Source organism: Trifolium pratense, linkage group LG1, assembly GCF_020283565.1.
Source record: "Trifolium pratense cultivar HEN17-A07 linkage group LG1, ARS_RC_1.1, whole genome shotgun sequence".
In the NCBI taxonomy this organism is placed as follows: Eukaryota; Viridiplantae; Streptophyta; class Magnoliopsida; order Fabales; family Fabaceae; genus Trifolium; species Trifolium pratense.
In genome coordinates this window covers 43,667,004-43,739,092 of record NC_060059.1, presented here as the reverse complement: position 1 = coordinate 43,739,092, position 72,089 = coordinate 43,667,004, and the positions used below count along the sequence as shown (strand labels likewise).

Here is a 72,089-nt window from a genome sequence, read left to right as displayed (position 1 = left end):
CAGTAGGAGTTTGTGCTAGATATCAATCTGAAGCCAAGATGAGTCATCTGACTCAAGTAAAGAGAATCTTCAAATATGTCAATGGAACATGTGGCTATGGAATATTATACTCTCATGGTAATGATTCTACCTTAGTTGGCTATTGTGATGCAGATTGGGCAGGAAGTGCTGATGATAGAAAGAGCACTTCTGGTGCATGTTTCTTCTTGGGAAGCAATCTAGTATCTTGGTTTAGTAAGAAGCAGAATAGTGTGTCTCTATCCACAGCTGAGGCAGAATATATAGCAGCTGGTAGTAGTTGTTCTCAATTATTATGGATGAGACAAATGTTGAAGGAGTACAATGTTGAGCAAGATGTCATGACACTTTACTGTGACAATCTGAGTGCTATAAATATTTCTAAAAATCCTATTCAGCATAGTAGGACTAAGCACATTGATATAAGACACCATTTTATAAGAGAACTTGTGGAAGAAAAAATTGTCACACTTGAACACATTGCATCTGAAGAACAATTAGCAGACATTTTTACAAAGGCTTTGGACGCAAGTCAATTTGAAAAATTAAGGGGCAAATTAGGAATTTGCCTATTTGAAAATCAATAGCAGTTACTGCATGGAGAGCGTGCAGCAGTTGATTTCTCTCTCCCACTTTTGGTGCACGCTAACTTAGGGGAGTTATTATTTTCTTTTCATAACCAACCCATCATCACGCAAACCTCTCATCTTCCTCTTTCCCTCACGAAAACCAACTTAACTTCAACTTCCTACTTTCTCAGAAATCGCTCAACTTCCATTCTCATCAACCACAAATTTTACTTCATTATACACACCATGTCTGATTCTGCAAAATCCACTCCAATTAATGACGAAGCTACTCGATCTCAGTCCGCTATGGGTATGGATTCTCTTGTTGTTAACGCCATTCCCCTTTCAAGTATACCACCTATAAGTCCTACTAAAAAGGTGAAGAAAACATCGAAGAAGGAGAAGACATCGCAAGTGAGCCTCAACTCTTCATCTCCCTCTGCTTCGATTAAGAAAACGAAGAAGAAAAGCAAGAAATCAAAAACTGAATCGAGGAGGAATTTTACAATGTCTGAACTACATGTTGATCCACTTCCATCGAGTGGTGTTGCTACTCCTGTCATTAATCCTGCAGAAGAAAATGTCGACGCATCTGGTAAGAATCCTCTCAATCTAGGCCTTGATGTTTCCAATTCTGTTGAAACCCTAGATGTAGAGAACCCTGCTGTGTCTGAAAATTTGGGGAAAAGTGTTCCTAATCCCCCTATTACTGTTGATGCTAATATTGGTGCTTCCATTGAGACCAATGATGATGTTGCTGCTGAGTCTCTCAAGAAAACAGGTCATGAGACTCATGCTGCGTCAAGTGTTGTGACACCTGACGCTGAGCCAAATGTTGTGTCAGATGTTACCACATCTTTGGCACCAGAAAATCTTGTGGACTACTCTGAGTCTGATGAGAGTCTCAAACATAAGTCTGCTGATGAAGAGATTGCTGTTGATAAGGATGTTAATGAAAATCCTGATGTTGTAATTGTAAATGAAACAACTGTTAGTGATAAGTCTGTTCCAATAAATTCTGAGGCTAGTGTGGCTAGAAGGACTAGAAGCAGGGCTGGTAAAGGTGTAGAGACTGCTAACACACCTGTCCAAACACCCAAACCAACTAGGGCTGCAAAAGGTACTGGTAAAAAGCCCTTATATGGACCTCCAAAACCTATGAGTAAGGTGGCACCTAGAACTGAGGAGAAGGGAAAAGCTAAGAAAAGGAAAGCTCCACCAACTAGTGACTCTGAGTTTGAGCCAGAGACAGATGTTGCTGCATCTGGCAGCACATCCAGGAAAAGTATAGGAAGAAAGAAAGTTCCTCAATTTGTTCCCTACGCTCCTTTGGATAATGTGTCATTCCATCTGGAGAATGGGTTTGCTAGATGGAAGTTTGTGTATCACAGGAGGTTGGCTCTAGAAAGGAATCTGAAAGAAGATATCCTTCAATGCTAAAGTGTTGTTGAAGCTATTGAATATGCAGGTTTGATGAAGACTGTCTGTGGTTTGGACAAGTGCTATGACAGGCTTGTCAAAGAATTTTTGATTAATGTGGCTGAATATTGTGATGATCCAGCAAGTCCTGAATATAGGCAAGTTTTTGTTCATGGGAAGTGTGTCAAATTCTCACCAACTGTGATTAATCAATATCTACAAAGGAATACTGAAGAGGTGGCTGATCTGAAGGTTACAGACAATGAGGTCTGCAAGGTTATCACAGGTGGCAGGATAAAGATTTGGCCTAGCAAAGCTAAGTTGGCTGCAACTTCTCTCTCTCCATTATATGCTATTTTAAATAGGGTTGTTGCACACAATTGGGTGCCTACAACCCACTCAGGTGATGTGGCCAGAGGTTTAGGCAAATTCATTTATGCTGTGGGTACTAAGGCAAAATTTGATTATGGGTCTTATTTCTTTCATGAAACATTAAGCCATGCTATGTGTAACACCCTAACCCATACTACCCTTAAAAACGTAATTTTAAAAACTTTTCAACAAGCGTAAAGGCAGAGTGCCACGCGGTAATTAAAACACAAGCATACACACAGAGCATCACGAACTTTAACATGAAAAGCAACAGCGGATTCAAACTAACCAAGCATGCATATATATACATATATATATATAAGCCATATTCATCCCTAGGGATGTCACTTATACAAGAACTAGCATATCAAAAGGTAACACCGATATACGATGAAATCCAAGCGTAATCCCCGACTCGATGTTACATTACCAGAGCATTTACTATTTACAAACTCTAACCAAAAGCTAGTACTAAGAGGAGTAATCTATGCTAAGTCTCCTCACCAAAAGGTACTTCAACACCGAGCTAAAACAGCAGTCTAAACGTCGGCACAGTCCTCAGCCTGAATATCTGAACCCCCAAAGGTCCAGCAATTAACACAAAGCAGAGAGTTAGAAAAACATAATCGCATATCATACGAGCATAAGAAAGGTCTTGCACTTTCGAACTACATCATACATATTCTAACTCACGCCAAAACATCGCACTAAACGATTATCAATTAATAAGGTTCAACACAATTTAACCAAACAATGTCACATACCATTTATCAAATATATGCGCATTTACCCTAAGGTATCTAATGCCAATTAATTCACTGTCATGCCATCCCTAGACATAACTAAATGCATGTGGTACCAAGGTGTCTCACCAACGGTGGACCAAGAACAGTTTTATATCTTGCTGGATATCTCGGAACTTACCGAACCATCTTATCTCCCTTGGATAAGCCAACACAGTTTTATATCCTGTTGGATAGCAGCTCTGGACTCATGGATTCATCTAATCCGATCCTCGGCTTCATTATGGACACATAATCCATTTTCGTTATTGGAACCCTAGTTTCCAATGTTCACATACAATCATGAATGCATGTATGCATACACGTATCAACCATATGATATTCTCTAGCTCGAAGCTACTCTTTTATTAATGCGGGAACACAATCCTAACACATTCACTTAACATTGCAAATTAATGCCAAAACATCACATTGCTCACTTTAAGCTACAACTTATTGCATATACGTTTATCAATCATATAACGATTAACAATAAGCATTAACAGTATCAACATGTATCAACAATCATGTAAGGATACCCTTAAACCACATTACAAGTGCCTAAATACACTTACAACCAATAACAAAAGTTGCAGGTTCAGTACTATTCGCTAAGCGAAGCCGTAGCGAACAGGTAGCGAACTTATTCGCTAAGCGAAGCTCAGTTCGCTGTAGCGAACTACATCAGAGGATTACAGGTACATGGCGAACAGGTAGCGAGCTTGTAGCGAACAGGTAGCGAACTTATTCGCTAAGCGAAGCTCAGTTCGCTGTAGCGAACTACATCAGAGGATTACAGGTACATGGCGAACAGGTAGCGAGCTTGTAGCGAACAGGTAGCGAACTTATTCGCAAGCGAAGCTCAGTTCGCTGTAGCGAACTACACCAGAAAAATATCTGTTCTTGAGTTCTCTAAGGCGGTTTAACATTGAATCAGCTCAAAAATTCATCCAAACATGTTATAAATTCTTATAAACAGCAATTTCAAACATATATGGTATCAAGGAACATTAATCATCTCTTACAAACCTCCAAATACCTCACAAAATCATAATCATGCCCTTTTCTTGGATTTTAAGCAACTTTCATAAACTTTTCAAACATGATTCAAACACATACATATTTTTCATGAAATCAAGCTAGTGATTAACACATACAAAGTGATGATGAAGAACATCACACTCACATACAAAAGCTTAATCAAAAGTCTAAAAGAAATTGAGTGGGAGAGTTCGGGAATGGAGACATAGACAATCTCCCCTCTCCTTGCCACTCAAGAATCATGAATTCTAATCTCTTACCTTAAGTTTGGTGATGATCCAAGCCTTCTCTTGCTCAAGCTTTCTCTCTTGATCAAACCCTAGCTTAGCTCTATCTTGCTTCTAAGACAAAAGATTATGAAATGAGCTAAGTCTCATGACAAGTTTTCCTTAAATACCTCTCCCTAAAAGTCATGAACCAAGCCCAATTGGCTTAGGCCCAATGCCTCTCACGCCCATCAAGCCCAAAACCAAGGTTCTCGCGTCAAATAACTTACGCTCGGCTAAATAATTATTCGCCGCTCACTAAAATAATAAAAGCCAATTAATAAATAAAATAACATTTAATAAAATATACGAATACGAAAAATAGGTCGTTACACTATGACCTATGCTGTTGAAAAGCCAGTAGCCTTTCCCACTTTGCTGTGTAATGTCATCCTTGAGCAGCATCCAGATATTCCGAGGAGCACTGATGTTCCTTGTAAAAGAAAAGGAAAGTTGACCATTAAGCAAAGGCTGCTTGAAGGGACAAATGTTGCAGCAGGTGTTGGCTCATCTGTCCAAGCTGGGGTACTCTCTAGGAAGCAGATGATTGCTGATTTGACTGAGGCTAGCAGAGCACTTGAGGCCAGAAAATTGAAAATAGATCATGTGATTAAGGCCCTCAAGGTTGAGGAAGCTGCTGAGACTGCTGAGGGTGAGCCTGATGGACAAGAAGGTGTGGAAACTAGTGGCTCTGATGATGGCACTGAGGATATGGTGGAGGACTCTGATGAAAGTTCTTCTATCTGATTTCTGATGTTTTTCTTATTTTTCCTGATGTACTTTTGGTATTTCTTTTTTGTTCCTTTTATGGGAAAGACCCTGGATTTCTAACACCTGTGTGTGCATTATGGTCTGTAATATGTGCACCCTGATACTTCTTTTGTCTGCTACTCTTTGTTTTGATATGCATCTTGTTTGTCAAAATTATGGCTAAAAAGGGGGAGTAGTGTGTGTGTGTGTGACAAGTGTGTGGACAGTGTGTGGACATATGTTCTCACATCTGGTGACTGTTTCAGTTTATGTTCGTATGCTCGTATTGAGGGGGAGTGTGAGTAATATGCATGTGTTGAGGGGGAGTAGTGAATATTCTTTCTCTATCTAATGATAAGTATGCATGAATTCAGGGGGAGTGTGAGTGATAATATCTCTTGATCGCCTGAATGTGTTTGATGACAAGTGTTGTGCCAAGTGTGATGGCATCTGACTAATGAGTCCACTATTCACTATGACTGAGAATTTATTTTTCTCAGATGTTTATGGGAATTTATTTTTCCTGATGTTCTTATGACGAATGGATGTGCTTTAACTATTAGGAGTTTATTTCTCCTACTTCTTTGCATCCACTATGGGAGTTTATTTCTCCCTTGTGTTGTTCCATGAGGCTAGTTGTGTTTTATTCCGCTATTGCATTGCCTCTGATGCTACTTACCTCTTTTGGAAGTAGTTTTATTATGTGTTACTTTCTTTCCTAGTTGTGTGATCATGTTGACTCGAAGGAAAGGTAATATTGTATCTCTCTTAATACTGGTCTAATATTGTTTTAGCCAAAATTTGCCAAAGTGGGAGATTGTTGGGTTTTTGTATGTTGGCTACATTTTGCAAAAACATATTTTAGCCAAGTGTTGAGACATATGTGCCTACCCCAAGTGTTGTGACAAATGTGGGTACACTTTGGAACAACACCTGTCTGTGTATCTGTGCGCGCCAGCTAGCGGGTTTTATTTTCTACTCAATCTTTTGAAGATTTGATTGAAGAATTGTTTCAAGGTTTCTTACAGAGGAAGGCACACGTGTTTAATGTGTTTCAGGAGGCAGCCAAACCCTAGTTATATTTTCTAAAGGAATTATATTTTTGGAAAATATATTTTTTGTGTTTAAAAAATATAACTATTATTTTCAAAAATATATCAGCTGCTGCCGCAATTCTAGAAGCCCTAATTTTGTCTTGAAGCCCAAGTCGTTCTACTACTATAAATATGAAGGCAAGCATATGGTTTCAAGTATCTAAAATCGTGTTCTTACAAAGCGTGTGTTTTAGGGATTTTAAAGTGTTAATTGTGAGCCTTTCTTGTATCTCATTGATGCAAGCTTAGGACCTGTGTTCATTGAGTTGTAAGTGTGAACTTCTCCTAAGCTTTGAAGTACGGAGATTGTTCTAGTGTGTTGTGTGGTTTGCTCGCAAGCTGTTAAGCAAGAGTGAATCCTAGTTTCATAGGAGTGTGTCTCCACCTTTTGTAATCGTTGAAGTTTATAACAACGCTGAGTGTGTTGTTAAGGTGGGAATTGGGACGGGGTCTCATATCTAGGAGTTCCTAGGTAGAAGTGTCATTGGGTAGTGATTAAGTGAGAAGTTGTAAACGGGTGAGTTTAGCTTCGAAGTAATACTGCTGATAGTGGACTTCATTCTTGGATTGGTATCCCCCAGAGTAGGCTGTTAGGCTGAACTGGGTTAACAACTCTTGGGTGTTATTTACTTTATTGTCTTTATCGTTTTATGTTCTGTGCTCTGTTTATAGACAAGTGTTGGTGCACCTTTAGCAACATCTGTCTAATACAGACAAGTGTTGATACACCTTGATCAACACCTGTCCACTGTGTGCCAGAAATTTCAATTTTTTTTTTGTTGGATTTCACCATCAGTTTAATCTGGTTTGGAGGTTAGTTCTGACATCAAATGTGAAGTAGCAAAGTTTTTCACAAGAAAGGGGGGTTTGAATTGTGAACCTTTAAAAATTGTCCTTTTAAAAATTAGATATCAAAACATACGTTAGAATGATCTCAAAATAAATAATATAAGTTAGGAGAATGATCTTAAAACGATCTCTGAGGTGCAAACAAAACAATAAGTGATTTGTGTGTGTTTGTGTTTGCACAAAATAAATATGAGTTTAAGGGAGAGAAGAGACACAATAATTTTATCCTGGTTCACCCCTTAATAGTATGGGCTACTCCAGTCCCCACGCTCCTGTGAGATTGTCCACTAAGAGATTCTACCGATCTCAAGATACACTTCTTCTTTGATCTAATCCAAGATCACAATCTTCCAAGCTTCACTTGCTTGATCTACTTAAGTCTTCCTAGACTTTATGAGGTGTCACTCAATCAATAGTTACGTATTGAATTGAGCCAATCTTTTACAACTTTGATAATGGTTTGGATTTAAAGCTTTCTCACTCAACCTAAGTTAAAAAGCTAGTTACAACAAGTCTCTCTTTGTTCACTCAAAATGGATACTGATCCTAGTATGATATTACAATATATGGAGTGAAAGAGATCCTTAAAGAAGAGCTTGAAAAACTTGTATCACAAAGACAAGTAGATTGATTGTTGTAGATTGAACTCTTGCTCTTCAATGTTGCCAAAGCCTTCCTTTTATAGTTGAACCTTGAGTCTTCAGTTCCTTGGTCCCAAAGGAAGTTTTCCAATGGCTAGTTGCTTCAAAATAGACAGCTCATGCTGAATTGTTGAGTAGATAAGTCCTGACTGTTCTTTCTCAGAACGTTCTCTCTGTTGTTCTTCATCTTTTCAAACAAAAGGGCCATAATTGACAGCTTGCAATGGGCTGTAGATAGTTGTTCTTTACTTCCTCACCAAGTATATCTGTTATAGTCCATTTAGGCACGTTTTGACCAGCTGTAGATGAGCTTGCAACTTCAAAAGTAAAAGACAGTCATTCTCAGCATCATTCTGAGAGTGTTCTCCAATCTGGGCGAATTTTTACACTTGATCTTCAAGTAGAGTATGATGCAAAACTGTGATCAGCTGTAATGTGAAGAGAATGCAGTTGTGATGTCCTTGTGTAACTATTCACTTGTCCTTTCCATGTACTTTCTTTCTTGATTAAAAATTAATCTCTTGGAGAATGTTCATTAAATAATGACATTGAAGGTACATGACAACTATGAGTTGAATGTGTGTTGTCTCATCCTTATTGGTCTATGTAATCATTGTCTAAACACTCTTGATCCACCTGATGAGATGTTGCCTTGAGAATTTATCATGTTGCACATGTTTGATCATTAACTATGTCCAAAGAGGAAAGTCACTTTTCTTCCAATTATTCCTTGCCTTAATTGTTCATGAACTGTTGTGATCTTGTGAGTTAAAACCAAGATAAAAGTGCTTATTTGTCTTGTATATGGTTGACTTAATGAAATAAGTGCTTTTGCATTTATTCTTGTTCATGAGAAGAATGTTGCATTTAAACCAGAGATCATTCTCAGACTGATCCTGCAGCTTCTCTTTTTGCCAAAGCATAATGAATATCATTGATATTAGAAGCTTAATTGTTCCTGGCTAATTAAAACACTCAAGAGCACTTGTTAGATAACAATGAGATCAGAATTACATTTAAAATATAATTAAGATGTTTGTTATCTTTAAAACATCAAATTGGGATTTTGCATTTTGCCTCAACAAAATGGTTCCAGCTCCTCCCAATTGCAATTGTGAGTAGAGCTGTCAAAATGGGCGGCCCGGAACATTTCGGGCCAGCCCGGTCGGGGTTCGTTGGGCCGGGCTAAAAAGCTCAGATAAAAAACGGGCTACCAAAATTAGTGCATGAGCTCGGTCCGATACGGGTTGTCGGGCTTTCGGGGTGGCCCAATTTATTTTTTATTTTTTATTTATTTTACTTTTAGTGCTCAAAATCAACATTATAAGTAGGATCAATAATTTTCACGGCCGTATTTTTACCCATCCGCTATCTACGTCGCGCGCCCTACTTTTACTCATCTGCTACGTATGAGTTTCTCGCGCCCTATTTTACTCACCTACTACTTTCTCGCGCGCCCTTCTTTATAAAGTTAGCAACAATTTTTAATGCAAGGGACCAAAGTGACTAACGGATTGCAGAGTCAATGACTATTTTGTATTTTTTCTTGAGTCAGGGACCATAATGACAGCGAGTTGCACATTCAGGGACCAAAATGGTTGTTTCCCTGTCACTCGTGCCAACTCAGCAAGCCAACGTGTGTCCAAAAAAATGTCACGTCAGCTTTTTTTGTTGAGTTAACGACCAAACTTAATAGCATGAACCAAATTGACTAATGAAATGTAGATTCAGGAACTATTCAATAGTTTTTCGTCAGTGAGGGAACAAAATGACAACGAATTGCAAATTGAGGGACTAAAATTAAAATGACTATTTTCCCAAAAATTGATTCTCTGTATTAATGCGTTCTTGTCGTAACAACTATTTGTTGCCAACCAAAGGAAACCACCTGATATTATTGGCATACTTGTTGCGAACAGAAGCAAGCTTCTAATATTGTTGGGCGAGTTGAAAATCGATAAAGGTAAATGATCTAATATTATTTGTCAACAGTTTACATTTGTTTCAATGGTATCATGTTTCGACATTGCATGTTTATTGGGATTTTCAGAGGATGAACAATTTGAAGCTGACAAAACTCAAGTTATGAAGGAAGTTGCTGCTCTTGAACCCAAGGAGTAGGGACCATCCTTGAGCTCCATATTGTGTGAAATAACAAGTTACATTGCGCCATTTCATTTCATTCGATTGACTATTGTTACAGTTCTTTTTAGTCTTCATTAAGTTGAGATTTGTTTCCATTTTCATAATTTTATTTTGGTTATGTAAATTTAGTAGATTAATAAATTGCTAAAATGAGATACATACGGTAGAAGTATATGGCTTTCTTGGTGTTTAGAAAGTTTTACCTTCAGTAGAAGTATATGTCTTTCTTGCTAAAATGAGATACATACGGTAGAAGTATTTTGGATTATTGCTTTCATGTTGCTGTGAGTTTATACCTTAAGAATTATATTGTGTATTTGGAATGATTATGAATTGTGTTATGTTATGGAAATCATTAGTGTTGTTAAATGGTTTCAAGATGTTATACACTGAAACCATTAATATTGTTAAATGGTTTTATAAATCATTAGTATTGACTACGAGGGTAAAATAGATTTTTAAAATCCTTAATATTGGTTAAATAGTTTCAAGATGTTATACACTAAAATCATTATTATTGTTAAATGATTTTAAATAATGATTATTACTGAAACCATAAGTATGGTTTAATGGTTTTGATAATCTTCTATGTGAAACCAAAATAATTGTCTAATGGTTTTGTAATAAAACAAAATATCAAATGTGATAAACATTTAAACCATATTATTGACAAACTATAGTATACACTTATAACATAAAAACAATTAACAAATGTGAATCAATCAACCAGTGACCATTTTTTTTTTGTAAAGCCACATCACCTCTCTTTGTTTTTTCCGTTGTAAAATGAATTTCTGCCTTTGTGTAGTTTTTTTAAAATCATTTTGAAACCAAAATAATTGTGTAATGGTTTCTACTAAAATAAAAGAACAATGAAATTATTATTAAGAATTGATATACTATTAAGAAACCATTTTTAATCACTAATCTCGAACTTGGCGATGAATGATGATTCCCGTGATGTTGTGGCGTGACCGGCGATGGTGATGAGCTCTGTGATGGCGATGAATGATGATTTCAGTGACGATGATGATGATGATGATGATTTCTATGATAGTGATGAATGATAAATACGTGCGCCACTAAACCGAGCACTATTTCATGTTTCATTTTGTCCGCAATAATACTTAAGTGATGTTGTATGTGATGGGCTTGAAAAAAATAGTGAGGCCCCAAAAATCTTGAGGCCTAGGGCTGTGGGGCGGCCCTGATTGTGAGGTTGAGAGAAAATTGACTTTAGTGATAACCACCATAAGTCCCTTACTCGAGTTGTATCTATGCCTCTGAATTTGTATATCATTGTTTGAACCTGTAATGAGTCAAAGTTGATCTGCCACTCCGACCAAACAAAACACCGCACAAAGACGGGACAACCAAAAAGCACAAGACGACGAACAAACCAAACAGGCGACAAAAACATAAAGGAAAAAAAAACTGAAATATATGTGAATAACACTTATTTAAATATATGTTTCAAAACAAAAACACTTATTTAAATAGATGACAAGAAGGAACGATGAAAAGAGGTGATTTCGAATTAAAAAATGATCCAAAATCACCCATCTCCAGTAAATAAATGATAAAAAAAAGGTTAGGGATGAGAAATAATTAGGGCCGACAAGGATGAAAAAGAGAGAAGGTCATCAAACAGATTAATATTTCTTCTATTAATTAAAGTTGAGACAATGTTAATTTAGTTTTTTCTGAATGGCGTAATAATCCTTTAGATTGTTTTCAACGCATCTAAAATGATCTATTATGAATTGTAAGGGTTGAGTACCCCTTGTACTCCTTATAATTCATATTTTGCTTATTAAAAAAAAGTTGAGATGATACAATTAACTAAAACATTAATTAAATTATTAAGACAATTCTCTTTAGACGATTATTACTACTTTTAGGCTTAATTGCAGTTTTGGTCCCCTTATTTTATAATATTTATGATTTTGGTCCTCCTATTTTAAAATCAAACGTTCTTGCCCCCCTATTTTGTTTTTTTTTTTGTTTTTACATTTTTGGTCCTCCATCCCTTTTTTTAGCTAGTTGGCAAGAAAAACGCTTATGTGGCAATACCACGTGGCAAATAAAATGTACATATTAGTAAATGTCTTTTTTTTTTTAATAACAAATATAATTAGAAAGAATTAAATAATTATATTCTTATACAAATAAAAAAAACATTTAAGTAAATAAAAAATAAAAGAAATAAATAACATTTTAAATCCGAAAAACCAAAAGTTGCTAATAAAAAAATGATGTAAATCTGAAAAAACTAAAATTCCTCACCATGTTCCTCTCTCAACTCCCTCGTTCATATCACAATCTACCATCCACCATTTTTTTGGGATCAAGACGGGCTAGATGAATATCCGATAAATTTTTGGTTTTGATCTTTTCTTCAAATCGATACTTCTCCATATGTTAATCTTTCAATTTATGTATTGTTGAAATCTGGGCGATGAAAACGTGGATGCCTATATTGTTGAATTCTAATCAGTGTTTGTTGAAACTGGATAAACTTTTGGATGCTTTGACTTTGTGAAATTTGAAAAGTGATTTTTGTCGGTTGAAAGTGGAGTGTGAGGATGGTGAACAATGTTGATTTCCGTTATCCTTACATTGATCTTGATTATTGATGTTCATGTAGTTTAGTATTTTGATTTTGATGATTTGATTGGATATTTATTCATAGGTGAATGGAATAGAACAAATAATATTTGGGGTTTTATTCTCGAGTTTTAAGACTTAAGTTGAAACTTGTTGCTTTTTGGATAATTTTTTTAGAGAAAACATTATGAATATGAAGAGGGGAGGAAGAAATATGAAAACACTATGAAGTTAAAACACATGAACACTATAATAATTTTAAAAAATTATTTACTTGTCTTTTAATTATTTAATTATTTTAAATTTTATTTGATATTTTAAAAAATACAGTTGCTGATGTGTATTTGTTATTTTCCACATGGTATTGCCACATAAGCGTTTTTCTTGCCAACTAGTTAGAAAAATGGGGTGGGGGACTAAAAGTGCAAAAACAAAAATCAAAATAGAGGGGCAAGAATGATTGATTTTAAAATATGAGGACCAAAATCGCAAATCTTGCAAAATAGGAGACCAAAAGTGCAATTAAATCTTACTTTAATAATATTTTTATAGAATTTATTTAAACTCCTTTGGTAATTATTCAAGTTATTTTTTAAATCTTTATTAGTGGATTCCTTTCAATTAACTTGATAATTAAATGTTTCTTGTAAAAAGTGGTAAAAGAGTTTCAATTGCACTATTTACATTAACCATTTATGTAAAAATGATAAAATAACACATCAAATCATATAAAATTTGTAGTTGATTATCAAAAAAATAAAATAAAATTGTAGTTGTGCTCAAAGTAGATCTCAAATGTTTTGTAAATTCAACATTGTTATTGTAAAAAAATTATTTTTCATTTAGCACTAAATATTCTAAAAATAATGTACATCTTTTTATATAGCTTGAAGATTAAATAAACAAACTATCAATAATCAAATTAATATAAATTATTTATTGTAAAAGGTAATAACGTGAATAGTTATTAATAAATTTTATACTAAAAAATTTCTGTCAAAAATAAATAAATTTTATACTTAAAACTAAGTCGCCCTAAAGTGTTTGAATGATATATTGGTACATGTGGAAAAAAGTCGTTTGAAAACAAAGTTTGTTCATTCAATTTATCTAAAGGGAATAGTTAAATTTTGGTGTAGTCTTATTTTTAATTCCCATAATACCCTTAACAGTTTTTTTTTAAAACTATTCCTAACTTCTACTCATTTTTTCTTAACTTCTATATTAAAAATTTCCACCTTAATAATTTATTCTATCGAACAAAAAATAAACTAGCTAACTTCGATATTTTTTTATTTTTTTTCATTAAACTATTCATGTTTTTATTTTCATAAAATCAGACCAACGTCCCTTTTTCAAAAAAAAAAAAACTACTCTATTCCAACATTCATTTTCCTTTCACGCGGCGTTTCCTAAAATAATATAATAAAATAATATAGATATAGATTTCTGACAATTGATTAATCACATTTAAAATAATTGAGGTTAATTCAATTATTGAAGTATTTATAAGTGTAATATTATTGTTTATATTTATTGAATAACGATATATGATTGTATATATTAATTTTGATCATGTTGGAAATTGGGAAATTTTGTTTAATTTGATCATGAATTAAATTAACCACATTTTTTAGTATTATAATTAAACCGAGTATTATACGTAAAGGAAAAAACCAGCATTTGAAACATCAATAATCTAACAAATTATTAGATTACACCATCTTTTAGTCGAGATTCAAACTTTAATTCACTATAAGTCGTGGAAATCTATCCTCTTTTGCTAAATACCCAACCAACCTATTAGTAATTCACTAATTAATCTTAAAAAACATCAAATTTTTTATTTTTATAATGTCTACTATTTAAATAACGGAAGAAGTAAAAATAAAACGCAGAAGGTGTGCTTTGCGAAAAGCACCAGAAAAAAAAAACTCATCCATATTTCATATCCAACGGACCAAGACCCCAACTTTGGGTTCATATTTAAAATGGACAGTTTTGTAAAATCAGAAAAGAGGAGGTGTGTTTCTCAAAGGTAGGGGTGGGTAGTAGACTAGTAATCCTCTAGCATGGAGTCTAGGGATGGCAAAAAAACTCAAACCCGAGAGACCCACCCGAACTCAAACCCAAGTCAACGGGTGAAATCCGATTTGACTGGGTTTGGGTTTGGGTTCGGGTGACACCCGATAATATGGGTGTGGGTTTGGTATCAGTCAAACCCACACCCGAAACCCATACACCCACCCGAAATATTTTATAATTACCTAATTACCCCCATAGTCTCCCTCAATTTCCTTGGAAGACCTTAAATTTTAGTTGTAATTTAATTTCTTGAAAGTCTATGTTGTAATTTCTTGAAAGTTTATATTTGAATTTCCTTGAAAGACCTTAATTTTAGTTGTAATTTAATTCAAAGTCTATGTTGGAATTTAATTTCTTAAATTTGCAAATTATTTTCAAATGTGCTGCGGGTTTGGGTTTGGGTGGAAAAAACCCGAACCCAATGGGTGTGGGCGTGGGTGTTGTTTTGCCACCCGAACAGCCTTTGGGTTTGGGTTTGGGTTTGGGTGATGATTTCGGGTGTGGGTTTGGTAAGTGTCAAACCCGCACCCATGGGCGCCCATTGCCATCCCTAATGGAGTCCCATTTTCTCATGTGTTGTTTACTACTACTAATCAACCATTAGAAACTCTTTGAAAAAAAAAAAAAAATTATAACGTTAAAAAAAAAATCAACACCATTAAAATTTAAAACAAAGGCTTAGCTTTTAATCTCAGCTTGCGCTCTCTCTTAACACTGAAACAACGGCTGAAATTGGTCTCCGAGAGTATAAAACCCTTCATTTTACCGTTACATATCTCAACGCCGCCTCTACATAACTTGATGTGTAACGGCTAATTCCGTAGCGACAATGGGGGAAATCAGTTCCAGAGACGTTCGAGAGATTGTAGAAAATCTCTCATCGGAGAAAGTTAAACCTCGCGAAGTAAGTAACCTTCAATCCCTTTCAAAACTCACTATTCACATTTCTTTACTTCATCGCTGCGAAAACTTTTATTCGTTTTAGGTTTTAATTTCATGCATACCGTGTTCAATTTTCTTTTGAAATTCGATATTCTGTTCTATCGGATTTCAATTTGTATGATTATCACTGTTTTGATTTGGATAAAGAAGTTGTTCATCTATTTTTTAATCTAATTTTAATTAGATTATTATAGTTATTATAACCCTAAACCCTAAAAAAAAATGATGCTGTGTTTGTTATGATTGAGTTGGATAATCTTTATTTATTATTGAATTTTCTTTTCTGTGTACATGCTTCGAGGTTCTTGTATTCGATTCTAATTCGTGGTACTATCTCTTACATTACCAGGAAGGGATCAAGTTGTTATCCACATCGACCGGTGACATCACCGGCGACGGTGCCGGCGTTGAAAAAGAAGAGGGGGAGACCAAGGAAGTATGGACCAGATGGTAAGCCTGCAGCAGGGGCTGTAACAGCGCTTTCGCCTATGCCGATTTCATCGTCGATTCGGTTGACCGGAGAGTTCTCTGCTTGGAAAAGGGGTAGAGGGAAGCCTGTTGAATCTATCAAGAAATCATCTTTTAAGTTTGATTTTGAAAGTCCACCTGGACAAGGTACTATTTATAGCTCTTTGATCTTTGAAATGTTTTGAAGCCTTTAATTTTAGTAAGTCCTTGTGTTTTTCAATTTTTTTTGTTTGTTTGACTGTTACTTATGTTGTTAAGATTAAGATTTTGTTTTTACTGTTACATTTGCAGTTTTTAAGAATTGAGATTGAAAATTCATAATAAATCAATGAATTAACATAGCTTAATGGCCCTTGTCATTTTCCTTGTAAATAGAGGAATAACATAATTTATTTTTTATTTTTTATTTTATTTTCATTTTAATTTTGCTTGTAGTTATGACTTATGATTTATAAGGAGGTAGTTTTTTCTCTGATCTGTGTTTTTAGTGTGAAATTTGTATTGGTGCCTTTGTGATAACATAACAGTGTTTATATTTGGGGGGTGGGGGAGTGGACCCTTAGCTTAGATTCCTTTTCAGATCTGAATACAAATTGTGAGGTGGATGTGGATATTTTTGTGGTTGAAAGTGAGTTTTTGTTTATGTTTAGGGTAGCATATGGTGCTCCTTATTTTCCTTTATGAGAAGAAAAAGATTGCATGCATTAGAGTAAATGAAGGGACCAGCTAGAATGAGTCTAATAGTTTTCTAGTTTGTCATGTAGAATTGGTCTATATCTAATCTAATCTAATAATTAATTTTAACAGCTTACTAATTGCCTTGTTGGCTGATTTTAATAATTGGTTACAAAAGCAGGAATTTCAATCCGAAATATTTCCAAAATTTTAATTTATTCATGATTGTGGATACTAAGTGGTCTCTTAGAATATGGTAGTATCAAACAATATTGTAGTCAAATGCATTGAAATGAATTTTTGGTCATAGGGATGGAGAGAATCAGTGAAGGTTTTAGGTAGAATTTTCAGAGGAGCTACTAAATGAGAGACTTTAATGAGGTCACTTAAAAGTTAAAACAATCCCTTTTTCTTTTTTTATATCATCATTATCTTTATATTATCTTTTTCTTTTCAGATGAGGAAGTGCATTTATTGCAGTATGTTTTTGCAAACATGAAGCGTGCACCGTTGTGACTTCTAACCACAACTGTCTGTTTTAATCTTCCTTTTTTGTTCTTCTAATCAAATTCTTTATGGCTAGGCCTGGTGATGCTGTACATTGAGAAAGTTGAAGCAAGCTTGAATGGGAAAAACATAAGTCATTTTACTTCCAAAGAAGAGGTCTTCCGCAATATCTTAACTCTTCATTCACTTTTGGATTATCCTCCTGGAGACTACCCTGTTAATCTACGAGAAGACATTGTTAAGGGATTTGTCAAGATCTGTTCATTCATTAGGTATTTCCTAAGGCGATTCAATGTTTTTCTTTTTTACTATTATCATTATCTGCTAGAGTACAATATGGCTTTTGTTTTGTTACTTTCTTCAGGGAAGAAGGAAAGATATCACGCAAACTTGTTGAATGTATCAATACATATTTGTTAAATGATGGTCCAAATTTGGGCTTTCAGTTGTTGGAGATTCATAATGCTATGCAGGAGTTTATGTTTCAATGTTGGCTGACAACACATGATCGAGTGCTTAAGGTCTCTCACGGTTGCACTTATAACAAATAAACTTATGAATTGCATTTACATTTTTCAAATTTCTCTATTATTATTATTATTATTATTTCTATTGCAGGATTCCCTAATGGTCTATGCAAGGACACAGTTAAATTTAATTAGAGGTGCTGATGATAGGCAGTTATTGGTAGAACATCTTTTGGATGTGATTTATAAGGATCTTGATCAGGGTAGCGTGTCTAGTCTTCAGTTACATGACTGCCTAACCTTCAATTTTCTGCATTACAGGCTTGTCCAAAACTGATTGACAGATTTAAAGAGATAGAAGAAAATGTCAAGGTAGGTTAGCCTTTTTTTTGTTGTCTTTTATGATCATAGATTGTTTAGCTGACATGGATATGTTGCAGATGGATGTATTTAATACGTTCATCGAGCTCTTGCGTCAATCTGGAAATGTCACAAAAGGTAATCTGAGATACGTTCATTGAGATTTGAAAGAGGTGATCTGAGATACTACATTTTACGTTGAGAATCATCTCATTCCCATTATATTTTTTTTCCATATTCAGTGTGGAAAATTGACATAATTTCTATTGCATTTCAATATTCTAACTTTACTTTGTTTTCAATTTTTCCAGAAAAGTGGTTTCGTTTATTGTCTCCATGAGTTTCATAACACTGTGACAGGGTTGCAATGCATCTCTCTTATAATTTTTGTAATGCCAATATTTTTTTTCAGTAAATTTTTACTTTGTTGTCGATGGCTTTGTTCTCAAGAAATGAAATGAATGTTAACAGGCATCCTTGGAATAAGGGGAAGACTGTTCTTCTCATAAGGTGGTTAGTGCCCAGCAAGCTGAAGACCTAAAATTGAAGGAAAAGAGGAAGCGGGAACGAGAGGTATGAAGTGTTTCCCATTCTTGTTCTGCATACAGATCAGTTTGTTTTGTTACATATAAAATGTACATAAGGTTGCATGTACTCTTTGTTTATTTGATGGAAATATCTTTGATGCAGAAAAATTTGCCTAGAAAGAAGCACATAAAGTTAGAACTAGAGAGATGTTGGAGGATGACGAGCAAGATGACAAACCAAAAGTAAGCCCTCATTACCTGTTAACTCTATATGGTTAAGGTTCGTATTTGTTATTCCCCACTTTCTGTTCCACTTAAATTGAAATGCATAAAATTGCAGGGTGAGGGGACAGATAAGAATGAAAAGGATTGACACATGCTGATCTTGCTTACCGACGTGCAAAAGCAGGAAAAGCCACCACAAAGAGGGCACTAGACTCTGGCAAGATTTTGAAGAAGCCTCAAAAGAAATCTAATATATCTAATCCTTCGCGAAAGACTTCCTCTTCAAGGACAGAAGAAATGCAAAGAGAGGTTCTGGAACAGGAAAGAAGGCGAAGAAGTCATTCAAAAGCAAGTCAAGGTATCACTTAAAAATATATCTCATTTTTTAAACTCTTATCTGATCCTTTTAGGCATTGATAGAAATATTAATTTCATTCTTGATCAACTTATAAAAATGTCTTTTGTTTCAGTTATGTGATTGATGTGGAGTTGTGGACTGAGGCTTTCTAGGGGCAACTTAACAAATAATGATATAATCCTTTTCATTTTCTTGATGCTAAAAAAAAAGTCTAAACATTTTTACTTCAATCCTCCATAACTCTCCTAGGTATTTATAAGCGTATAGTAACTATGATGTTCATAGTTGTAGTTTCCCTGTGTTTTGGGTTTTATTTTTGTCTGTCCCCATATACTACCAAGGTGATGCTGCTCTATTTTCCAACTTTACCCTTTTATCAAAATTCAAATACTTTCATATACCCCTCTAATCAAACAACATCTCGCGTAACATAGTAACCTCTTGGCAGCGGTTTCCTTTACTTTATTTCTCCAATTCTCCAACTGCTATTTTCTTCTTATTTTCTTGAAAGTTCGGTTGCTGAAAATTTAGAAAGACGAGACTTCAATTTGAAGGAATTTTGAGAGGAAGAGAGGGATCGTGAGAGGGTGACTTGAGATTTGAAGGAGGTGATCTGAGATACTACATTTTACGGTGAGAATCATCTAATTCCCATTATATTTTTATTTTTATTTTTTCCATTATTTAGTGTGGAAAATTGACATAATTTCTATTGCATTTCAATCTTCTAACTTTACTTTGTTTTCATGTTTTCCAGAAAAGTGGTTTTGTTTATCAAACATGAGTTTCATAACACTGTGGCAGGGTTGCAATGCATCTCTCTTATAATTTTTGTAATGCCAATATTTTTTTTCAGTAAATTTTTACTTTGTTTTCGATGGCTTTGTTCTCAAATTGAGAACCCAAAATCTGCACTACTCACTAACTCAAGTTGTTTTGCATATTATGTTGTGCAATACTCTTGATATATTCAAAGTTCATCTATTTTCATATCATCCTCTCTACCTCTTTTGTTTTTTTATCTAAATCTTTTTAAATCACAATACTTTGGTTTTTGTTTGTTTACAATGTTTGATCTACTTCTACTATATTTTAAACATATAGCTTTTGTCTTTTCTATGATCACTTGCGCTTGCAAGTTATTATCTTTCACCTTGGAGTGAGACTACATTGATTAGAATTTAGAACCTACCATTTTTTATTTTCTAAAATCAACATTGCATTGTAGTCTTGGAAAAGTGAAAATAATGAATCTGAAGAATGCTTTGCCTTTGATAAGGTAATATAGGTTTCCATTACCTCTGTTTCAGGCTTGATTTATATTTAAACTGACGATGTTTGATTCGAAAACGATGCTTCTACTCTTAAAGTAAAATGTTTTCCTTTTAATTAGTCTGTGTTGTTTAATGTTACTGGAGATTTTATTGTGTGAATCGACTTATATTAGAGATATCCAAATATTAGTCCCTAAAATTAATCATTGTATTTTTTATTTTGCACGGGCATACTGTAAACTAAATGACGATCGTCTGTTGGCAGTTGACATAGAAGAGAGGGTGTGAAAGGCACAAGTTAGTTGGGTTAGTATCTTTTACAAGCTTACCATGATTTCATTTTCACACTAATGCCTTTTCAGCTATGTTTGCAATTCTACATGGATTTAATGTTTGTTTTTTGTGGCTTATTGTTTTTTGATGCAGAAAAATTTGCATAGAAAGAAGCGCAGAAAGTTGGAAGCGGCTAGAGAGATGTTGGAGGATGACGAGCAAGATGACAAACCAAAAGTAAGCCCTCGTTACCTGTTAACTTTATATGGTTAAAGTTGGGATGTATTTGTTATTCCTCACTTTCTGTTCCGCTGAAATTGAAATGCATAAAATTGCAGGGTAAGGGACAGATAAGAATGAAAAGGCTGGATTGTCACATGCTGATCTTGCTTACCGACCTGCAAACGCAGGAAAGGCCACCACCAAGATGGCACTAGACTCTGACAAGATTTTGAAGAAGCCTCAAAAGAAATCTAATAAATCTAATCCTTTGCGAAAGCCTTCCTCTTCAAGGACAGAAGAAATGCGGGAGCTATTCCAGACGAAGGATAAAAAGCCATAATAGAGAAGTTCTGGAACAGGAAAGAAGGCGAAGAAGTCATTCAAAAGCAAGTCACGGTATCAATTAAAAAATCTATCTCTTTTTAAACTCTTATCTGATCCTTTTAGGCATCGATAAAAATATAAATTTCGTTCTTGATCAACTCATAAAAATGTCTTTTGTTTCTGTTATGTGATGGATGTGAGGCTTTCTAGAGGGGAACTTAACAAATAATGATATAATCCTTTTCATGATCTTGGTGCTAAAAGAAAGGTCTAAACATTTTTACTTAATATCCACCATAACTCTCCCAGGTATATTTATGTGCCTATAGTAACTATGATGTTCATAGTTGTAGTTTCCATGTGTTTTGGGTTTTATTTTTGTCTGTCCCCATATACTACTTAGGAGATGCTGCTTTGTTTTCCAACTTTACCCTTTTATCAAATTTCAAATACTTTCATACCCCTCCAATCAAAACAACATCTCGCATAACATGTTAACCTCTAGGCAACGATTTCCTTTCCTTTATTTCTCCAATTCTCTAATTGCTATTTTCTTCTTATTTTCTCGAAATTTCGGTTGCTGAAAATTTAGAAAGACAAGACTTCAATTTGAAGGAATTTTGAGAGGAAGAGAGGGATCGTGAGAGGGTGACTTGAGATTTGAAAGAGGTTATCTGAGATACTACATTTTACGGTGAGAATCATCTAATTCCCATTATATTATTTTTTTGTTGCCATTTTCAGTGTGGAAAATTGACATAATTTCTATTGCATTTCAATCTTCTAACTTTACTTTGTTTTCATTTTTTCCAGAAAAATGGTTTTATTTATCAATCACAAGTTTCATAACACTGGCAGGGTTGCAAAGCAGCTCTCTTGTAATTTTTGTAATGCCAATATTTTTTTCAGTAAATTTTCTCTTTGTTGTCTATGGTTTTGTTCTCAAATTGAGAACCCAAAATTTGCACTACTCACTAACTCAAGTTGTTTTGCATATTATGTCTTGCAATACTCTTGATATATTCAAAGTTAAACTATTTTCATATCATCCTCTCTACCTTTTTTGTTTTTTTATCTAAATCTTTTTAAATCACAATACTTTGGTTTTTATCTAAATCTTCTACTATATTTTGAACGTATAGTTTTTGTCTTTTCTATGATCACTTGCTTGCAAGTTATTATCTTTCACCTTGGAGTGAGACTACATTGATTAGAATTTAGAACATACCATTTTTTATTTTCTAAAATCCACATTGCATTGTAGTCTTAGAAAAGTGAAAATAATGAATCTGAAGAATGCTTTGCATTTGATAAGGTAATAAAGGTTTCCATTACCTCTGTTTCAGGCTTGATTTTTATTTAAACTGACGATGTTTGATTCCAAAATGATGCTTCTACTCTTAAACCAAAATGTTTTGCTTTTAATTAGTCTTACTGGAGATTTTATTGTGTGATTCGACTTATATTAGAGATATCCCAATATAATAGTACGTAAAATTAATCATTGTATTTTTTATTTTGCACGGGTATACCGTAAGCTAAATGATGATCGTCTGTTGGCAATTGGCTTAGAAAGAGACTTCTCAGGTATTTCCACTTATATTAGAGATATCCCAATATAATAGTACGTAAAATTAATCATAGTATTTTTTATTTTGCACGGGCATACCGTAAACTAAATGATGATCGTCTGTTGGCAATTGGCTTAGAAAGAGACTTCTCAGGTATTTCCACTTCTCTAGTTCTTGATGTTATTGCTTATTTTTCTTCATCTGGCACTGGCATATCTGAGTTATGACCCAAACTTTACGGACAACATGGAGGAGGATACTGATGATGAAGGTAAGAGGAGGAGGATGAGTATGTGGCTATGTGGTTCACTTAATTGCCTGTATGGTATTCATATTTGCACAATATTTTTCTTGTTTATAATGTCATATATGCAATATTATTTTGCAGCGAGAGTGCAAATGAATATACAGATGATGAAGATGCCGGCTGGAAAGTTCGCAGAGCAGCAGCTAAATGCTTAGCTGATTTGATTGTTTCTCGTCCTGAGTTGCTTTCATAGCTGTATGATGAGGTATCTTTGCTTTCACTTATTGGCAATCTGTAATTAAACTATTCTTCTCTTTATTTTTCCGAGATATTTCTGTTCTTCCATCATTTTATACCCCGGGTAATGAGTAAACATTTGGTTTCCTAGATTTATAGTTTGTTTAGAAGTTTTGGTATCCATATGTTTTTCCAATAAAATTTCTTTTATCCCAAAGAAATTGTGTAATTGTTTGTGTGTATGGCTGTTCACTCTCTTTTATAATCTTCAGTTACCTGACTGCGTAACCTTCAATTTTCTGCCTTACAGGCTTGTCCAAAACTGATTGACAGATTTAAATAGATAGAAGAGAATGTCAAGGTAGGTTAGGCTTTTTTTTTTTTTTTTTGTCTTTTATGATCGAAGATTGTTTATCTGACATATGAATATGTTGCAGATGGATGTATTTAATACGTTCATTGAGCTCTTGCGTCAATCTGGAAATGTCACAAAAGGGCAGACTGATGTAAAAGAAACGAGGCAAGTGGCTTCTGCTTTTCTTATGTGAAAGTACGCTGTGTCCAATTTTGTTTTATTATTTGTTTTGATGTTGGAAACTTTATGCAATGGGTGCTCGTGCATTCAATCTGAACACTTCTAGGTTTATTTAAATCTTAAGATCCACTCTCAAATGATATTTTTATATATATAAACTAGTTGCGTAGAAGATATCAAAAATATTCCTCAATTATTGATATATAAATTTTATATATTGTTGAGCACTAGTAATTCATACCTTAATTTAAGGACTTGACATTATGTAACCTATGTCTCCTGTAACCTATATCATACCTCATATTTTCCATGTTTTCCAGAATATTTGTAAGCTATGTCATTTGTTATCTTAGAGCACTTCTGTTATGAATGGTATCTATGGCTTCGTTGCTGCTTTTACAGATATAGCACTATACAAATTTATATCTAAACATTGTTCCTTAGGTTAAAATTACAAGAGAATACCCATTTTTGCATATGATCTTAATAGTTAGCTAAAGCTCCTTGTATGCTTCCAAATTCTAATATATATATATAGTAATACTAATAAGCTTTGTCAAGAGCAATACGATCATTCACTGCGGCTATCACTTCAACTTTTCTATACTCAAGCCCAGTTTTTACAATTATTACCTCATAACTCATACTGTGTCACAAATTGACTGTCTCAACACTGACATGCAATGCAGTCCTAACTGGTTGTTGAAGCAAGAACTGCCAGAGATTGTCAAGTCTATCAGTAGGTAGTTGCGTGAGAAATCCATCAAAACAAAGGTAGTTAAATATATAACCAAAAAAAAAATGGTAATTAAATATTTAAGCATTAAACTTGGTTGATATCCATTAAACTCAAGTCTAAAAAATTATAAGCATAGTTTGTCCTTGCAGGGTGGTGCCTTTTCTGTTTTGAAAGAACTCGTTGTTGTCTTGCCCAACTGTCTTGCAGACCACATTGGGTCACTCATTCCTGGAATTGAAAAAGCATTAAATGTAAGCAATACTCTCTTGAGTTAAACCTTTCTGTACTCTTACGTGGTTTCTGCTATTGATCTATATTTTGTTATTATTTTTCTTTTCAGGACAAATTGTCTACCTCAAATTTGAAGATCGAAGCGCTGATATTTACAAGATTGGTATTATCTTCGCATTCTCCTGATGTATTCCACCCTTATATCAAGGTAAGAGTATGAGGATTTGTTTGATTTACTCTTTGAATTGGTTTAACCACTTGTATTTTTGGGGGATGGCAGTGCCTTGAAATTCTTTATTTGTTACGGTATTTACTTTTCTATTTTATGATACTCAAAATTTTTAAAAAAATTACGATAGTATGTATGATTTTATAGATTGGATGTTTGTTGTCCTGTTTCACATAATTTGGATTGGAAAGTTACAAAATTGAAATCCTAAAATCAAAATGCTACCCCCTTTCGTTTCCCTCTCCCATTCGTTTGCACGCGGGCTAAACTTGAAATCCTAAAATCAACTTAAACACCATGAATCCTCTCCGCTGCACATCACTCACTCACTGATTCATTCGTTCTGATTGATTCATTCGTTCTGATTCATTCTGTCGCATCAATTTTCAGTTTCGACTTCCTTTTGGTTTCAACCTCTTACTTTCCTCCTTTTATTATAAGCCATCTCTCAGCTGATTATCTTCGACTTTTCATTTTCTTCGCACATCTGAAATGCTCCTCCTCATACGTGCTCTCCTTCACCGATGAAGGTAACGACAACCCAAACTTTTTTTTCCCTGTTGCATTATTTTGTCCCCAATTGCTATTTTTTAAACCTTTTTACGTTGTCCATATGGTTATGTCATTTTATTGATTTGCTTTCTACTCTAATTTGAAACCTAATTTCTTAATTGTTGCAAATGGTAATAGGAAACGGGAAGATAGAGCATGGTTGAGATTTCCCAAAAATGATAAGAGATAGAATTTGTTATCGAATAATCAGGTGAGTATATCCAAACAAACCCATTCATTCTCTTTAATTTAATATTTACTAATGTTTTCTAATGTTGAATATTAATTGAATATTCATTCACTTTAATTGAATATTTTCTAATGTTGTCTCCTAATTAATATTCACATTTTTTTAATTATGAATTTGGGGATCTTTGATTTTGTTTTTATGAAATATATGGTGACTAAACCTGTTCCTGGGAGTCAAGGAGAGCATGGTGTTATTGGATCAGCGAGCAGAATTCCTTTAAATGATATTGCTAACGGTAACGGTAATGAATCAATTTAAATGCAATTTTTTTATAGTATTGTAATTATTATTAATTGAAATATACTTCTGCAACTGCTATTTCAACCTGCTGTAGTGATTTTGGACGTACCTTTTTTTTTGCATCATGAAGTGTGTTGGTTGTGTTTGTTTTATAGCAATTGTGCTTTGAACCAAATCTGCCCTGTTTTTGCAGCATGGTTATTTTTCACTATCAGAATATAATTAGCCTTCTTTGAAAGAAATTAAGTTAGAGTTTTTGAATTTGATTTTGTATATCTTCAGTTGGTTCTTCATCTTTAAAAAAGCATTGTTCTACAGCAAAATCATCACTGACAACAAATTCACTGAAGGCAGGGAAATATACAGTACATAATGGTACATTTATTCATTGTGCAAGATGTTCACTAAGAGCTTCGTTTAGGCGGAATGTGGAATCTATCAAACCACGTCATATTGCATTCCATGGTAATTATGTTTGAATATGCTATTGTTTTATTAAAATCATAACTAAACAAAATGGAACTGATTATATCATTAAAAATATTTGTACTCTGTTTAAAAAACCACCGACTGCTATATTAGATGCAATATCAACTCTTATGACTATTATCTAGTTGTTTATAATAACTTTTCCTATCTGACATAACCAGCAGATAGAAAATATAAGTTCTTTATTGAAACATATAATTGTAAATATAAGTTTTTAACCTATCTTCTTTAAGTATCCTTTTTTTTAGTCAAAAATAACATTCTTATCGTACAGATGTCGATATTACATTGATTAATCATCATGACTGGAACCAAATGATATGCGCAACTAATGCTGAAGAATTGGATATACCGTCTAATTCGGGTTTTCTAATTTAGATATATCCACTTTTTTTATTAACAGACTACTTCTTATTAAGGTTTTTGTTTTTCATTTATCTTTTTTATTCTAACACAATCAAATTTATAACTTTTTATTATTTTAGGGAGTGATATAAATGTTGAAAACTTTCTTAGAAGTTAATACAGAAATAGATATACCCTCTAACTCAGGTAGTCTTATCATAATCTATTTCTTATGTAGCAAAACAAAATTTAAATTGTTATAAAAAAAAATTAAATTTAAATTTGATTGTGTCACTGAGTAGTCTTTGAATTTCCCATTTATTTACAATGTTTAGGCTCAACTACAGCATGCCTGATGAGGAAAATTCTGCAAGTAATTGGGTTACAAATCAAGCAGAAAGCAAGGAAAGTGTATTCTTTATGGCATTTTTTTGCAAAAAAAGTGATCGTTTTATAATTCTCTTGAACAATGACTAATTTAATGTGCTGCCTATCTGAAGCAAAACCATATTTTCAAGGCACATGAGGGGAAGTACCAAACCGAAATAAATGCACTTGAAAACTTGGTGGTAGGGACAACCGAAGGGAATGAGGTATTTTCCTTAGTGATGCATCGGAGGCATGTTAAATATAGATCCTTAGCTCTGTTATATATATTCTTCTTATTTTCAATGTCATTGTTTTGTCGCTGCTCATTTGCGTTGCATCTTAGAGTAATGTTTTTAATTTCGGTGAACTAACTAATAAATACTGTGATTAAATAATTTCAAATATATTGAAAGTTTGAAGAGGATAAATGTATATTCAAAATTGAATCATATTTGACTGTGTTATTTGGACTTCAAATTTTCTTTTACTTGTTGATTCAAATCATTTAAAATGTTGTTTTTAATTCGACCGTGTTATTTGGACTTCAAATTTTCTTTGTTTAATGTTTAACAGCTTACTCCCGCCGCACTGTGTAACTGCAAAATTCTGTTCCTCGTGCGCCGAGAGATGGTGGACTCAACAATGGAAACCCTAGACTCAACACCACTGTCTCCTTTAACAACCACCGATTGCAAACCTCAAATCTCTTCTCCACTTCCCTGTTCCATGTTCGCCGTAGGGTTGCACTTCTATCTCTCTTTCTCCAATACATTCCATTCTCCGATGTATAATAAAAATCAAGGTCTTTTTTATGAATGATATTGTTGAGGCAAAATGCAAAATCCCAATTTGATGTTTTAAAGATAACAAACATCTTAATTATATTTTAAATGTAATTCTGATCTCATTGTTATCTAACAAGTGCTCTTGAGTGTTTTAATTAGTCAGGAACAATTAAGCTTCTAATCTCAATGATATTCATTATATTTTGGCAAAAAGAGAAGCTTCAGGATCAGTCTGAGAATGATCTCTGGTTTAAGTGCAACATTCTTCTCATGAACAAGAATAAATGCAAAAGTACTTATTTCATTAAGTCAACCATATACAAGACAAAGAAGCACTTTATCTTGGTTTTAACTTACAAGATCACAACAGTTCATGAACATTTAAGGCAAGGAATAAGTTGGAAAGAAAGTGACTTTCCTCTTTGGACAAAGTTAATGATCAAGCATGTGCAACATGATAATTTCTCAAGGCATCATCTAATCAGGTGTATCAAGAATATTTGGACAAGAATTACATAGACCAATAAGGATGAGACAACACATATTCAACTCATAGTTGTCATGTACCTTCAATGTCATTATTTAATGAACATTCTCCAAGAGATTAATTCTTAATCAAGAAAAGGAAGTACATGGAAAGGACAAGTGAATAGTTATGCAAGGACATCACAGCTGCATTCCCTTCACACTACAGCTGGCCACAGGTCTGCATCATTCTCCATTTGAAGATCAAGTGCAAAAATCGCCCAGATTGGAGAACGATCTCAGAATGATGCTGAGAATGACTGTCCTTTGCTTTTGAAGTTGCAAGCTCATCTACAGCTGGCCAAAACGTGCCTAAATGATCTATAACGGATATACTTGGTGAGGAAGCAATGAACAACTATCTACAGCCCATTGCAAGCTGTCATTTTGGCCCTTTTAAGTGAAAATATGAAGAACAGCAGGGAGAACGTTCTGAGAAAGATCAGTTTGAGCTTATCCACTCAACAATTCAGCATGAGCTGTCTATTTTGAATCAACTAGCCGTTGGAGAACTTCCTTTGGGACCAAGGAACTGAAGACTCAAGGTTCAACTATAAAAGGAAGGCTTTGGCAACATTGAAGAGCAAGAGTTCAATTTACAACAATCAATCTACTTGTCTTTGTGACACAAGATTTTTAAGCTCTTCTTTAAAGATCTCTTTCACTCCATATATTGTAATATCATACTAGGATCAATATCCATTTTGAGTGAACAAAGAGAGATTTTATTGTAACTAGCTTTTTAACTTAGTTCAAGTGAGAAAGCTTTAGATCCAAACCATTATCAAAGTTGTAAAAGATTGGCTCAATTCAATACGTAACTATTGATTGAGTGACACCTCATAAAGTCTAGGATAGACTTAGGTAGATCAAGCAAGTGAAGCTTGGAAGATTGTGATCTTGGATTAGATCAAAGAAGAAGTGTATCTTGAGATCGGTAGAATCTCTTAGTGGACAATCTCACAGGAGCGTGGGGACTGGAGTAGCCCATACTATTAAGGGGTGAACCAGGATAAAATTATTGTGCCTCTTCTCTCTCCCTTAAACTCATATTAATTTTATGCAAACACAAACACACACAAATCACTTATTGTTTTGTTTGCAGCTCAGAGATTGTTCTAAGATCATTCTCTTAACTTATACTATTTATTCTGAGATCATTCTAACATATGTTTTGATATCTAATTTTTAAAAGGACAATTTTTAAAGGTTCACAATTCAAACCCCCCTTTCTTGTGAAAAACTTTGCTACTTCAGATATGTTGCTTATAAATCTCCAATCAAGGTCTTTTTTATGAATGATTATTTTCAATTCAACTAGTTTGTTTGTTTATTTGTCTGTTTGTTGCTTCTCAGATTCCCTAACTAACTAACAACATTCCACATTACTCATACAACAATAGTGCCACTGCAAACATGGCCAACCTAGCTTTGCCCGGGATACTTGGAAAGGTACTTTATGATTGTTTTTGTGTGCGAAGAAATCTTATTATCAACTATTTACTTGTTTGGGCCACAACATAACCTAACCATACAATGATTCTCAGACACAGATGATTGGGAAGGATAAAGATCAGAGATAAATGGTCACTTCTGATCTGGTTAGTCAGTTGCCCGGGATACTTGGAAAGGTACTTTATGATTGTTTTTGTGTGCGAAGAAATCTTATTATCAACTATTTACTTGTTTGTGCCACAACATAACCTAACCATACAATGATTCTCAGACACAGATGATTGGGAAGGATAAAGATCAGAGATAAATGGTCACTTCTGATCTGGTTAGTCAGTTGACCAAAGCCACTTTTAGGGCCGATTCTGATCTCGAACTTAAATTGAAAAATATCATCATACAACAACTTGACATGCTGCTAGTGATGTTTCTGGACTTGCTGTCAAATGGTACGTATATCTTTTTACCAACCAAGAAATCTAATATATTATCAAATCACTCTCCACATTACAGATTAAGTGTTGTTTTAATTCTTTTTGTTATAATTTGCAGCCTTGCTCCGTTAGTCAGGAAGATGAATGAGCCAAGGGTTTGTCGAAATGAGCAGTCAACTGTGTGACAAAATACTTAACGTGAAGGATCAACATCGGGACATTGCTAGCATTGCTTTGAAGACAGTTGTTGCTGAATGCTGAAGTTTCTACCCAATCCCTTGCACAATCTAATCCTTCCATTCTCTCACCACAGTTGATAAAAGGAATTACTGGCAAAGTAAGTCCTTCAAACTTACCAACCCATCTGTCCTTATATCCGACTCATTCTGCCTTTACCAACTTCCATTCTCTCTCATCTGCATTTCTCTCTAATGTATGCATTTAGATTATTCAGTTTGTACCTTTTGGTCTCTCACCTGTAATCTGATACGTACCAATTCAAGAAAACAAGAAATTTTCCAAAAACAACTCTAATATCTGTCACTTTCATTTTACATTTTTAGATTTATATTTCTTAAAGAAACGCAAAGCATCCTTTTCCTTTACTTATAGGCATACCATGTCACATGTTGTAGAGATTTGCACATCACTACTACTCTTGGTAATCTTAAGAATCTGGTTCTCTCGAAGGACTTTTGTTTATATTGATAAAATAAGATGTTAATTAAGGGTTTTTGCTCTATTATTAATATCTGCCAGTAAATTTGGTTGGTTTTTCAGTTTATATTTTTGGACGGCTCTTGGCAATTTCTACTGGGAACACAGTAAGATGTTAAATCCTGCTCAGGGTTTTTTATGTTTACTTATTATTAACTATTGTTTATTCAAATTAGTTATGAAAGTATAAACTATGTATATGCACCTTTTAGCTGATTGTCAAGCACAAAACACATGCTTTTATACATATATACACAAGACAGATTTTATACTTAGCTAAACAAGGGTGTTTTGTTGTATTTTAAAATGGTCATGCTACTAGGACAGATAACTTGCTGATCTAATAACTTGTGCCACCGACATTCTCATTCCTATAAAATGAATTTATAGTAGTTAAAAGCCAATTGTCAACACAGCACCACATGTTTTGTTTACATTTTATATTCTTTCAAAGTTCAAAGTTTTTTTTTGTTATTTGAAAAGTTGTATTTATATTCATTTTTATTTGTTTGGAGCATTTGTCTCATCTGCAGATGCCAGCAGCAGCGGAAGACACAATGATGGTACTGAAGATGCAGGCCTTGTTGGTCATATATTCATCTAAATGAGGTTTTTTTTTCTTCTTTTCATGACATGTTAACTAGTACAATTTTAAGTTTTATAAGCTGTCTCTCTAGAACATTTTTCCGATATACCTCTGCAATAACAAGAGAACATATTTTTTTTCACATCTCTGCATTTTTTGTTTTCTTTTCTCTTTTAGAGTGGGGTTGGAAAGCACTTTTAGCTACTATTCCTATTTTTTTTTTTGTCTTCCTTTGTTCATAGGAGATTTTTATAATTTCCTTCATATTTTCTACAAAGCGGCTTTGAACTGAAGTATGCATCCTAATTTTTGTTGTTTAATTTAAAGCTTCCAAATTTTATTTTTGGCGGATTTCTAGAAGTCTTGGTTCTTGTTGTGCGAAATTACCATTAATAATCATTCCAATCTCATCTGCCTTAGTTTTAACTCTCCTACACCTCCATTATCTGCCTTTCCAGTCACGTTTTGTGAAGCCCATATTATATTTTCCATTTTGAGTGTTTTGTATGTAATAACTGACAAGTTTAATGGTTAGTGAGCTTTATATCTTGGTGGGGGGGTAGTAGAATAATTAAAAAAATTTTGTAGTACTTGGTTGTATTTTAGAGAATAATATAGAATATCTTGAGCTATGTCTCAGGACTGTGTCTTTTTTTGTTATATTTCATGATTTGTTTTTGAATTTGATCTGGGTTAAAATTTCAGTAAGCATTATGGTTGGTTTCCTTATTCAATTAGGGTTAGTATTCTAGGATTAAGATATATAAGGGTTAGTGGCTAGTGCTTATTCTTTTTTATAAAACCATAATCTCAATAGATTATTTCTCATCTAATCTTCTTTATCAAAGATCCTATAACTTCAACTTGTAAAACGAGGTCATTTGGATATGAAAAACCTTCCTCGTCAGAAGTAGTTTTTGCTGTCAATATTATTTAAAAAGTAACAGAACTTCGTGGCAAAATGTCAATGTGTTGAAGTTTAACCACCTAGTGATTGCTCTGTTCCATGGACCCCCTTAGGAAAGAGCTATACCTGAGGGCTGAGGCTGCTTGTGTGATTTAGCTTACTTCACTAATCGTGTGAAATGGTGCATCTGCTTGTGTATTGAGCATAAACCCTAACTTCCGGTTTAATTTGCTTACATGATTCGTCCTAAGGTTTTCAATTGTCAGTGATTTGAGGATTTAAGACTTGGTTTTTGTTAAACTGAACTTAATTAGGTATTTCATAATTCTGATGTCTGAACATCTGGGTTTTGTTAAAGGGAGATGCAATTCGATTTTCACTGGAGTTTTGCTGTGGTATTATCCACCAGTGCCAACTGCCAACAACTTAGTTTTTGTGCTTTTGTTTATAGCATTTCAGAAAACTCTAGGTTCAGTCTTTTTCTGTCAAATTCTCTTGTGTTAACAAAATTATGCTGACTATTAAATTAAACGAAAGAGATGACCATTCTAACGTATTTTATTTTGTTGTTCCAGTCAACCTATAAAAAGTGCGAGCCACTTCTCATCTTCACGTGCACAAAATCATTTTGAGCAGCAAATGTATGTGAACCAGACAACTGATGAGTGGAAACGAGTGGTATATTCACACTAGACCTTTTTTTGCAGGCCAAGCACATACACTTACAACTCAGGTATACTGCAGAAGAGAAGTGCTGATGGTTGCACTAAGAAAAGGTTCTTGTTGTTTTGTTTTATGTTTTTTCCAGTTGAGGATTCTTGTGCTGTTTTCTATTTCTCACTAGCATCTCCATGTGAACTGAAATATCTTAGCTACTGTAGTTTGAAATTTGAATTGGATTTTTCTTTTTTCAGGGACAATGATTTGCACCGGTTACTTTTTATGCCTTATGGCCTACCAGACGGTGCTGAGTTGGCTTACTATGTCAAATGACAGGTTTCTTGATATAAGCCCTTCACAGTTTGAAGCCCATACTGGAATGGCGGCTAGGCGTCAACCGTGAGTAGACTGTTAAATAACTAAATTTACTTTTCTGTTTTTCTTCATCTCAGAATGCTTTTTGTTCTTTTGCAGTTACCAGTTACCGCCACATATATACTTCCAATGGATTGACACTTCATGATATAAGATACCATAATATCAAGTTATTATAAAATATTTTCTTATCAATTAATCTTAATATGTATTATAACATACCATAATATTTATTTGCTAATATTGTTTTTATTTTAATTTTTTCTTATCAATTAATCTTAATATGTATTATAAGATACCATAATATCAAGTTATTATAAAATATTATCTTATATTCCAACATTCTTAGTTCCCCATGTTTTCTTTATACCACTTAATAAAATCCTCTGTTTATTATTTAAAAATAAAAAATCCTCTGTTATCCGATGCATCATTAGACAATGACAATTGTAGTTTGTTGCATACCTGGTATAGCTTGCATATCACGGTTTCTTACTACCTTTGATGCCGGCAACAAGGTATTATAGTATTATGGTCTTTTCTGTTTCAATTACAGCCTGCTTAGGATTGCAGTGTACCAGATAGTGGTTGGCATTGTCTAAATTGTAACGATAATACTGGTGATGGAAGACGTGCGAGGCCAATCATGATTCGGTTGACACGGGTTGATAAAGAACCAGAATATGAAATGGGTGGATGTGTTGTTTGCAGGTATGTGATATGATTGTGTTTGTTTATCTTAAAATATATCAAATCAATCACATTTTGGAAAATTTATCGGGAAGTAGTTTCCTTTCACCTAAGGAAAGGATGTGCAATTTTACTTTCAATTAAGATTATGGTTATAGATTATGGATTATGATGTGTCATGAGATCATGTGTTCAATAGCATATAATTCTAAGACTTCAATGCAATGCATGTCATGAAATCTATTCTTGTGGTAAGACTTGGCGGCCAAGGACTACGAAACAGATCGAAGTTGATTTAAATTTCACAAATTTTCTTGGGAAAACACTTCGAGATATCTTTGCTCCTCCCAAGAATCATAAATCGTTATTACTCCCTGAAAATAGACCCGTTTGTGTTACAAAACTCCCAGAGGACTGCCACTATGAGCCAGAGGTGAAGATTTGTGGCGGTAAATTGAATTTCCAAATGGTATTTGCATTTCTTTCATATAGCACTATACAAATTTATATCTAAACATTGTTCCTTAGGTCAAAGTTACAAGAGAATACCCATTTTTGCATATGAACTTAATAGATAGCTAAAGCTCCATTTATGTGTGAACATGCTTCCAAATTCAAATATATATAAATATATATATATATATATGCTTTGTCATGAGCAATACGATCATTCAACTTTTCTATAGTCAAGCCCAATTTTTACAATTATTACCTCATAACTCATACTGTATCACAAATTGACTTTCTCAACACTGACATGCAATGCAGTCCTAACTGGTTGTTGAAGCAAGAACTGTCAGAGATTGTCAAGTCTATCAGTAGGTAGTTGTGTGAGAAATCCATCAAAACAAAGGTAGTTAAATATGTAACAAAAAAAAAAGGTAATTAAATATTAAAGCATTAAACTTGGTTGATATCCATTAAACTTAAGTCTAAAAAATTTTAAGCATAGTTTGTCCTTGCAGGTTGGTGCCTTTTCTGTTTTGAAAGAACTAGTTGTCTTGCCCTACTGTCTTGCAGACCAGATTGGGTCACTCATTCCTGGAATTGAAAAAGCATTAAATGTAAGCAATACTCTCTTGAGTTAAACCTTTCTGTACTCTTGCGTGGTTTCTGCTATTGATCTATATTTTGTCATTATTTTTCTTTTCAGGACAAATTATCTACCTCAAATTTGAAGAACAAAGCCCTTATGTATTCCACCCTTATATCAAGGTAAGAGTATGAGGATTTGTTTGATTTACTCTTTGAATTGGTTTAACCACTTGTATTTTAGGGGCAATGGCAGTGCCTGGAAATTCTTTATTTGTTACGGTATTAACTTTTCTATTTTATGATACGATAAGAAGAACTCAATTTTTCCATTAAAAATTTTAAAAAAATTATGATATTATGTATGATTTTATAGGTTGGAATGTTTGTTGTCCTGTTTCACATAATTTGGATTGGAAAGTTACAAAATTGAAATCCTAAAATCAAATCGCTACCCCTTTCCTTTCCTTCTCCCATTCATTTGCACGCAAACTAAACTTGAAATCCTAAAATCAACTTAAACACCATGAATCTTCTCCGCTGCACATCACTCACTCACTGATTCATTCCGCCGCATCAATTTTGAGTTTCGGCTTCCTTTTGGTTTCATTCTCTTACTTTCCTCCTTTTATTATAATCCATCTCTCATCTGATTATCTTCGACTTTTCTTTTTCTTCGCACATCTGAAATGCTTCAGGCCCATTGGGCCGAGCGTGAGGGTGTGTGTTGGAAATTCCGCCTTCATTGCGGTCTGCCCCTGTCAGATTTTATATTTGGCCCAACTCAACAGCCCCCATCCGCCTAATTGCGGCATTTGGGTTGCCTTCATTGCAGCCTCCAACACCTTCATTGTGTTGGGTGTGAAGGGGTGGATTTAGTCCCACATTGCTTAGAGATATGGCCTATGTAGTGTTTATATAGCTGGGCTATCCTCACCTTACAAGCCGGTTTTGTAAGGATGAGTTAGGCCCAATATAAAAACTGACGATGTTTGATTCGAAAACAATGCTTCTACTCTTAAACTAAAATGTTTTCCTTTTAATTAGTGTGTGTTGTTTAATGTTACTTGAATTTCATTGTGTGATTCGACTTATATTAGAGATATCCCAATAAAACTAATCATTGTATTTTTTATTTTGCACGGGCATACCGTAAACTAAATGATGATCGTCTGTTGGCAATTGGCATAGAAGAGAGGGTGTGAAAGGCACAAGTTACTTGGGTTAGTATCTTTTACAAGCCTATCATGATTTCATTTTCACACTAATGCCTTTTCAGCTATGTTTGCAATTCTCGATGGATTTAATGTTTGTTTTTTGTGGCTTATTGTTTATATATTGTTTTGTGATTTTCTAGATGTCCTAATTTGCACCGAATCTTTTTTGTGTGACTTATGTTTCAGTCAAATTATAACCCTTCTCTATCAATGCTTCTTTCATATCTCTGTTTCTTCTTCTTCTTTTTATATTTGGTTTCTACTTCTTCTATTGTCTATTGCTGATGAAATGTGTTCTTCTATTTGGCTTCTACGGTTTTAGTACAGATGAAACTAAAGTTGGCAAAAGCTATGTTTAGATGTTCTAATGTCTATTTCTTAATATCATTCTTAATTAATATATTCTGAAATGTGTTTCTTAATTCATATATTGATGGTCTAAAAAATAGCTTCAATATTTGATGATCCAATACTTGAAAGCAATTTCAGTTATAAGTGTAGGTAAATTCTTCATTTATACTAATATCAATCCAAAAGGCGAAATTAATCTTGCTTCATAACTTTATGTAAGTTTAGTATGTAAACCATATCTAATCTTTTGTCAATTGCAGTCCGCAGATCCATGTCCTTTGAAACTTCTTTGATTGGTTGAGAAATTCTTCTTTTGAAGGTAAATTTTAAAAATGTGGCAATCTCTGTGTGAGTGTGTTGTTAATTTTTGTCTCCCATTACTTGACTTTCAATCCATTACATGAGTGTGTTATAAGTGTAGGTAAATTCTTCATTTATACTAATATCAATCCAAAAGGCGAAATTAATATTGCTTCATAACTTTATGTAAGTTTAGTATGTAAACCATATCTAATCTTTTGTCAATTGCAGTCCGCAGAGCCATGTCCTTTGCAACTTTTTTGATTGGTTGAGAAATTCTTCTTTTGAAGGTTAATTTTAAAAATGTGGTAATCTCTGTGTGAGTGTGTTGTTAATTTTTGTCTCCCATTACATGACTTTCAACTTTGGTGGGATCATAATAAACTATTATTTGAATAGAATTATCATCTCTCAACTTTGATGATCAATTTTTTGCAATGTAAAATTTGTAATTGTTGAATTCAAGTAGCCTTAAGCATGTCATAATGTATGCTGTTTGGATATAAGATTAGCGTGTCAAACATTTGTGAACTAAAACATCGATCATTATTGAAAGAAAAGGCTTAACTCAATGCAATCCCACTATGTGATGTTTGATTACATTATAAAATTTTGTTGTAGAAACTAAGAAGACCTCAATTATGTTCTTTGATCTTCTTATTTACTTAATCAACTATTCTCATGTAGCATTCTCTGAAATTTAACTACATATTTGTATTATAGTTTGTATTTTATTCCTGTCAAAGAAATACTATATTATGTTGCAAATTAGTCAGCTTTTATTTGATGGTGGAGTTTGTGTCAGGACTATGAAATTGGTGATGGTACTACTGGAGTTGTTGTGTTGGCTGGATCTCTTACAGGTTGGAGGTTTTGTATGAGAAACTACTCATGATGATGACTGGAAATCTACATAATGCCAAGACTTTTGTAGTGGCTTTAACCATATGGTAAGCAAGCATGAGACTATGTAACAATTCATATGGACTATTCTTGTTCTAATTTTCTGTTGTTTGATGTGGCAGCTTGACACATTGAACAATTCTTCAGTCAAATTGTTACAACACATGTAACCTTCTTAACTCTGAACATTATCAATATTAGAACACTTGCTGTTCTACACACAAAAAACTGCCACATATCTTTTCTACCTTTTCATTTGATGAATCTTTCTATCTAAAATATTATTGTCTTATTTTCATTTTTTTTCTTCTTTCTAATAGGGCTCTGCAAAGAATTTGCCTTGATCATGCACTTCAAGACTCAGTCCAAGGCTGGTAAGTCTGTGAACTATAGTTTTATTTTCTTATCATTGCGATTTCATTTTTGGTGTTACTAATACTTTCGACTTCTGAACTATGTTGCACTGATTTTTTCCCTCAATATGTTTCATAACACTGGCAGGGTTGCAATGCATCTCTCTTATAATTTTTGTAATGCCAATATTTTTTTTCAGTAAATTTTTACTTTGTTGTCGATGGCTTTGTTCTCAAGAAATGAAATGAATGTTAACAGGCATCCTTGGAATAAGGGGAAGACTGTTCTTCTCATAAGGTGGTTAGTGCCCAGCAAGCTGAAGACCTAAAATTGAAGGAAAAGAGGAAGCGGGAACGAGAGGTATGAAGTGTTTCCCATTCTTGTTCTGCATACAGATCAGTTTGTTTTGTTACATATAAAATGTACATAAGGTTGCATGTACTCTTTGTTTATTTGATGGAAATATCTTTGATGCAGAAAAATTTGCCTAGAAAGAAGCACAGAAAGTTAGAACTAGAGAGATGTTGGAGGATGACGAGCAAGATGACAAACCAAAAGTAAGCCCTCATTACCTGTTAACTCTATATGGTTAAGGTTGGGATGTATTTGTTATTCCCCACTTTCTGTTCCACTTAAATTGAAATGCACAAAATTGCAGGGTGAGGGGACAGATAAGAATGAAAAGGATTGACACATGCTGATCTTGCTTACCGACGTGCAAAAGCAGGAAAAGCCACCACAAAGAGGGCACTAGACTCTGGCAAGATTTTGAAGAAGCCTCAAAAGAAATCTAATATATCTAATCCTTCGCGAAAGACTTCCTCTTCAAGGACAGAAGAAATGCAAAGAGAGGTTCTGGAACAGGAAAGAAGGCGAAGAAGTCATTCAAAAGCAAGTCAAGGTATCACTTAAAAATCTATCTCATTTTTTAAACTCTTATCTGATCCTTTTAGGCATTGATAAAAATAATAATTTCGTTCTTGATCAACTTATAAAAATGTCTTTTGTTTCTGTTATGTGATTGACGTGGAGTTGTGGACTGAGGCTTTCTAGGGGGCAACTTAACAAATAATAATATAATTCTTTTCATTTTCTTGATGCTAAAAAAAAAGTCTGAACATTTTTACTTCAATCCTCTATAACTCTCCCAGGTATTTATGTGCGTATAGTAACTATGATGTTCATAGTTGTAGTTTCCCTGTGTTTTGGGTTTTATTTTTGTCTGTCCCCATATACTACCAAGGTGATGCTGCTCTATTTTCCAACTTTACCCTTTTATCAAAATTCAAATACTTTCATATACCCCTCCAATCAAAACAACATCTCGCGTAACATAGTAACCTCTTGGCAGCGGTTTCCTTCCCTTTATTTCTCCAATTCTCCAACTGCTATTTTCTTTTTATTTTCTTGAAAGTTCGGTTGCTGAAAATTTAGAAAGACGAGACTTCAATTTGAAGGAATTTTGGGAGGAAGAGAGGGATCGTGAGAGGGTGACTTGAGATTTGAAGGAGGTGATCTGAGATACTACATTTTACGGTGAGAATCATCTAATTCCCATTATATTTTTATTTTTATTTTTTCCATTTTTTAGTGTGGAAAATTGACATAATTTCTATTGCATTTCAATCTTCTTACTTTACTTTGTTTTCATTTTTTCCAGAAAAGTGGTTTCGTTTATCAATCATGAGTTTCATAACACTGTGGCAGGGTTGCAATGCATCTCTCTTATAATTTTTGTAATGCCAATATTTTTTTTCAGTAAATTTTCACTTTGTTGTCGATGGCTTTGTTCTCAAATTCAGAACCCAAAATCTGCACTACTCACTAACTCAAGTTGTTTTGCATATTATGTTGTGCAATACTCTTGATATATTCAAAGTTCATCTATTTTCATATCATCCTCTCTACCTCTTTTGTTTTTTTATCTAAATCTTTTTAAATCACAATACTTTGGTTTTTGTTTGTTTACAATGTTTGATCTACTTCTACTATATTTTAAACGTATAGCTTTTGTCTTTTCTATGATCACTTGCGCTTGCAAGTTATTATCTTTCACCTTGGAGTGAGACTACATTGATTAGAATTTAGAACCTACCATTTTTTATTTTCTAAAATCAACATTGCATTGTAGTCTTGGAAAAATGAAAATAATGAATCTGAAGAATGCTTTGCCTTTGATAAGGTAATATAGGTTTCCATTACCTCTGTTTCAGGCTTGATTTATATTTAAACTGACGATGTTTGATTCGAAAACGATGCTTCTACTCTTAAACTAAAATGTTTTCCTTTTAATTAGTCTGTGTTGTTTAATGTTAATGGAGATTTTAGTGTGAATCGACTTATATTAGAGATATCCAAATATTAGTCCCTAAAATTAATCATTGTATTTTTTATTTTGCACGGGCATACTGTAAACTAAATGATGATCGTCTGTTGGCAGTTGACATAGAAGAGAGGGTGTGAAAGGCACAAGTTATTTGGGTTAGTATCTTTTAGAAGCCTATCATGATTTCATTTTCACACTAATGCCTTTTAAGCTATGTTTGCAATTCTACATGGATTTAATGTTTGTTTTTTGTGGGTTATTGTTTTTTGATGTAGAAAAATTTGCATAGAAAGAAGCGCAGAAAGTTGGAAGCGGCTAGAGAGATGTTGGAGGATGATAAGCAAGATGACAAATCAAAAGTAAGCCCTCGTTACCTGTTAACTTTATATGGTTAAGGTTGGGATGTATTTTTTATTCCTCATTTTCTGTCCCGCTGAAATTGAAATGCAGAAAATTGCAGGGTGAGGGGACAGATAAGAATGAAATGGCTGGATTGTCACATGCTGATCTTGCTCACCGACCTGCAAACACAGGAAAGGCCACCACCAAGAGGGCACTAGACTCTGACATGATTTTGAAGAAGCCTCAAAAGAAATCTAATAGATCTAATCCTTTGCGAAAGCCTTCCTCTTCAAGGACAGAAGAAATGCGGGAGCTATTCCAGACGAAGGATAAGAAGCCATAATAGAGAGGTTCTGGAACAGGAAAGAAGGCGAAGAAGTCATTCAAAAGCAAGTCACGGTATCAATTAAAAAATCTATCTCATTTTTTAAACTCTTATCTGATCCTTTTAGGCATCGATAAAAATATAAATTTCGTTCTTGATCAACTCATAAAAATGTCTTTTGTTTCTGTTATGTGATGGATGTGAGGCTTTCTAGAGGGGAACTTAACAAATAATGATATAATCCTTTTCATGATCTTGGTGCTAAAAAAAAGGTCTAAACATTTTTACTTAATATCCACCATAACTCTCCCAGGTATATTTATGTGACTATAGTAACTATGATGTTCATAGTTGTAGTTTCCATGTGTTTTGGGTTTTATTTTTGTCTGTCCCCATATACTACTTAGGAGATGCTGCTTTGTTTTCCAACTTTACCCTTTTATCAAATTTCAAATACTTTCATACCCCTCCAATCAAAACAACATCTCGCATAACATGTTAACCTCTAGGCAACGATTTCCTTTCCTTTATTTCTCCAATTCTCTAACTGCTATTTTCTTCTTATTTTCTCGAAATTTCGGTTGCTGAAAATTTAGAAAGACAAGACTTCAATTTGAAGGAATTTTGAGAGGAAGAGAGGGATCGTGAGAGGGTGACTTGAGATTTGAAAGAGGTTATCTGAGATACTACATTTTACGGTGAGAATCATCTAATTCCCATTATATTTTTATTTTTTGCAATTTTCAGTGTGGAAAATTGACATAATTTCTATTTCATTTCAATCTTCTAACTTTACTTTGTTTTCATTTTTTCCAGAAAAATGGTTTTATTTATCAATCACAAGTTTCATAACACTGGCAGGGTTGCAAAGCAGCTCTCTTGTAATTTTTGTAATGCCAATATTTTTTTTCAGTAAATTTTCTCTTTGTTGTCTATGGTTTTGTTCTCAAATTGAGAACCCAAAATTTGCACTACTCACGTCTCAAGTTGTTTTGCATATTATGTCTTGCAATACTCTTGATATATTCAAAGTTAAACTATTTTCATATCATCCTCTCTACCTTTTTTGTTTTTTTATCTAAATCTTTTTAAATCACAATACTTTGGTTTTTATCTAAATCTTCTACTATATTTTGAACGTATAGTTTTTATCTTTTCTATGATCACTTGCTTGCAAGTTATTATCTTTCACCTTGGAGTGAGACTACATTGATTAGAATTTAGAACATACCATTTTTTATTTTCTAAAATCAACATTGCATTGTAGTCTTAGAAAAGTGAAAATAATGAATCTGAAGAATGCTTTGCCTTTGATAAGGTAATAAAGGTTTCCATTACCTCTGTTTCAGGCTTGATTTTTATTTAAACTGACGATGTTTGATTCCAAAATGATGCTTCTACTCTTAAACCAAAATGTTTTGCTTTTAATTAATCTGTGTTGTTTAATGTTACTGGAGATTTTATTGTGTGATTCGACTTATATTAGAGATATCCCAATATAATAGTACGTAAAATTAATCATTGTATTTTTTATTTTGCACGGGTATACCGTAAGCTAAATGATGATCGTCTGTTGGCAATTGGCTTAGAAAGAGACTTCTCAGGTATTTCCACTTATATTAGAGATATCCCAATATAATAGTACGTAAAATTAATCATAGTATTTTTTATTTTGCACGGGCATACCGTAAACTAAATGATGATCGTCTGTTGGCAATTGGCTTAGAAAGAGACTTATCAGGTATTTCCACTTCTCTAGTTCTTGATGTTATTGCTTATTTTTCTTCATCTGGCACTGGCATATCTGAGTTGTGACCCAAACTTTACTGACAACATGGAGGAGGATACTGATGATGAAGGTCATGAAGAGGAGGAGGATGAGTATGTGGCTATGTGGTTCACTTAATTACCTGTATGGTATTCATATTTGCACAATATTTTTCTTGTTTATAATGTCATATATGCAATATTGTTTTCCAGCGAGCGTGCAAATGAATATACAGATGACGAAGATGCCAGCTGGAAAGTTCGCAGAGTAGCTGCTAAATGCTTAGCTGCATTGATTGTTTCTCGTCCTGAGTTGCTTTCATAGCTGTATGATGAGGTATCTTTGCTTTCACTTATTGGTAATCTGTAATTAAACTATTCTTCTCTTTATTTTTCCGAGATATTTCTGTTCTCCCATTATTTTATACCCCGGGTAATGAGTAAACATTTGGTTTCCTAGATTTATAGTTTGTTTAGAAGTTTTGGTATCCATATGTTTTTTCAATAAAATTTCTTTTATCCCAAAGATATTGTGTAATTGTTTGTGTGTATGGCTGTTCACTCTCTTTTAAAATCTCCAACCTTTGTTGGTGTGTATATTTTATAACAAGAAAGGTTTCTGTTTTGTAGATCTTTCGCAAGAATCGTGTCAGGAGGAAAAGATTATGTATAAATTGATATCAGGTCTCCACTCCTCCATATCAGTACATATAGCTGCGATTACCTAGTTGAAGAAGCTACAAATATGGTAAATCTTCTATTCCTCTTTTCTGAAGTAGCTGAGACCCTATTTACTGTGCGAAAAGTGAAAGCATTTTCTAAAATTTGTGTTCACTTTAATTTGCTAACATGGTGATAAGAGACTCTTTTTTTGTTTTGACCGAAGATTACTCTTGAAGTAGACAAATTGTGTGCTTTTTTTGGAACAATGAAAATGCCAAAAATAATTCATTATTTCCAAATAATAATCACTACTTAACATTTTATCTTCTTTCCATCACAATGGTTCTCTTCAAGAGAGTCCCACATCTTATTGGCAAGTTAAAATGAACATATTCTGAAAATGCAACTAGAAAATGTTTTCATAAAGCCAACAGAGCCTTAAAGTTTCTGTTTCAAAAGAAACATTTTCATTTCTTTCATGATAATGATATCAATATAGTATAGCATATTCAAGCATGTAGGTACTCTTCTGTTATATATTTTTTTTCTTATATGCACAAAAATAAATTGGCAACATATAAATTGTTACTCTAATGCAAAGCATAAATTTTGAAGATACTAACTTCTTTCCTTCCTTTTTATTATTCCGATGGGGACAAAATCTGACTTTGTTCTATGTTCGAGTCCTAAAATACCCCGATCGTGTCAGAAATTTGTATTTCACTTTTCTCTTTGTCCTGCGAGCAGTAACCAAAGTGAGTATAATTTGCCCTGATTTTAATTGATTGATCTTGATATATACTTTTCTTCTTTTAGAACTTTCAGTTAAGAAGTATTCATGATGCAATCTATGTTTAGGCTGCAGATTATCTCGAGTACAATACAGGTAATCGTAATGCGGTCGTTAAAACAGAATCCTTGATAAAAAAGCTTCTTTATAACCCCAAGCTTCAAGTTGCATGTCCTGTTCCATTTGATGAAGCTAAGTTGTGGAAAGGCCAAAGTAGACCTTAGCTCAAACGAAAAATTCGACATCAATCCAGAAACATCAGGTATTAACTAAAAGTTAATGGAACACGTATCTCTCGCCTTAACTAAATAGTATCATTTATTTACTTGCATAGCTTATTGTGGCTTAGTCTCTTGTGGACGTGCTTTATGATGCTAATGAAGTTGTTGGAAAGGACAATAGTTTAACAGTTTTGTGTTATGAACTAGACTTTTTAAGTGCTTTATCTGAGGACATTTATTTTTATACTATAAACAAACACTTCTTGTATCTGCTTTGTTGTATTACCGATGCAATTTACACACTAATATTCATTTGACTCATTGGTAATGGAATGATTTTTGCGGCATGCAGTGCATTGATGGATTGTGTAGGTTGTGAAAAAGTTTTAATCTTGTAATTGTTTTTATCTCTTATATAATTGGGATGTTTTGTGGTTCTTTCTGTGGCTAGTATCTGCAACATATGTATTAATTATTTATCGTATAGTAGTGATTAGAACAAAAATAAATATTCATCAGATAAGAAGAATTATTACTTGAATTTTTTTACATTGATATTCACTTTTTATGTTTGCAGGTGGCATCCCTTCAATTTGGGAGTTTTTATGATGTGCAGTATGTCAAGACGGTATGACATATTCATGGGTCAATTGCAGTTTGGTCTCATTTTTGTAACATGTACTGCATTCTTATTCATTTGATTCTACTTTGAGAGTTTTGGGCTTTTGGCTGGCTTTGTGATACTTTAATGTTTAATGTATAGCATACTCCCGCCCAGGGACGGAACCAGTAAAAATGGTTGAGGGTGGCAGAAATATAACACACGACAAACAACATTGATTAATAGGTATGTATATATTTTAACAAGTCTTTTAAGTGTTGCTTTGGTTTTTCTTTGATGCAAAAGTATTTCCTTAATGGAGCCATAATCAAATAATATATTACTATATTATTATATTTGCAAGGTGTAACAATTTAAACGGTGGCGAAGACAAATTTATGGATGACATTTACAGGGGCCGAGCGTGTATACATATGATGGGGTATTATAGCATTATATAATTGAAGGGTGGCGACAGCCCCTTTTGTTCTACACTTGGGTTCCGTCCCTGCTCCCGCTGCCTACCACAAATATACCTGAGGCGCATATGCAAATGGCTCTACTGAAGAACAAGTTGGTGGTTATTATATTTTTATATTGAAACAAGATCTTAATTTGCTTAGTTAATTGTTAGGTGTTTTGTCTAACCATAGTTTGTTTCCTCTGTTTAGTCATTTATACAGAACATGGCATTGTTCTTCACTTCACTTCATTTTATAAGGATAGATTTTTCATTTTTTTTTGTCTATATTTAATTTTATTGTGAATATATTATCATCAAACAACATGATTGAACTGTGTAAAGAATGTGACATTGATAAAGCTGGTTCCTTAACGCTGCATTGTTGACTATATCGTACCTGAGACTCTTTTAAGTGTTGCTTTGGTTTTTCTTTGATGCAAAAGTATTTCCTTAATGGAGCCATAATCAAATAATATATTACTATATTATTATATTTGCAAGGTGTAACAATTTAAACGGTGGCGAAGACAAATTTATGGATGACATTTACAGGGGCCGAGCGTGTATACATATGATGGGGTATTATAGCATTATATAATTGAAGGGTGGCGACAGCCCCTTTTGTTCTACACTTGGGTTCCGTCCCTGCTCCCGCTGCCTACCACAAATATACCTGAGGCGCATATGCAAATGGCTCTACTGAAGAACAAGTTGGTGGTTATTATATTTTTATATTGAAACAAGATCTTAATTTGCTTAGTTAATTGTTAGGTGTTTTGTCTAACCATAGTTTGTTTCCTCTGTTTAGTCATTTATACAGAACATGGCATTGTTCTTCACTTCACCTCATTTTATAAGGATAGATTTTTCATTTTTTTTTTGTCTATATTTAATTTTATTGTGAATATATTATCATCAAACAACATGATTGAACTGTGTAAAGAATGTGACATTGATATAGCTGGTTCCTTAACGCTGCATTGTTGACTATATCGTACCTGAGACTCATTCAAGAATAAATTCTGCTTTATTGGGTTGCTTATTGGGTGTTCTGCTCTCTGGTATCATTATTCTGACAGTCTTTTATTTATGCAGGTTTACAGCCGCATCTTTGGAATTCACTCGAGAATATATCAAATTTGCTATTGGGCCTTGAATATCTTATCACCCTTTCGTATTGTAGGCCTGAAGCATCTGATTCCGAACTATTTTAAGTATTATTATTATTATTATTATTATTATTATTATTATTATTATTATTATTATTATTATTATTATTATTATTATGACCATCAATTAAACTCTTGGGTGTTCTGCAATGATGTTGAGTAGTATTTGTATTATGCTAATTTCTACTTCATAGCTGTTATTAATTGCGAGTTTTGTTTTTGGTTGGTTAGGTGATTGCTGGATTATGGGTTTTGTTCATTGTTGGGAGTTGGACCAACTTCTTGACATTGTTCTACATAGGTAATGAATTATCCTCTTGTTTTATTGATATTTACTTCCATGAAAGTTCAAATATAATTTGTGTCGTGTATGTTTGTATATACACCATGTATGCTATTGTCATGTAATGGTTATTGCAGTATTCTATAGTTTAGTTATGATAATCGTAGTTAGATAACAGTTAATTGTTAACTCAATAATAATTGTCAGTAGTTAGTTAACTAGCAGACCTCTTAAATATTACTAATTTTAAATTGTAATAAACTGAATTGACAATCAAATTATATTTTCATTTCGATTCACAAATTCTGTTTCTGAAAGTTATATAGGTCCGGTGGAATTTGATTGGGTTGGATAGTACATAAGGCCAAACCCGACACACGTACACCTCCAAGTGTAAAGCTACTTGCTGCTGCTGTAAGTCCTATGGTATTAGGTGGAAGCTTAAATTGTGACATTTCATATTGACTACAAGGATGGAAATTTGTTCCAATGAAGCATCATATTCTGCAGGCTGTGATCGATACTTTAATTTTATCATCTATGTTAAAAAAGATTTCACTTTTTAGTCTTCTCAGTTCATTTGAATTTCTTGATTTTTTGTGTTACAGGGAGACAGCTCTGAATGTGTGTGGTGTGCTCTAGCCAGTGGCAAGCAGAGGTTAATATACTATTCATTCAGCCTTAGGATAAAAACACCTGTATATTTTTTACATGCCTATATTTGTATTGGGAGTGGGGATATATTTCCCTTTCGATGCTGTGTCCTGGCACCTTGTAGTTCTTTTGTTTTTGTTTCAAGATCATGAATGTTCAAGAGCATGAATATCAAAAACAATCTGGGGTCCTTTGTTATGTCACATGATGTAAACTATTAATTAGATCTCTATTAAATTCTTTTTGTTTTCGATATTCTTTCTTCTCGTTCTTATTTACCTCTTGTTTGATCTTCATGATCTATATTCTTAATTTTTTTTTGGTTTCTTGCTTAGAGGTTTTAATTGGTTTGTTTGTTGAATTGTTTCTATCTCGGAGTTTGCGCCTTGCACTACATACAAGTACGGTTTAATTTCGTCATCTTCTTTAAGACTGTCGACATTTCAGTCTTAGTTCGGTACTCAGCATCTACTCTTTCTTTCTTTCCTCCTTTTATTATAATCCATCTCGCATCTAATTCTCTCTGACTTTTCTTTTTCTTCGCACGTCTGAAATGCTCCTCATACGTGAAGATGAGAATAATACGCTGCTTGCCGTCACCGATGAAGGTAACGACGACCCAAAGTTTTTTTCCCCCTGTTTCATTCTTTTGTACCCAATTGCTATTTTTTAGGCCTGTTTACGTTGTCCATATGGTTATGCTAAAAGTTATATCATTTTATTGATTTGCTTTCTACTCTCATTCGAAACCTAATTTCTTAATTGTTGCAAAGGGTAAAAGGAAACGGGAAGATAGAGCATGGTCGAGATTTCCCAAAAATGATAAGAGATAGAATTTGTTATCGAATAATCAGGTGAGTATATCCAAACAAACCCATTCATTCTCTTTAATTGAATATTTTCTAATGTTGTCTCCTAATTAATATTCACCTTTTTTGTAATTATGAATTTTGGGATCTTTGATTTTGTTTTTATGAAATATAGTGACTAAACCCCTTCCTGGGAGTAAAGGAGAGCATGGTGTTATTGGATCGGCGAGAAGAATTCCTTTAAATGATATTGCTAACGGTAATTTATCAATTTAAATGCAATTTTGTATAGTAGTGTAATTATTATTAATTGAAATACACTTCTGCAACTGCTATTTCAACCTGCTGTAATGAGAATCTATTTTGAATAGCTTTTATCAAAATCCATTTTTTTAATCATTCATCATCCCACACCATCTTAAAAAAATAGATTTTAATGATTGTAAACAAACGGCAAATAGCTTTAGATTTTTTTCAAAATCTCTAAAAAAAATGATTTTCTTTTAAAAAAATCATTTTTCTTTAATCTCAAACAAACAGGCCCTATAATTATTAGCCTTATATGGAAGAAATTGAGTTAGTGTTTTTGAATTTGATTTTGTATATCTGCAGTTGGTTCTTCATCTTTGAAAAAAAACAGCAAAATCATCACCGACAACAAGTTCGTTGAAGACAGGGAAATATACAGTACATAATGGTACATTTATTAATCGTGCAAGATGTTCACTAAGAGCTTCGTTTAGGCGGAATGTGGAATCTATCAAACCACGTCATATTGCATTCCAAGGTAATTATTATGTTTGAATATGCTATTGGTTTATTGAAAACATAACTAAACAGAATGAAACTTATTCTTAATTATAAATTCCCTCTATTTCTACTCCAAAATATATTTGTTCCTAATATGAAGAACTAATCTGCATTTTCACTACCTTTTAGGCCAAAAGAGATGAAGAAATTGGCCTTAAAGTTCGTTTAAGAGTGCAAAAGAGCAAAGTAGCCACAATATTATCGACGGACAAAAGCAGTAAAGGCCACGCAAAGGGCACTACACTCTCGCAAGATTGTGAAGAAGCCTCAAAAGAAATCTAATAAACTCAATCCTTCGCGAAAGCCTTCCTCTTCAAGGACAGAAGAAATGCGGGTGCTATTCCAAACTGACGTGAAGGATAAAACGCCGAAACAGAGAGGTACTGGAACAGGAAAGAAGGCGAAGCAATCATTCAAAAGCAAGTCAAGGTATATCAATTAAAAAATCTAACATTTGAACTGAAATATCTTAGCTACTGAAGTTTGAAATTTGAATTGGATTTATCTTTTTTCAGGGACAATGATTTGCACAGGTTACTTTTTATGCCTAATGGCCTACCAGACGGTGCTGAGTTGGCTTACTATGTCAAAGGACACGTGTCTGTCTTGATATTATCTCTTAATATTTTGTGTTTATGGATTGATCTGCACGTTATTTTTATTTTTCTTAAATATGTGACTTGACTGATGTGCTTTTCAGAAACTACTTGTAAGTTACAAACAAGGAAATGGTATAGTCTGTGGTTGTTGTGATGTAGAGGTATGTTCATATACCTACCGGAATGAAAATGCTAAGATAAGCTTTATGATTTTTGTTCACAGGTAAACAGATAAGCCCTTCACAGTTTGAAGCCCATGCTGGAATAGCGGCTAGGCGTCAACCAGGAGTAGACTGTTAAATAACTAAATTGACTTTTCTATTTTTCTTCATCTCAAAATGCTTTTTGTTCTTTTGCAGTTACCGCCACATATATATACTTCCAATGGATTTGCATTGTGGTCACCATTTGGTAGAAGATCAGAAAGCTACTGTAAGTGCATTAGTTTCTACTCTTATCTACTTTCTCTTTCTATAGCATGCCAACTTTTATGTTGAACGGTATATCTAAAATGAGTTGTCTTTGCAGGAAACACAGATTGACACACCTGTGAAAAAGTTCGGTACAGAGTCTGATAGCAAATTAAGGAGATCATACATTGAATGTCAACATGTGTGTGCTTAAAATTTTATATCTAATATTCCAGTTCTTTATGCCACTATGTTCAAATTTCTTTTACAATTGTCAATTAGGTAGGACCTTTAATTCTCTTTGTATGAATCCCCTTTAATTCTCTTTTTGTCAGAATATGATTTGGTTTTCATCCTCCTTATGCACTTTTGATATCCTTGTTCGTTTGTCCTGCAGCAACAATTACAAGCACTACTTGAAGACGGGTTTTGCCCTCCCCAAACCCAAACCCATAAAGTTCGGGTTTCCCCAAACCCATCCCAAATTCTAGCGGGGATAAAAATGATAACCCCAAACCCATACCCAACGGGGATCGGGTATCCCCATCGGGTTTCGGGTATCCCATTACCCCTCTTTTCACATGAATTTAGATTGTATTTTAATATTTTTTTATTAAATTTTTTTTTTATAGAACTGAAGTGTGCTTTAGATGCTACCTAATGTCAAATATGAATTGCATATTTGAAATTTGAGGGTATCTATCTTTGTGTGTGTATATGTTTGTGTATTGCATGTTTTTGCTGTATCTTTTCTGCTGTGATATTTTTGCATGTGCTATAATTGTTAGAGTAGTCAAAAAACTGTTGGGTAGTCAGTTATAGTTCTATTGGGAAGCGCTAACTGAGAATTATTATAAATTCTAGAATCTCAGAAGATTCAATGACCTTTCACAGTGCAGCGCATGTATTAACCTAATTTATTTTTTTCTTCGTGGAAATCATTTTCTATTATATCCTTCCTGTGGTGTTCACTGGAAGCCATTGAGGTTGTTAATTTGTTTGTATTATGGTTTCTGTGGTGTAAATGCCGTTATAATTCGGGGGGATGTTGATGAGTGCCATCATATTTGTGGCATTTTAGATTACAAATGTGACGCTGGTACATATTTAGGTGAAGCTGCTATTGGTGAGTTTTCTCAATTAACTTTTATTTCATAGTTACATAGCGTTTAGAAAGCATAATTTCTTTGTCTTTGCTTTTTTTGTTTTTTAAAAAATATATTTTGGTACACCAAACCTTATCATTGCTAACAGGAATCTCCGAGTTGCTTTCATTCATGTTGATGAAAGTACAACTGATGAAAGCACCCGACGGGTGTTAGAGGAAAGGTAGTATAGATTCTAATAGGTGACATTTCCCAATGTCAATAATTTTTAATTTTCCCAATGTTATTACCACCGTCATCTATTTCTTCATTTCGATTATGGTTTCCAGTCCCTCACAGTTATATATTTCCAATGTCTCTAGTAGCACTAGGCATCGAGAAGTTGACACTTCAAATAGGGAAACTAACATCTGGCAATGTCGAACTATGATGGTCTTTAGATTGCAGAGGTTTAGCTTACCTTTAAACAAGCTTTGCAAATGGTCACAATCATTGATTGATAGATTCTCTAAATTGTTCAAAGATTCAAAGGAAAGGGGTCCACTGAATAGTTCTTCCAATTTTTTCAATCCTTTCAATTCTAGTACAACCAACTTGGACAAGACATTTGGTTCTTGAGAACCAATGGTGTCAACAAGGCACTGTAGTTGTGAAATCCTACCCAAATGAAGTTCAACAAGATCATTCAAAGTTTGTCAAAGCCGATATAAGCAGAAAAGACCAGGTGAGAAAAAGCTTTGACTAATGCCATTTTTGACTCACTATTATATAGCATTTACAGTTTTTATCCTTAAATATTGTGTCCTACCTTGACTAATTCTTTATGTTTTTCTTGGGGATCCAAAGGTTGGTGAAGGAAAGCCAGAGAACCAAAGGTTGGTGAAGGATCCAAAGGTTGGTGAAGGAAAGCCAGAGAACCAAAACCATGCGATAATAATATTCACACGTGGTGATGCGCTTCAAACTATTGATATGAATCAGGTCAGGACATTGTTTCATGATGATTTGCTCGTTCTGTATATTCAACTTGGCTTAAATGCAGTTTTGCTCCCCTGTTTTGATTAAATCGGAATTTTACCCCCCCTGTTTTATAATTTGTTGGATTTTGCCCCTCCTAAAATTCTGCTTTCGAGTCACAACTTTAAAGCTTCGCACACAACTCAATTTTGATCAATAATTTACCAAAAGGATACCGAAATGACCGTAATCAAGTTATCTTTCCACATAATCAAACCCCACTGAATTTGGAGTTACAAAGAGAGATTAATTACCGTTTTAGTGAAGGTATGTCCCCCAAAATTCTGCAAAAAATTTGCTTTCGAGTCACAACTTCAAAGCTTCGCATACAACTCAATTTGGATCCATAATTCACCAAACGGCTACCGAAATGACCGTAATCGAGTTATCTTTCCACATAATCAAACCCCACTGAATTTGGAGTTACAAAGAAAGAGATTAATTACCGTTTTAGTGAAGGTATGTCCCCAAAATTCTGCAAAAAATCTGCTTTCGAGTCACAACTTCAAAGCTTCGCATACAACTCAATTTGGATCCATAATTCACCAAATGGCTACCGAAATGACCGTAATCGAGTTAGATTTCCACAGAATCAAACCCCACTAAATTTGGAGTTACAGAGAGAGATTAATTACCGTTTTAGTGAAGGTCTGTCAAATTACTAATTCTGCAGAAATCTACTTGTGATCTTCAAATTCAACATCGTCTACCGAACACATCGTAACTCCAAATTCGACGAAATTGAAATGCCAACAAGGGTAATTTCGTTAGATTTTCATACATGTAAATAGTATTAAAAAATGAGCTACAGGGTGAGAGGAATGACGAGAATACCAGTAGTAGTTTCATACGATAATTAATTTGAACAAACCTTCACTAAAACAGTAATTAATCTCTCTCTGTAACTCCAAATTTACTGGAGTTTGATTCTGTGGAAAACTAACTCGATTGCGGTCGTTTCGGTACCAGTTTGGTGAATTATTGATAGAGCTGGGTATGCGGGCTAGCCCGCCCCGTTTAACCCGCCCCGCATAAACCCGCATATTAAACGGGGCGAACAAGCCCGTCGGCAAATATAAACGAGTTATAATATTAAGCCCGAGTCCGGTCCGCATAAGCCCGCGGGTTAAACGGTTAACCCGCGGACTATTACCAAAAAAAATAAAAAATCATTTTTTTCAAAAAATAAACTAAATTAGTAAAATATTGATATAATGAAAGCTTAAAAAAATATATTAAAAATATATTATTAATAAATATATTAGTAAAATATTTATATGTTATAACATATAAATTGTAACTAACAAATAAAAATAAATAAAGTTTGTGATATCATTGAGTTTATCTATCTTCTCTTTGTAAGTAATGCAACTAAAATCAAATTCAACCGATTCTTATCGTCATATTTGTACCATCCATTTTAGTAAGAAAAACTTTCTACATGTACCCAAAAAAACATAAAAAGATTAACAGATTCAACTTAACTAAATCACATCAAGGTAACCAAATTATTCAAAACATAATAGCGGAAAATACCCCCAAGAAAAATAACTACCCATTTGGACATGCATTTTTTAAATACTAGCAAATGTATATAAAGCTAAGACAAAGTAAAAGATAGTGAAAAAGAACAAAAGATTATAAGTAGAAGAACATGTCTGAATCCTGATGTTTTGTGTTGTTGTCTACTTGATTAAAATTGGAGTGTGTTGTTGTTTTTTATAATTAGGGTTTAGACTAAGTTTTTTTTTTTTTTGTGGTTAAAAAAGTTGAATTTGGACATGGATTAAGTTATTTATATTTAATAAATTTTGTAATTAATTATATATATAAAAAAGAAGGCGGGCCACGGGCTAACCCGCGAACCCGCGGATTTAACCCGCATAACCCGCGGTTTTAACGGTCCAACCCACACGGGCAAAAATGTAAACGGGCCAAAAAAAATTGGTCTTAAGTCCGTGCGGGCTGCGGGTTAAACGGGTCGGCCCGCGGACCTTGGTCCGTATACCCGGCTCTAATTATTGATCCAAATTGAGTTCTGTGCGTAGCTTTGAACTTGAGGCTCAGAAGCAGATTTTGTGCAAAATTTTGGTGGGGGGCAAAATCCAACAAATTATAAAATAGGGGGGGTAAAATTCCGCATTTTAAAATAGGGGGGGTAAAATTCCGCATTTTTCAAAATAGGGGGGGTAAAACTGCATTTAAGCCATTCAACTTTTATGCATGATGTTTTCGTACATTTTTTATATCAAAATGGTTATTGCAGTATTCTATAGTTTAGTTATGATAATCGTAGTTAGCTAACAGTTAATTGTTAACTCGATAATAATAGTCGGTAGTTAGTTAACTAGCATACCTCTTAAATATTACTAATTTGAAATTGTAATAAACTGAATCGATAATCAAATTATATTTACATTTCGATTCACAAATTATGTTTCTCTTTGAAGGGAAAGTAGCAGGTGGTAATGGATGGCAAGTGCTTAGTAGGGATATTTACAGGCTCGGCCAACTGTTTGATTTCTTCATATCTTTCTACTTCACAACTGATAGTTCTTAAGCTCCCATTTCTTTCTTTGAAAATGCAGTGATGTTGACTGATTTTTGTTTTTCTATTGACTTCATCTGATTTCTAATAATGCAGATGACAGTCCTCACAGTATATATAATATTCCTGTATGGAAGAGCATACCTGTTAAACTGTTTAAAGTTTTGTTTTATGATCTGCTATGTTTCTCCACTTTTGTCCGACTCTGAGTGGACTACTTTTTCTTATAGTACCGTATTTACAAAGGATAAAGTATCTTCCTGGTTATTGTATTTACTCTTTCATTTTCCAACAAATTTTTGTTCCACCCTCAGTTATAGCAATTGCAACTCAGTTAGAGTGTTATTAATTTCCACGCTAGGTTTTTTCCTTGATAAGTAATATTCATATCACTTTTATCATGTCTTCCTTTAAGCACACACTAGCTTGTATGATAGGGGTCTTACTGTGAATACGGGACATTTCTCATTTAGTCACATTTTCAGTTGCGTGAAACATATAGTTAGGTGATTAGTTTTTTCAATTGTGTTTACGCATTATGTTATATCCTAAGTGTTGCAGCAGGCATGATTTCTGAAGGAAAAGGATTTTGTTGAAATATTGAAATATTTCTAAATGCATACTCTTTGGAACTTTATTGAACTTGATATTTTTTCTTTATGATGTTCTTGCTATCGGGCGTTTTCTGGTCTTGATGAAGCTGTCTTAGAGAAGGCAAAACTGATGGGTAATGCAGCACTGGATGCAGCTTTGAATGCTCAACTTTTGGTGCAGATTGGTGTTTTTACTGCAGTACCAATGATAATGAGTTTTATCCTTGAATTAGGACTGCTGAAGGTTAGTGTATGCGTCAGAGAACATAGTTTTTTTTTTTATCATCTCAGAATATCATTCTTGATTGTTTTCTCAGTATTAGTATTAAAAATAAGAATGTTAGATGTTAAGGCATCATAAAACATTAAATTATTATTATTATTATTATTATTATTATTATGATTATTATTATTATTATTATTATTATTATTATTATTATTATTATCAGAAGAAGAAGAAGACTCAGAAAGCTACAAACAATGATAATGGGAAGGCGCCTCCTTCATCCTGGAGAAATTACGATGATTTTAATGAGTATTTCTGGTAAAAACATCTTTAGCAACCATCACTTTTATTTGAATTGTAATTGTTTCTTTTCTGTAGCTAACTGAGTTTGTTGCCTATAAATAGGAATGCGTGGTTGAGAGGAAGTGAGAGTTATTTGATGCAAATTAGAATTGGAACTAGGCAGATAATTGGCTAAGGGGGGTGTATTGAATTGGGATTTCAAAGGACTATTTTAACAAAAAAAAGTCTTGAAGATTTTGTAGGATTGTATTGACTTTGTGGGATTTTAAATGACATTTTCAACAATCACGATTTTCAAATCAAGACTTTAAAGAATTGATTACACAGATTTTTTAGATTTTAGAGTACTTTATGGATTTTTATGATTTCAAATGATTCAGTAAAATTTTTTTAAAAAAAGAAACAAAGTTATTGATTTCCTAAAATAACATCCAATGTTAATAATAACAATTAATCAATATAACAAAATAAAAATCAATGAATCAAGAAAACAAAACAAATAAAAAATAAAAACATAACAGATGGGAAAAAAAATTACACGTTAAATTGGTACAAAAACAAAAAAAAAAGTTATGTTGAAGAATGTTGAGAGTGGTATATGTGTGATGATTATTGAACAATATAGCAAATCGTTTTTTTGTGAGTGATATACGTTGAAGAAATTTTTGATCTAACACAAGTTATAATTGATTGAAAAGTATATATAATCCATTCCACTTGTAAGAGAAGAAACTCAGTAAAATTATGTTAGAGGTTTATAATTATATGTATGGATAATATTAGCAAATTGTAAGAGAAGAACATATTTTGAACTGATGAATTCCGATGGCAATAGAGAGGTAGGGAGAAAATATTAGCGATTATAAAAAACATGAGATAATCAGGAAACATGAAATAGAAACATGAGGAAAGGTGAAAGAAATAAAAAAAAATGAGAATCCATCAAAATCTCATGATATGAGGAAAGACTTTTTGTAGCTCAAAATTCACTAAAAAGTCTATCAAAATCCATTAAAATCCTATTTTTTAAACAATCCATCGAAATTAGAATACTTTTGAATACCACAAGACTTTTTGTAAGTTGTAAAGAGTCTTGATTGAATACCACTAGACTTTTTTAAAGTCTTTTAAAATCCTAATTGAATACCACTAGACTTTTTTAAAGTCTTTTAAAATCCTAATTGAATACCACAGGATTTTGTCATCATAAAAAAGTCTTTTAAAATCCATTGAAATCCTAATTGAATACACCCCCCTAATAATTACAGATAATCTACACCATTATATAAAGGGAACTCTAACTTAACTGTCACTAAACTAACTACTAATTTTGGTGTGACAATTTTCTCGACTAATTTAACCTTAACAATTTGGTCATTTTTTAAATTTAAATTTGCATCACAATTAAAGGTAAAAAAACTAACTACCAAGTTTTGTTGATTATTTTTCTGGATACTATTCGTGGATTACTATTGCACTAAAATTTAGGTTTGTTTTGACACAACAATGCTACTTTTTAGTTGTCTCAGTATGGATATATTGCAAATTCTTCTTTCCATAATTGTGACATACTCAATTCGTGTAACTCATCTTCATATGCCGAGTACAAGATATCTTACCCAATATTACTTACATTCCTTGGATAATGAACACTAAATGACTTGGAGCAGCTCCAGCGGGAGGTATTTCATAATAAGTCCGCCATCATGTCACCCCAAAAACTCAACTTTTTCTCATTTCTTTGGCTGGAGTCCGCACATCAAATGAACGGAAAGGAAGCATCTCAGGTTAGTAACACTTTCAAGATTGATTAAATAATAAGATGAGATATACAACAAGGCTTTTCCCTGATCCTCGAGATGTTGCTTTGATTCAGATTAAGAACATTTTGGCACCTGGTGTTGCTGATCATCATGGGCACTGGCTTAGCTGCAAGCTAGATATAAACAACTGCTCTTCTAATCAGCTTGATCCAATGCAAGGTGGATTTTTTGTTCTGAATTTTTTCCTTCATAGTTGTCAAATCCTAAGTCCTAACTGTATGCATATCCCTTAAGCTATTGTTTCCTACACAGTGTTATCTTGTTGAAGTTGTCTTTAGTTAATGTGTGTCCGGTCATATTCTTCTTTAATGGTTCGGTTACTTTTTATTTCATTTTATTTGGTGCATCCTTTCTTTTAAATATTCCACTTGGTGCGATATGTACATACAGATAATGACTTGTCTATCATTCATCTTAAAGGCATGAAGTTCATTGATGTGGTTTCTTGTGTTTGGTGTAACCTTCCTAAATACTTAGAAAACAATAATGTGGCCTGTATCTCCTGTTGTTGACAACCTGCTGAAGACCAGATGTTTAGTAAAACTATGACGATTTTGAAGATTTGAATTTTCTTAATAGATAATTATTATGTGTTTGGCCTATTTTTTTATGCAAAAAATAACCCCTTTTATTGTTGTCTAATCATTACCTCTGTTTTATTTTATTTTTCAATTTTTAAAGATATCATGCTCATATTAGTTGTCTAATCTTTAAACTTTCTTTCTGAAGGGAAATAATGGTAACTTTTGGGATTTTATGACTTCCAAATTCACAAGTCCCTTGATGAATCAAGGTGTGCTAATTAGACTCTGATGATCTTCTGCCGCTACTACCTGATATGAGTCCTTTCGATCATGATATAATTTTATCCAGTTGGCGAGCTCAATTGAGTAATAATGGTTCAAACCCTTCCTTGTTTAGAGCAGTCTATAATGCATCTGGATGGCATAGCCATGGTTTATCGAAGGTACTTTTCTGAACCAAATCACAGTTTCCACCCCTGTGCTAGATAAATCAAAGTTCATAAAACATTGTAGCTTGCACCTTTGCTATTTAATATTTATATATTTATTCCATATGCTTGTTCACTGTTGTAACAATGTTGTTCACTTGGGGATAAAACAGGATTATTCCAAATGATATTTAGTCCTTATCCCGCCTTTTTTTATATTGACTTGCGTTTTGTGAAGTAAATTCATGTCAATGTTAAAAAACCACTACCTTGCCCAAGAAGAAACCAAAAGTTGGCTTTTTATGTTTATGATTATGATGATGCGTTGCTTACAAACCTCTCTTTCATTCATTCTGATTTGGCTGGAGTCCGCACATCAAATGAACGGAAAGGAAAATTCTGCTCAAAGGAATTCAATGACAACAAAAACACAGAAAGCCTTGCAAGACCAATAAGCAGGGTATCCATTGCTATGAGACCACCACCTGTACAATCAACAACACAGGTTGTTTTGTTATTTCTTTTTCCCTTTCCACCTGTTTTCTTTCTTGGATATAGAATTTAGGGAAAATGTAATTGACCTCCCCTGAAGTTTCCTTAAACAACAGAGACACCCCCTCTAGTTTTCATAAAACACTCACCTCCCCTCATTTTTAACACCGTCAAACTACTGTTAAAAGATTAAAAAAAACTGTTTTATTGTTGTTTCTTCCGAAATTGATATGTGCTTCTCTCTGTCACTCAACCGTATCTTAAGCTCTCTACATATCAAAATCTTATAGGAAAATCAAATCTGATGGCCGATGTGAATTTCTAATGAGAGCATTTAGGGATTTGAAAAGTTAGGAATTTGAAGAAAAAGACAGCATTGAGTTTAGCCAAAATTCAGATTGACAAAATAAAATAGTCAAAATATTATTAATGCTTTTTTTTTTCTTCCTATTCTTTGTGCACTGACAATGTATTGCCCACCGTTTCATGTTCCAGTATGGTAGTAGTTCCTGCATTGTGCTTTATTAGATTTTCTTTCAAACATGATTATTTATCATTTAGCGTATTAAAAAAATGGAAACCCGTCTTAGAATAGCAGTTTCATAAAATGTTGAAGAAAATAGAACGAGTGCAACAGTTGAAGAAAAAATGTTGACCAATAAGTAAAAGAACTCAGTTTGTGTGAGCAAAAGTGAAGGAGTTAAGGTGAAAGGGAGGTGTTTGTCTATTTGATAGAAAAATAAGGGAGGTTAGTGATCACTTAAAAACTAGAGGGGGTGTTTGTGTTATTTAAAAAGACCTCAGGGGAGGTTAGTGTAATTTGGCCTAAAATTTATTACATTTAATCTTCCTGCTCATAAACCATGTTTGGATATAATGTCTACTCAGAGTCTCTGACCTCTAAATTATTACTTAGTTTTTTTCATGTCTAATATGTTACAGGAAGTTCTACGATGGATCAGACATAGTTCAGGAGTTTGGAACTCCAAACATAGTTCAGAACAATTGAGCGACTACATTTATAAAACATTGAACAGTGGCCAGGTAATGTAAACTATAATGAATCTTTGAAGATTTTGATGCCTTCTTTTTCCTTTTTAGCTTTTGTTTCCTCGATCAATTAAGTACATGTTAAATATTGTTAATGTGTTATAGTTCTTTTGTTTTGCTTAACCTTCTTATATTTGAAGTGAAGTAATTCAGTATAGGGTAGAGCAGATGATAAGACTTGTGCTTATAAAAATTAAAAAAAATTGATTGAGCAAGAATGCTGTTGTATCCAATTTATGTTTAAATCTTCTTTACTGTTTTACTAGAAGGACTTTTTGGCTGTAGGGCATTAGGGTTCTTTCGCGGAACACTCCGATACGAAGGCATGATTTCTATTTGTTTCTACTATTTTTCCGTCCAACTTCTTCCACAGTTTAATAACATTCTCTGATACATATTTTTATCTACATTAGGCAAGGCAATATTTGGTGAGACAGTGGCATTCTTTCATACATAAATTAACTAATCCAGGCTTTTTTGGGTCTGTGTACAGGGTTTAGGGAGATCATGGTGACACTTTCTAGGATTGGCTTATTCAATAATGAAGCTCATCCGATTCTAAAGAATGAAGAGAGACCAACCTTTAAAAAATTCATGTTTGACCTTCTGAAAATTGTTCATGAAGATCCTAGAAAGGATATCAACACTAGGACATTGCAAAGATCAAAGATCTGCGATGATGACAGCAAAAACAATCATGTAAGCCATTTACCACCCTCTTAATATTATTTGAAAATCATTGTGTTAAACTGATTGTATTCTCTCATGTAGATTTTTGGGACTAGTTGATCAAACAGAAATCCCTGCTTCCTGCAAAAATGCTTTTGATGTTGCATGTTTCCGCATGGAGGAGAGATTATCCTACTCCAACACAGAAGGGTATATTACTTTGATGAATCCATATGGAATTAGGATGTGATCTAACTAAAATCTCTCTTGATTTCATACTTACTTTCAGTGCATAGCTAACAAAGGCATATGAGACTGTTAATGTTGTTTTTGAAGTTTCAAAAGCTGTTAATATGACACAATCTATGAAAGTTGTTTGTGAGGTAATTTTCTCCCTTATTCCTAAATATTGTTGTCTCTTTTTATGTAAGCCTCTGTAAATATTGTATTTAACTTAATTCACTGTTACTGGACATTATTTTTTAACACTTGATTCAGTTTTATGATATTCTATGATTATTTCTAGATAGAAGGTGGTAGAGGTCCTAGTATGTGGGATGGGATGCCTTTACACACACAAAAGGTTTGAAAATTGTGTCCTTAGTAATAGACCCTTTCACTATCAATTTGTGCAAATGATACTACTTGAATGTTGTTCTCGTCTTCTAATTGTTATTTTGAAAAATTGTTGGTGTTTGTGTAGAGTTGTTGTTTGATTTTTCAATTAAAAAGATTGGGTGTTGGTTGTTATTAGAGTAGGGTTTGGGGGAAATAAATTATTCGATATGTTTCTGTTGGTTGATGATTGCATATTTTATTCTTGAGTAGTTGAGTTGACTCTCGAGTATTCCATAGTGTGTTGGAGTAGGAGTTTGGGTTGTCCAGGGACATTTAAAATGTGCTGCCTTTGTTGTTCTATCTCTGTATAATGATGCAAGATAATCTCTTGGCCAATTTTGAAAGCTGATCTAACTACTAATTGTTATCGAATAATCAGGTGAGTATATCCAAACAAACTTATTCATTCTCTTTAATTGAATATTTTCGAATGTTGTCTCCTAATTAATATTCACCTTTTTTTTAATTATGAATTTGGGGATTTTTTATTTTGTTTTTATGAAATATAGTGACTAAACCCCTTCCTTTCATGGGAGTCAAGGAGAGCATGGTGTTATTGGATCGGCGAGAAGAATTCCTTTAAATGATATTGCTAACGGTAATGAATCAATTTAAATGCAATTTTGTATAGTAGTGTAATTATTATTAAATGAAATACACTTTTGCAACTGCTATTTCGACCTGCTGTAGCGATTTTGGACTTACCCTTTTTTTTTTTTTTTGCAGCATGAAGTGTGTTGGTTGTGTCTGTTTTATAGCAATTGTGCTTTGAACCAAATATGCCCTCTTTTTGCAGCATCGTTATTTTTCACTATCAGAATATAATTATTAGCCTTTTATGGAAGAAATTGAGTTAGAGTTTTTGAATTTGATTTTGTATATCTGCAGTTGGTTCTTCATCTTTGAAAAAAACCAGCAAAATCATCACAGACAACAAGTTCGTTGAAGACAGGGAAATATACAGTACATAATGGTACATTTATTAATCGTGCAAGATGTTCACTAAGAGCTTCGTTTAGGCGAAATGTGGAATCTATCAAACCACGTCATATTGCATTCCAAGGTAATTATGTTTGAATATGCTATTGGTTTATTAAAAACATAACTAAACAGAATGGAACTTATTCTTAATTATAAATTCCCTCTATTTTGTAAGCTTAATCATATGAGTTCGATGATATATGCCATTGATAAATCTGTTATATATTATCTTAAACTTTCTGTTGCTATTTGGTCTTTCTACTCCAAAATATATTTATTCCTAATATGAATAACTAATCTGCATTTTCACTACCTTTTAGGCCAAAAGAGATGAAGAAATTGGCCTTAAAGTTCGTTTAAGATTGCGAAAGAGCAAGGTAGCCACAATATTACCGATGGACAAAAGCAGGAAAGGCCACCCAAAGGGCACTACACTCTGGCAAGATTGTGAAGAAGCCTCAAAAGAAATTTAATAAACCCATTCCTTCGCGAAAGCCTTCCTCTTCAAGGACAGAAGAAATGCGGGTGCTATTCCAGACTGACATGAAGGATAAAAAGCCGAAACAGAGAGGTTCTGGAACAGGAAAGAAGGTGAAACAATCATTCAAAAGCAAATCAAGGTTTATCAATTAAAAAATCTAACATTTGAACTGAAATATCTTAGCTACTGAAGTTTGAAATTTGAATTGGATTTATCTTTTTTCAGGGACAATGATTTGCACAGGTTACTTTTTATGCCTAATGGCCTACCAGACGGTGCTGAGTTGGCTTACTATGTCAACGGACACGTGTCTGTCTTGATATTATCTCGTTAATATTTTGTGTTTATGGATTGATCTGCACGTTATTTTTATTTTTCTTAAATATGTGACTTGACTGATGTGCTTTTCAGAAACTACTTGTAAGTTACAAACAAGGAAATGGTATAGTCTGTGGTTGTTGTGATGTAGAGGTATGTTCATATACCTACCGGAGTGAAAGTGCTAAGATAAGCTTCATGATTTTTGTTCCAGGTAAACAGATAAGCCCTTCACAGTTTAAAGCCCATGCTGGAATGGCGGCTAGGCGTCAACCGTGAGTAGACTGTTAAATAACTAAATTGACTTTTCTATTTTTCTTCATCTCAAAATGCTTTTTGTTCTTTTGCAGTTACCGCCACATATATATACTTCCAATGGATTTGCATAGTGGTCACCATTTGGTAGAAGATCAGAAAGCTACTGTAAGTGCATTAGTTTCTACTCTTATCTACATTCTCTTTCTATAGCATGCCAACTTTTATGTTGAACGGTATATCTAAAATGAGTTGTCTTTGCAGGAAACACAGATTGACACACCTGTGAAAAAGTTCGGTACAGAGTCTGATAGCAAATTAAGGAGATCATACATTGAATGTCAACATGTGTGTGCTTAAAATTTTATATCTAATATTCCAGTTCTTTATGCCACTATGTTCAAATTTCTTTTACAATTGTCAATTAGGACCTTTAATTCTCTTTGTATGAATCCCCTTTAATTCTCTTTTTGTCAGAATATGATTTGGTTTTCATCCTCCTTATGCACTTTTGATATCCTTGTTCGTTTGTCCTGCAGCAACAATTACAAGCACTACTTGAAGACAGGGAAATATACAGTACATAATGGTACATTTATTAATCGTGCAATGTTCACTAAGAGCTTCGTTTAGGCGGAATGTGGAATCTATCAAACCACGTCATATTGCATTCCAAGGTAATTATGTTTGAATATGCTATTGGTTTATTAAAAACATAACTAAACATAATGGAACTGATTATATCATTAAAAAATATTTGTACTCTGGGATTGGATATCCATCCATTGGACACCCCTTGTCAAGACTGACAGTATAGCTTAGTATGTATGGTAGTCAAGCATTACTGCTTTCCTGCATATTTTATAGAATGTTGCATAAATTTTTTTATAGAACTGAAGTGTGCTTTAGATGCTACCTAATGTCAAATATGAATTGCATATTTGAAATTTGAGGGTATCTATCTTTGTGTGTGTATATGTTTGTGTATTGCATGTTTTTGCTCTATCTTTTTTGCTGTGATATTTTTGCATGTGCTATAATTGTTAGAGTAGTCAAAAAACTGTTGGGTAGTCAGTTATAGTTCTACTGGGAAGCGCTAACTGATAATTATTATAAATTCTAGAATCTCAGAAGATTCAATGACCTTTCACAGTGCAGCGCATATATTAACCTAATTTTTTTTTCTTCGTGGAAATAATTTTCTATTATATCCTTCCTGTGGTGTTCACTGGAAGCCATTGAGGTTGTTAATTTGTTTGTATTATGGTTTCTGTGGTGTAAATGCCGTTATAATTCGGGGGGATGTTGATGAGTGAGTGCCATCTTATTTGTGGCATTTTAGATTACAAATGTGACGCTGGTACATATTTAGGTGAAGCTGCTATTGGTGAGTTTTCTCAACTTTTATTTCATAGTTACATAGCGTTTAGAAAGCATAATTTCTTTGTAATTGCTTTTTTTTGTTTTTTTTTAAAAATATTTTGTTACACCAAACCTTATAATTGCTAACAGGAATCTCCGAGTTGCTTTCATTCATGTTGATGAAAGTACAACTGATGAAAGCACCCGACGGGTGTTAGAGGAAAGGTAGTATAGATTCTAATAGGTGACATTTCCCAATGTCAATAATTTTTGTTTTGAAAACATTGAACCATTTGATTAATATAATTACTTTACTGGAATACTATGCATTTAATTATATGCATATTTAGTTTTAAATCATGAGTTCAATGATATATGCCATTGTTAAATCTCTTGCTTTAGTTTTATGGTTTGAGTTTGTCTTCACTTTTGTAGATTGGTGTCTACAATGGAAATGGCGGAATTGCATTGGATTGGCTAGAAGTTTGTCCTATAAGGGAAGATAAAGTCATTAAGCACAATGACCTTTTTCACCACATTCTGGTTTTATTTTATCTTAAACTTTTTGTTGCTATTTGGTCTTTCTACTCCAAAATATATTTGTTCCTAATATGAACAACTAATCTGCATTTTGACTACATTTTAGGCCGAAAGAGATAAAGAAACTGGCCTTTAAGTTCGTTTAGGAGTCCAAAAGAGCAAGGTAACCACAACATTCCTCTATGTGAAGTTTTTTCTTTTCAGAAATATGTTTGAATCTAACTACCAAGTATATTCCCAAACTTTTTGGAACTCGACAACAAAATAATGTGCACGTCACGATGGATGATACCTCTCTAATACCATGTTTGAGTTACTTGTTATAGATAAAACAAATATAAGAAAATATAATTATGGTTAAAAATGATTGATAATATTAATAATACAAAAGTCTAAACACTAACTCCTAATTATAGGGATACAAGAGTCTTGTAACAAGACTCCTATTTTATAAGCCTTAGCTATGTAGAAAATATAATTATGGTTAAAAATGATTGATGATAATACAAAATTCTAAACACTAACTCCTAATTATAGGGATACAAGAGTCTTGTAACAAGACTCGTATTTTATAAGCCTTAGCTATGTAGTGTTTCTATTATTAGTAAATAGTAATCTTTAATTATTTAAACAAAAAAATAATTGTTATTGTTATTTAAACTTATCTGAATTTAGATATTTATTATTTGTTATTGTAACGACCCAATTTTCATATTATTATTTTTATGTGTTAAAATATTTTATTAACGTGGAATTTTAATTAAGTTAATAACTTGAGTTATTTATCGAGTACTTTAGTTATTAAACGAGTAGTGAGAGTTAACGTGTTATTGGGCCAAGCCAATTGGGCTTGAGGCCCAATGGGCCTTGAGTGTGTGTGAGGGGGCGCCCATTAAGGGCAAGGAAGAGAGAGAGAAATTCATTTCTCATGGTTCTTGTGTTCTTGAGAGGAGAAGAGGAGAGCTTGGGAGCTAGAGCAAGGGGAGAGCTAGGGATTCGAGATCTTCGGCGTGTTTTCTTCGAATCCAGGTAAGAGAGAAGATTTCATATTCGTGGGTGACTCGAGGAAGGGGAGAATGTCGATTTCTCCTCACCCGAACTTCCTCCACCCCATTTTCGTTTTAGCTTAGAACGGATTTTCTTGATGGAAATCGTTCCTAAGGTTCTTAATATGTTTAACATGCTTTTAACATGATTAATGAACGGATTTAATGGTTAAAAACGAGTTTTATAACAGATTAAACTCAAGAACTTTGTGTTCTTGAGAGTTTTGATGAAAAAGTGTCAATCTTTACTTTTTCGATGTTTATGACGTAGATCTGAGAAATGAACTGTCCTTTTGTGTTTATCCATATTTGTTGCACTTGAATATGAACTTATTTGGGGTTTATAACATGAAAAATGGTTTATGTGAGAGTCTTGAGAGTTTAGAGTTTGAAATGAGAAATGTAGAAAATTGTTATCTATGAGGTCTGAACCTTTACGTGCAATTTTGACCTCTTTTCGTTGTGAACTGGTTTTAGTGGCCAACATAAAAGTTGTAGCCCTGTTTGTTAGCTTTCCAACGAGTATATGTGCGTCTCCATTGGACTTTCGTAGCCCAAGTTATGATCGTTGCAATGAGAGGCTGTCCTGCAGAAATCAGAACCAGTTCATTCTGCAGAGAATTCGCCCCAGGCGAAATATATTTCGCCCCAGGCGAAAATTAGTCAGTGAGCAACCAGTAGAATTTCGCCCCAGGCGAAATTTGTTTTGCCTCAGGCGAAAATGTTGCAGTTTTCACCAGTTTTTCATCTGCGATCTTCCTTTGCATGTAGTTTCGAATCAGTGTCTTATTCTTACATGATTGGTTGATGCTTGTTGATGCTTGTTGATGCTTATAATGATTGTTAATCATGTATGAAGTATAAATGAAGTATATTAAGGTGTTAATCAACTTAATAAAGAAGTATATCGAATTATGTTATTCGATAAAGAAGGATATTAAGGTATAGTGTTATCTTAATAAAGAAGTAATGTTGGATAGTGTTCCACATTAGTAAATGAAGAGCTTAATGCTAATTAAAACGATTGTGAGTGAATTCATGAAAAACATATACATGCATTCATGAATATATGTGATATTGGATATTCCAATAAAGAAGGATATCGGATTATATTTATCCGATAAAGAAGGATATTAGAGGTGAGATACTCTAATAAAGAAGATGGTACCACATGCATTAGAGGTGTCTAGAGGACATAGCATGAATGTGAAGCATTAGATTGCATTAGGGATTATGTGTGCATTTTATAATAAATGGTGTTTGACACATACTTGGTAAATGTTGATTGTTAATCCGTATGTGATGAGCAGAGTCCGTCATGACTATAAAATGAACAGCGCAGAGTCCGTCATGACTATAAAATGAACAACGCAGAGTCCGTCATGACTATAAAATGAACAACGCAGGGTCCGTCATGACCATAATCTGAACAATGTATTTGTTGATGTTTTGGTATTGTCCGAGACGACGTGAAACTATATGTTTGATGTATTTTGTGAATGATTGATTAGGTGATAAATGAAGTATATGCATGATATATGAATATGCATGAATGATAGTGATGTATATGTATAATGTATGATTATGCATGTTTTATGAAGAAGTGGTTAAGTACCCTTTACTTACACTTGTATATTTTGAGTATGTTATCTAACTCTCTTTTATGTGTTATGTGCTGGATCGTTGGGGGTCCAGATTTACAGGTTTTGTGGTATTCGATGTCGAGTCGTCGATGAAGCTCCGCTCTGATTGTGACACGGGAAAGGGTTTTATATTGTATATAAAGTCTATTGTCTAGGTTGTTTTGTATAATCAATAAATACATTATTTGATTCAAAGATTTGTATAAACACTATTTTTACTAATTAATTACATTAGTATTATTTTGATAGGAGTGTAATACTCGAACCGATATTCAATAAATTAAATGTGATTTTCCGTTGCGTATTTTGAAAAAGATTTTTACTAAAGGTAGAAATATATAAATAATGGGTTTGAGTGTTACAATTGGTATCAGAGCCCCGTTGTCTTCGGACTGTGTGGGTTATGTGTCGATCAGAGCAGGTCTGTGCAGTCAGACCAAGTGAGTGTAGTGTGTCAGTCGTGTTTGTCTAACAATTTTGTGTTGTTTGTTTTGTGAAATCATTCATGTTGTTCGTTTAGGGACTATGAGTGATGTGAATTGGATTAGATTATCCATTCTTCTTGTGAGTAGATGTGTGAGTATTATACTTCTATGTTTATAATAGTTGTATATGCTTAGTGTTTAACCTTTGTGTAGTTTAAACTTGGTTGATTGATGCTTATTTGCTAATCGTTGATGATCCGGCATGATGTAAAACTGTATGTGATGATCCGGCATGATGTAAAACTGCATGTGACGATTCAGCATGATATAAAACTGCATGTGGTAATGATTTGAAATAATTTTAAAAACTAATATTATTTCTTGAAGATTTTGGTGAAAATATAGAGTTATTTTCTTTTGGGTAAGTGGAAATTAATTTTCAAAATGGTGAGAAGAGTAGGATATTAATGTGTCCTGGTATGTGTTTGTTATATGTTTGTTTATAACATGTGCTAGATGATTACTAGGCATTTGAATTGCTATGCGTTTTATGAGTAAAAACATGAAGATCTCATAATTCTATGTTGTAATTGTGATGCATGATTCTAATTTGTACTTTCAAGTATATAATGATGTTCTATGCTTGATGTTTTGGATTTTGTGGATTAGTGAGTCGAGAAAACGAGAGTTTAGTGAGCGTAAGTTCAAAACCGTAGCAGAGCACCCAGATTTTTGGATGTGCTCGCTAGGCGAAGAATGAACCTCGCTGAGTCTCGCTAAGTCTTGCTATATCCTGTGAATGTTTTTGACTTGTCTCGCCGGGAACTCGCTAGCTTTTGCTAAGCGAGGGAGCCAGACAAGAATTTTATTTTGTTGATGTCGTGTCCTAAGTGGATTGGATGTGAGTTTCTTGTCTTCTTGTGTTTGTTAGGACTAGAATAAATGTGAGTATGAATTATTGCTATGCAATGTTCATTTTTCTTGTGTTGTTTTGATTTCCTAACTTTGAGAAGTGAGGGAAGTATAGGTTACTTGAATGCTTGCATGAATTTGTGTTAGTGTTTAGGTATCGTGGGTTAGGTTTTGCCCTGTATGCGACATGCGTGTAAACGATGTCGATACTAGTTTCTTCTTTTGGGAAGAATGTGTTTAGAGACGATAGAACCGTTAGGTGTGAGCACCGGAAGTTCTAGTGGAAGAGTACGAGTGAGTTTGAGATAAGTGGGGGAGAAGGTTATATCCCTCCGAGATGTTTCGAACGTGAGAAGATGAGATGAGTAGAGATGTTCTTGAAGCGGAATATTCAGGAAGTGGTGACGTTGTTCGAAGTGGAATGGATGGGAACAACAAGTTGTGAGAAACTATTAGAAGAGGAGTTGTCGGACCAGGTGTTTCGCCGTGAGGCGTTAGTGAGATTGGTTAAGTGAGATGAAGAGTATTCGGAATGATTGGAGATCGTGTGTTGCACTAAAAGTATGGAGGCGTGTTTTGTGAACCAAAGTTGAAGTATCTGTTTGATTGAAATGAGTCGAATATGAAGAAGAGGGAGTGATTAAGATTCTTGGGAGGTGATGATTTTGAAGTAAGTTGTCATCCAAGTGGATCGGATGTTGTAGCGGATTCTTGAGTAAGAAGATTTACGTGAGTCGTGCATATGATAGTAGGATGAGTTGGTTGAACAATTTGGAGTTCTAAGTCTAGTGTGTGGAGTGACTTTCGGAAGAGGTTTGAGAAGCTTAGAGAAAGAGATGTGAAGATTAGTGAACTGTTGGTGTTAATTAATGGATGAAGGGAAGTAGGTTTTAAAGTAGATGAGAATGAAATTGAGAAATATCATAATAGGATTGGTATGTTTGTTGAATCGTTGGAAGTGGGATAACAATTCGAAAGATTTTGTGAGAGGCTTGCCGAAGAAAGGGTAATTGGATTTGGATAATGGCAGGGCAATTTGTGTCGAAGTTGAATGAGATCCTAGAAGTGGAGATGAAGCTAAATGAGAGGTATCATTTTTGAATGATGAAGAATAAGAAAGTTAGCCGTTGGAGAACGTGTTGAGAATGAGTAGTATGAGGTCATGTTGGAAGTGACTTGTGTTAGGTGAGAATTTGCGAAAAGGATTATCGCACATATGAGTAGATGTTGTGTTTGAGCACATATAGTAAGGAATTTGGATTCATGGAATGGAAGAGTCGGTAGAGACTAGTTTTGTTAGATGCATCGTGGATGTTGATGTGGTATGATCACAATCGGTGACAATGAAGTAAAGGATTTTAAATTGTTTCATCATGGATGATGAAACGGTAGTGACTTGGTGCATAACTTAAAATGTATTTGGACGAGAATTTTGGAAATTTTCTAGAGATGTCATATTGGGATTAGACAAGGAGTCATGAGTAAGAATACTAAGACAAAGGTCGATTAGAGTTTAATGGATGGGATTAGATCGTATGACGAGTATTTGGAGCTTTGTGGATTTAATTCGATGAGTGAATAAACGGAGAAGAGTGTGCTTGTTGCAATACAAGATGATGGGGAACATGGATAGGTGGAGTGTGAGAGAATTGAAGATGTTGTTGGAATCAACGAGATAGAGGTTATGATCGTTTGGAGAACCAATTTTAGGTGGTAGCCTAATTTTGAAGTAGCGAATTGCTAAGGGATTAAGGAGAAGTGGTATTGGAAAATGTTTGCGTTAAGGAATGCAAAGGTTGGTTAAGAGATTACTTGGGAACGGAATAGTCGTGTTGGGATTCGACTCAATGATTGGAGATATGTGAGAAAAGGAATTTGACGGTTAGAGACGGTAGTTTTTAGCTTGTGTCAATGA

General features: G+C 33.7%; 4 protein-coding genes across 20 annotated transcripts; all 4 read left to right on the top strand.

Annotated features, from left to right (window-relative positions):
* The first annotated feature begins 833 nt into the window (after positions 1-833).
* On the top strand, positions 834-2,027 carry LOC123894603. Its single transcript, XM_045944651.1, has 2 exons — positions 834-1,652; positions 1,755-2,027. Exons 1-2 carry the CDS (start codon positions 834-836, stop codon positions 2,025-2,027), a joined length of 1,092 nt encoding a protein of 363 aa, XP_045800607.1.
* A 13,341-nt stretch (positions 2,028-15,368) lies between these two features.
* On the top strand, positions 15,369-63,562 carry LOC123908768 (serine/threonine-protein kinase ATM-like). 16 transcript variants are annotated; one of them, XR_006809697.1, is made up of 35 exons: positions 23,110-23,151; positions 24,540-24,624; positions 24,739-24,840; positions 24,930-25,028; positions 25,740-25,812; positions 26,030-26,092; positions 26,446-26,556; positions 27,261-27,518; positions 27,868-28,096; positions 29,961-30,056; positions 30,152-30,235; positions 30,331-30,505; positions 30,609-30,827; positions 31,271-31,314; positions 31,741-31,816; positions 33,276-33,476; positions 33,615-33,759; positions 34,292-34,446; positions 34,758-34,894; positions 35,194-35,306; positions 35,391-35,489; positions 35,579-35,640; positions 36,649-36,680; positions 37,286-37,344; positions 37,557-37,615; positions 38,131-38,275; positions 38,351-38,394; positions 38,549-38,602; positions 38,841-38,942; positions 39,060-39,139; positions 39,241-39,483; positions 39,997-40,118; positions 40,243-40,318; positions 63,100-63,274; positions 63,513-63,562. XR_006809697.1 is itself a non-coding variant. In XM_045959497.1 (7 exons), the coding sequence occupies exons 2-6, from the start codon at positions 16,069-16,071 to the stop codon at positions 18,036-18,038; spliced, it is 546 nt and encodes a 181-aa protein (XP_045815453.1). In that variant the 5' UTR covers positions 15,369-15,542; positions 15,930-16,068; the 3' UTR covers positions 18,039-18,069; positions 18,138-18,211. The 16 variants fall into 16 exon arrangements, 1 of the variants encoding a protein (XP_045815453.1); XR_006809703.1 differs by lacking the exons at positions 39,997-40,118; positions 40,243-40,318; positions 63,100-63,274; positions 63,513-63,562 and adding an exon at positions 42,195-42,302; XR_006809713.1 differs by lacking the exons at positions 35,194-35,306; positions 35,391-35,489; positions 35,579-35,640; ... (11 more) ...; positions 63,100-63,274; positions 63,513-63,562 and having other exon boundaries at positions 34,682-34,772.
* Positions 57,953-61,411, top strand: LOC123908827. 2 transcript variants are annotated; one of them, XM_045959562.1, is made up of 5 exons: positions 57,953-58,394; positions 58,490-58,589; positions 58,821-58,862; positions 59,001-59,006; positions 61,208-61,411. In XM_045959562.1, the coding sequence occupies exons 1-5, from the start codon at positions 58,314-58,316 to the stop codon at positions 61,300-61,302; spliced, it is 324 nt and encodes a 107-aa protein (XP_045815518.1). In that variant the 5' UTR covers positions 57,953-58,313; the 3' UTR covers positions 61,303-61,411. The 2 variants fall into 2 exon arrangements, with proteins under 2 accessions (XP_045815518.1, XP_045815510.1); XM_045959554.1 differs by having other exon boundaries at positions 58,484-58,589.
* A 428-nt stretch (positions 63,563-63,990) lies between the features above and the next one.
* LOC123908817 lies at positions 63,991-66,069 on the top strand. The gene is made up of 5 exons (XM_045959547.1): positions 63,991-64,266; positions 64,342-64,414; positions 64,511-64,594; positions 64,724-64,923; positions 66,044-66,069. The coding sequence occupies exons 1-4, from the start codon at positions 64,190-64,192 to the stop codon at positions 64,877-64,879; spliced, it is 390 nt and encodes a 129-aa protein (XP_045815503.1). The 5' UTR covers positions 63,991-64,189; the 3' UTR covers positions 64,880-64,923; positions 66,044-66,069.
* Positions 66,070-72,089: the final 6,020 nt, after the last annotated feature.

What these genes read in the sequence shown, in the direction of transcription:
- LOC123894603 (XM_045944651.1), top strand. Translation starts at nt 834, where the DNA reads ATGTCTGATTCTGCAAAATCCACTCCAATTAATGACGAAGCTACTCGA. An exon ending in GAAGCAGGGCTGGTAAAGGT is followed by an intron (nt 1,653 to 1,754) that starts GTAGAGACTGCT and finishes CCTATGAGTAAG; the next exon opens with GTGGCACCTAGAACTGAGGA.
- LOC123908768 (XM_045959497.1), top strand. Translation starts at nt 16,069, where the DNA reads ATGCCGATTTCATCGTCGATTCGGTTGACCGGAGAGTTCTCTGCTTGG. An exon ending in CACATGATCGAGTGCTTAAG is followed by an intron (nt 17,752 to 17,848) that starts GTCTCTCACGGT and finishes TTTCTATTGCAG; the next exon opens with GATTCCCTAATGGTCTATGC. An exon ending in ACAGTTAAATTTAATTAGAG is followed by an intron (nt 17,895 to 18,018) that starts GTGCTGATGATA and finishes TCTGCATTACAG; the next exon opens with GCTTGTCCAAAACTGATTGA.
- LOC123908827 (XM_045959554.1), top strand. Translation starts at nt 58,314, where the DNA reads ATGTCACCCCAAAAACTCAACTTTTTCTCATTTCTTTGGCTGGAGTCC. An exon ending in ACGGAAAGGAAGCATCTCAG is followed by an intron (nt 58,395 to 58,483) that starts GTTAGTAACACT and finishes GCTTTGATTCAG; the next exon opens with ATTAAGAACATTTTGGCACC. An exon ending in TCAGCTTGATCCAATGCAAG is followed by an intron (nt 58,590 to 58,820) that starts GTGGATTTTTTG and finishes ATGTACATACAG; the next exon opens with ATAATGACTTGTCTATCATT.
- LOC123908817 (XM_045959547.1), top strand. Translation starts at nt 64,190, where the DNA reads ATGATTTTTGTTCCAGGTAAACAGATAAGCCCTTCACAGTTTAAAGCC. An exon ending in ATGGCGGCTAGGCGTCAACC is followed by an intron (nt 64,267 to 64,341) that starts GTGAGTAGACTG and finishes GTTCTTTTGCAG; the next exon opens with TTACCGCCACATATATATAC. An exon ending in TAGAAGATCAGAAAGCTACT is followed by an intron (nt 64,415 to 64,510) that starts GTAAGTGCATTA and finishes TTGTCTTTGCAG; the next exon opens with GAAACACAGATTGACACACC.